This window comes from Manis pentadactyla, chromosome 8, assembly GCF_030020395.1.
Source record: "Manis pentadactyla isolate mManPen7 chromosome 8, mManPen7.hap1, whole genome shotgun sequence".
Classification (NCBI taxonomy): Eukaryota; Metazoa; Chordata; class Mammalia; order Pholidota; family Manidae; genus Manis; species Manis pentadactyla.
Genome location: NC_080026.1, coordinates 15,183,531 through 15,255,619, shown reverse-complemented (window position 1 = coordinate 15,255,619; position 72,089 = coordinate 15,183,531). Strand labels below are relative to the sequence as shown.

Here is a 72,089-nt window from a genome sequence, read left to right as displayed (position 1 = left end):
AACTTCTGGATAGGTGAGGCAAAAACTTATTCTATTTTGATATACCAAGCATTTAGCACCACACCAGGAACATGGATTGTGTGGATGAATAGATGAAAAAAAGAGAAAAAGGAGGGAGGATTCTCCAGATACTTGAGGATCATGAAACTGTCTCTGTAAAATTCTTCTCTTCTTGAGTGGGGTACTACACAGGGATTACAGGCTTAACACTAGGTTAAGTACAACATCTGGAATATCCTGACATTAAATAAGTGAGCCATGCCTATATTAAAATGAAACATGAAGCTACCTTTGAGAAGAAAGGAAAAGAAAGAAATGCATATTTCTGCCAATTAGAGATACCTCAAAATTATTTCTAATAGCCCTTAGTTATTATGCCCCTGCCTTCTCATTTAAAAAAAAAACTGTGTTTGCAAGAGGTAAAGTAGAGGAAGGTTTTTGAATAAATGAAGTCTGTTATCTGACACAGCTCAGTTGGGTAGCTGATCATGCACAGTTTCTCATAAGGAGTCTCCAAGACAATGTTTCATGCTTTTAAATTTGGTGCTCTTGGTCTGTGCCCTGAAAATCATCACTACTAGCCTGGCCAAACATTCCCACAGTGAGCACCACAGACCGAGTCTCTCTGCAAATACACACATATTCCTGACTATTTGAACAGAATTTCCTCCACTCAGAAAATAGTCACTTTTGTATATAGATAAATTGATTAGCTAAGACCATACCATTCCAACTGTAAAATAGCATGAGGGGCTATATTTCAACAGTCAAGATGAGGAGTTTTTCATTTAAGCATTGAGTAACCCTTCAAAGTAATGACATGACAAAACCAATTATTCAGTGTGAGTAGGAAGCTCCTCCAGTTAACAATTGGAAGGAAATCAAAATGGTGACCAAATATTTTATATAACACAGAGCGAAGAAAGAAAGAGAGACTCGGTCTCGTGATTTGAAGGGTTTAGGAACCTTGGGAGTTGTGCTAATAAACTTCTGTGCATAAATTGTCTGACTGCAAGAGGGATCAGTGTGTTCAAAAGATTTAAAAAGCAATAGGGATAACTTTTAATCTACATGTAGAATTTACTTTTGTGACAAGTGAAAGCATGTAATTGGGACAAAATTATCAGAGGACAAATAGGCACAAAGATCTCCATTCACCCCACCAAACCCCCTAGAGCTCAGCCCTGAGACTGGCCTTAAGTTGGGAACAAAATCTCATTTTTTTCTAATTAACATGGACAATGTTATTGTGGTTTGTCAGGTAAAATATTGAGGTGAACAGGGTGCATGAGGAGACAGTGAAAAGCACAGGTTAAAGAAGAGCAGAGTAACAGTCAAGCCAAAGTCAAACAAATATTGTGTACTTACACACTCCCCAAAGCTGTGGTATTGCACAACTCCAAGGGCACCGTTCTCAAAGAATAAAATTATGGTGACTGTCAGGATCATGCAGTGCACTTCTAAGAACTTTGACCAGTGAGGATATATGAAATCATGGACAGGAGAGTAAATGTTGTACCTGGTTCATCATGTTTTGGTTCCCTAAAAACTGGTTAAAACATACAGAAATTCTCATATACTCAACATATAAGATGAATCCAAAGTTCATTCCCAGATATTTTAGAAGAATCAGAACTGTAGCTGACACTGTGCTGAATGTGTTGTGTTTGTCTGTGCTTTTCTAAGCCTTGGCTTATTAGATGTCATTTAATCTTTATAAAAAAATAGTGAAAATGAGTGAGTATTCATATTTTAATAATATAAAAAATGGCTCCATTCCTTCCATGGATTTGGTGGCATCCAGCATATGCAGGCTGCATGTGCCAAAGGTAGACCAATAAATGTACCCAGGAGAGGCAGGAAAAGATTTGACACTTCTCCATATACATTCATAGAAAAATACAATTGTCACATCACTGGGAACTCATATGGTTCCGTCCACATACCATTATATATACTTGTGTTTTCCTCCAAATGAGCTGGTCAAAATGTAAAGAGGAAATTATTTAAACAAATAAAACAAAAGTCAACTGGAAATATTGTTAATCATACCGAAGTACATACTATTATGAAGAATCTTCTCTGTTTCTTAAAATAAAAAGCAAGCAAACTAAAGTCAGGGGCTTTTTTAAAAAAGCAATTTCTATGGCATTAGAATGTTTTCACATATTCTGTTTAATCAGATGCACCTTCTAGAAATGGCTTATGACAGAATTATTGTTAAAGTCCATGATTATGACCTTGGGATACGGCAATCTTGAAATGCCATCTGAGTCAGTCTTTAAAAAGATAAAAACAATCTTCATTATCAGTGTAGTATTAAGAATGGTATGTTGTATGAATCACAACCTTTTCAAGCATAAGGATTTAAAGGAAAAACTTTTTCAAAATTCCATAGTCCCCACATATTGTAAATATATTTTTTGTATCCACTTTTGAGCAAATACATTGCAACAAAACTTCTAGGACTTTAAATGAATTGGAATTTTATTAATTACAACTGTGTGTGTGTGTGTGTGTGTGTGTGTGTGTGTGTGTGTGTGTGTGTGTGTGTGTTAGGGAAATGTGCAAGTTGGGTGTATATTTGCATATGTGAGAAGAGAAGGAAGACTAACTCGCGCCAGTGCTTATTGCACGTGTCCAGGGTAATATCAAAGGAGCTTCACAGCTTCAAGGGTTCCGTAGGCAACACTTTTGTAAGTACTGGTTCATCATGTTCTAGTTCCCTAAAAAACTGGTTAAAACGTATAGAAGCTCTCATATACTCAATATGTAAAATGAAACCAAATTGCCCATTCCTGGCCATTTCAGAAAAATAAAAATCATAGCTTACACTTGTTGAGTGTGTTTTATTTGTCCATGCTCCTCTAAGCACCTGTCTTGTGAATTCAGTTGCTCTTCACAACACTGTGAGGTAGGTGCTCTCATTATCTTCCATGACACAGATGAGGAAACAAATGCCCAGAGAGGTTAAAGTATTTGTTAAAGATCACAGAGCTAAAAAGTGTCAGAACCAAGATTCAAACTCAGATAGCCCATCTCTGAAACCTTCATCTCTGGGGTGAAGGGGGCTCTGTTATCACTTCGGATGGTAGAAAACTTGATTAGATGAGATTGCCTCACATATTGCAGGACATTGACCATTCCTTTCCTTCTCCCATTAAATACTAATAACAGGCCCAAGGTTCTGTGACAAAAGTGGTTCTCCACCCCAGTTCTTCCAAGCATTTACTTGGAAGAGGAATTGTATAAGTTGAAAACATGAGAAGCCTTATTTCCCAGGCAATACCACAGCTCACAAGGGGTCTACACACACATACACACACACACACACACACACACACACACACACACACACACACATTCACATACTCATGCACAACCAACAAAATAAAAGTTAACTGAATTAAACATTTTTCTTACTTGTTTTACTTTCTCACAAACATTGTCTTCACTCTATGCCTTATGTCTAGAGGAAACAAGCACAATGAAGAAAAGACAAGGAAAACAGAACTGAAAACACAAAAATTAAACGTGAAGAAAAAAAAGTGGGAAGAACAGAAAGCAAAAAAGAATTCAGAAAAAAGTCATTATCTCTATAACCCATGGAGAAAGGAGTTAGCTGCTCATAAAATAAAAGCAGTCAGAAAGCCAAAACCATTGCTTGACTTGACTTGGCTCAACATTTGCTTACATATTTTAGAGAACCCTTGAATTTCAGAATGGAGATGGCCCAGCAAATGACTGTAGACCAAACCCCCACCAAATGGAAGAAGTCCCCTGGCAACTTCTGTGACAGATGGCCTTGCAGCCTGTACCACATGCCATTTCCAAGAGCAGGCAGATCATTATCTACTTTCAGGAGGAATCCATGTCTCTTTTGTATAGTACTAATTGTTAGAAAGTTGTTCTCATTTAGAACAGAAATCTGCTATGCTTCAGCCTCATTTCTACCCTCTGGAACCATATGGAGTGAGTTAAATCTTTCTTTCATATGATATGGCTCCAGAATTTTGAAGCACTTATTATGTTGCCCCCAGTCTTCTCTGTTTATACCTAAAACAAACATATGTAAAACTTATGATATGCCCTCCAAAGAGCTATATATCTGATAGTATGACCAATCAGTGTCCTCAAAACCCATCTCATTTCTTTCTCAATAGTAACTTTTTTTCATACAGAGCTCAAAATCAGCACATCTGGTGTGTATTTGTTTTGGTGTGCTCTGTGAACTCTGCATATACATATGTATGTAACTATGAATATGTACACACAAATATAAACTACACATGGAGTTTGTGTGTTTGCATATAAATATATAGACACATTCCCTGATGAACATAGATGCAAAAATTCTCAACAAAATATTAGCAAACTGAATTCAAAAAATGCATGAAAAGCATCTTCCATTACCATCAAGTGGGATTTATTCCTGGGATGCAAGGATGGTACAATATTCATATATTAATCAATATCAGATACTACATTGACAAAAAGAAGAATCAAAACCACATGATCATCTCAATAGATGCTGAAAAAGCATTTGACAAAATTTAACATCCATTCATGATAAAAACTCTCAACAAAATGGAAATAGAGGGTATGTACCTCAACATAATAAAGGTCATGTGTGACAAACCCACAGATAACATCATACTCAATGGTGAAAAGCTGAAAGCTTTTCCTCTAAGATCAGGAACAAGACAAGGATGTTCACTCTCTTTATTCAACATAGTAGTAGAAGTCCTAGCCACAGCAATCAGACAAGATAAAATGCATCCAAGTTGGTAAGAAAGAAGTTAAACTGTCATTATTTGCAGATGACACGATATAATATATAGAAAACCCTAAAGACTTTAGCAAAAAACTGTTAGAACTAATATACAGAAATATGTTGTTTTCTTATGTACTAACAATGAACGAGCAGAAAAAAGAAATCAGGAAAACAATTCCATTTACAATTGCTTCAAAAATAATGATAAAATACCTAGGAATAAACCTAACCAAGGAGGTGAAAGACCTATACTCTGAAAACTGTAAGACACTCATGAAAGAAATTAAAGAAGACACCATTAAATGGAAATCTATCCCATGCTCATGGATAGGAAGAATTAATATTGTCAAAATAGGCATTCTACCCAAAGCAATTTACATATTCAATGCAATTCTTATAAAAATACCAGAGGAATTTGTCAATGAACTACAGAAAATAATCCTAAAGTTCATATGGACTACAAAAGACCCTGAATAACCAAAGCAATCCTAAGAACAAAGCTGGGAGTATTAGACTCCCTGACTTCCAGCTATACCACAAAGCTACAGTAATCAAAACAGTATGGAACTGGCACAAGAACAGATCCATAGTTCAATGCAACAGAATAGAGAACCCAGATATAAACCCATGCATATATGGTCAATTAATATACGATAAAGAAGCCATGAATATACAGTGAGGAAAAGACAGTCTCTTCAATAAAAGGTATTGGGAAACTGGACAGCTACATGCAAGAGAATGAAATCGAATTAGTTCCTAACTCTATACACAAAATTAAATTCATAATGGATGAAAGATCTAAATGTAAGATGTGAAACCATAAAACTCTTAAAATAAAACATAGGCAAAAATCTCTTGAACATAAGTATGACCAAATTTTTCCTGGACACATTTCCTAGGGCAAAGGAAATAAAATAAAAAATGAATAAGTTGGCCTACATCAAACTGAAAAGCTGTACAGCAAAGGACACCAGCAGAACAAAAAGGAAACCTACAGTATGGGAGAATACATGCATAAATAATCATACAATAAAGAGTTAACACTCAAAATATATAAAGAACTCCTATGCCTCAACACCAAAAAAACAAATAACCCAATTAAGAAATGGAAAGAGGATCTGAACAGACATTTCCCCAAACAAGAAATACAGATGGCAAATGAAAAGATGCTCCATATTGCTAATCATCAAGGAAATGCAAATCAAAACCACTATGAGATATCACCTAACACCAATCATAATGACCATATCCAAAAGAAAAGAAATAACAAGTGTGAGTGAGGATGTGGAGAAAAGGGAAATTTCCCACACAGGTGGTGGGAATGTCAATTGTTGCAGCCACTGTGGAAAACAGTATGGAGGTTCCTCATAAAACTAAAAATAGAAATATCTCTTAACTCAGTAATTCCACTTGTAGGAATTTACTCAAAGAAAGCAAAATGCTTGATTCAAAAAACTTACATGCACCCCTATATTTATTGCTGCCTTATTTACAATGACCAAGATATGGAAGTAAGCTAAGTATCCACCAATAGATAAATGGGTAAAGAAGATGTGGTACACATATACAATGGAATATTATTCAGCCATTAAAACAATCCTGCCATTTGCAATAACAGGGATGGATCTAGAGGGTATTATACTCAGTGAAATAAGCCAGACAGAGAAAGCAAAATACCATATGATTTCACATACTTGTGGAATACAGAGTCATAGACACTGAGAAGTGACTGGTGGTTACCAGGGGAAGGGTTCAGTTGGGTGGGGGTAGGGGGGTAAAGGGATAAAGGGGCACAAAAATTCTCAATCATAAGTTGGTCACAGGATGGCAGTACAGCATGGAGAATATGGCAAATTATTCTTTAACATCTTCCTATGTTGACAGATAGTAACTGCACTAATGGGGGTGAGGATTTAATAATATGGGTAACTGCTGAACTGCTTTGATGCATACCTGAACCAATATAAAATTATATATCAACTATACTTCAATAAATATATATATATATTATATATACACATATATGTGTATGCATATGTGTAAAATATGCACATAGCTCACCTTTCCTTCCTTCCTAAGTGTTTCTTCTTCTCATGGCTCTAGTCCCACCCCAGTACATATAGTGAGTTCACCTATTTCTGGCTTATCTCATCCCTCTAGAAATAAGATAGCTTTAGAGCTATATTTACATTTTTTAGCTCAACCTTTAGGGATGCTCGCATATTCCTGACTCCTGTGTGTCCAGTCTTGAGTAATTAGTGCAGCCTCAGCTTCTGAAAGTAAGGAAAGCATTTAGACACTCACATTAGAAAAGCTGAATAACTCTGAAAATATGTGGCAGTGTAAACAAAATTCAAATCCTATGATAATGGCAAGCCTGACATTAATCTGAAAGCATTTTTCTTCTCTTTCATTCTGTTTCCAGTTAGATATTTCTTCCACCATTTCTGTTAGTTTATCACTTGTCCATTTCCTATCTTATTTTCAAAGAGAAGGAGAATAATTCCTTCTTTGATATTGAAGGGAATGTCTACAGGGGCCTGAGTTCAAATCTGCTTAATTTCTCACATTGTAATGTGCGTTTTGTGGTTCAGTACTTTAGCAACCCGAAAATGGAAGGGTTGCTCCCAGGTTATGATAATGTAATTGGATCTAAGTCACTGCCATCATTTCATCCCACAGAAAGTTATTTTGATCTTTCTCCTGGGGGCAGGAGTCGAGTTGGTTGGTGGGGGGGTTGGGGTGTGTGGAGCAGCATCTAGCTCTTTTTGAAAGGCTTTCATTTCATCCCACCGCTTCACAGCTCATAAAACGTGCCCTCAGATGCCCTCCATGGCTCCTGCTGTCTTCTCCTCCCACGACACTTCTTTATTCTTTCTCTCCTCTTCCTTCTCTACCCTTTGCTAAAATGGAGATTAGAGAGAGAATAATCTGGTTTCAGATTAGGACAGATGAGAAGAGGAAGAAGAGTCAGGAGATGCTCTGAAGGCACTGGTGTGGGCACCTGGAGCACCACAGAGGTGCCCCCAAGCTAGGCACGAGGAGCGCCTTGGGAATCAGGGTGGAGGGTTGGGCGCCAATTACTCATTCCACTTCACCTGACAGTTTTGCTCTGGCCAAACTCTAAAGAGACTCACCCTGGTTTTGTTCTCTTAACTCAAACTCTGCATGAGTCATTGAAGCTTTCAAGTGAGTGATGTCAGAGAGCTACTGAAGGTTAATCCAGTTTGTACCAAAAGAGAAGAAGGATATTTATATCTTCAAGATCCAACCACTCCACTTCCTACAAGTATTCCATGACATCCCACCCCCCACCAAAGCTGGTCAGAAATCATCAGTCCACATTTGTTTCCCAGCCACCCTTCCTGTGGGACTGTCCAGATCCTCGCCCTGTTCTGTTGACACTCAGTGAGTTTTCTCCCAGTTTACAGGCATAGATTTAAACATCAGCAGGATTCACAAAGCTCTCTCATAATCCTTGCTCTTGATCTGAGTTGACAGCATTTCTTTCTCTTCCTAACAACTGAGTCCAACCTGTACCAAGTGCATTGACCCTGTTACCACCCTCCCACAACTCTTCACCATCTGCCTTGTAATTTTTTTAAACAATCCAAAGCATTGGGGCACAAATTCCCTGAACAACCCTTCCTTCATCTCCACTAGTCTGATCTGCCCCAGAGCAGGTACAAGTTCAAAATGAAACTTGCCCCTAGTCATCTCTAAAATGAATTAAATAATCCACCTGTGTTCTTAAACCTGTTTCCTGTCTCCTCTGGGACCTTACTTTTTATCTAGCAAGGCCTTATCCACTCCTTACCTTCAATCTTACCACCTTTATGCCTTAGTCTTCAAAACATTCAGGTCTTCACCATCCTCAAATAAAAGCTACTATCTTATTCCTTTTATTTCTCTTGTTTGTAAAAAAAAAAAAAGTGTATAATCAAAGTATTTATTTGTATGACAGCATTATTTCTAAGAAAAAGTATTCATTTTATTTACAGGAAAAATTTTACTATCAATGATGTGTTTATGAGAGACATAGTGTAGTGCATGAATTTTTCTCAATTACGTGATGCTGTCCTCAAGGGGCAAAACTGGTTCTTGGGGGGCAAAAATTTCTAATATTAGAATGTATTCTGGCTCTCCAAAGCTCAACTGTACTCAATAAAGTAGTATTTCTTTGTATTTAGTACCTCTGTCTTTAGGGAGAGTTTTAATTTAATTTTCTCCTGAAAAGTGGGTTACAATAATGAAAAAAAGATTGAGAAAAGCTGGTGTCACAGATCCAGACTACCTGGGCTCAACATCCTGGACCTGCCACTGCTTGGTTTGCTGTGTGAGCTCTGGCAGGTTACCTAACCTCATTGTACCACAATTTACTTACTTATAAAATGGGGATATTAACACCTGTTTCACAAAGTTGACTTTTTAAAAAAAGACTAATCAAAGTGATATATGCAATGCTGACTATTAGCTTGCTCTTTCAACCAATTCAATCACGCATACAACAAATCAGCTATGAAATCTCACCCCTGCCTAACTCTTCAAATTCTTCTCTTTCCATGCTCCTTCTCACTCATCCTACTCCAGCTACACTCAAACGTGTATACAGGTCCTCGGAACACCAGGCTTATTTCCAGTTTCAAGTCTTGGCTCTTGGTAGTTTCTCCATCTGGAATCTCTTCCCCCAGATATTCCCGTGGCTCACTCCCTCACTTTATCCAGGGTTCTGCTCAGATGTTATCTCTTTAAGGGGTTTCCCTGATTTTTATCCCCATATTTTTTCTCTCCTTACGCCTCATATTTTTTTCACACAGCATCCCTCTTTGAAATTACACTTTGGTTATTTAGTTACAAATCCTTCCCTAGAGTATGAACTACAGGAGAATGGAGCTTCACTGGTATAGTCATTGCTCTATTCTCAGTTCCAAGAACACTGTGAAAGGGCCACATACTGTATTATTCCACTTATATGAAATATCCAGAACAGGTAAATCCATAGGCACAGAAAGCAGATTAAGGTGCCAGGGTCTGGGGAAGAAGGGATCATGGGAAGTCACTGCCTAAAAACTATGGGTTTTTCTTCAGGGGTGTTGACAGTTTTTGGAACTAGAGAGAAGTGGTGGTTGTGCAGCAATGGGAATGTATCAAATAACCATGAATTGTTCACTTTAAATAGTTCGTTTATCAGATTTTTTTAAATACCAAAAACCATAATAAAAGTAGGTATCTTTGATTAACTCCTTATAAACATCTGGTCCTGATGACCATCTTCCATTCTCTCCTCCTTGGGACTTTATGACACTGTTCTTTTCCAGTCTTCCTGCTCTCTCTGTTCTTTCCCATTCTCTCTTTTACTGGACACCTCTGCCTTCTTTATACAAAGTTCCCAGCCATTTTCTTGTCTTGTGCTCTATGCAGTATCTGAGTAATCTTATATATGTAACATCAAATATATGCTTATGACTCCACAAAGGCCTGGAAATCTAGCTTCTTTCTTAAAATCCAAGCCAAAGTGCTTTTTTTTGACTGAGGGTATCTGTAATCAAACATCTCATTGGCGCCTCAAGCTTAGCATGACTACAGTTAGAATTATCATCCTCCTCCACAAACTTATTTTTCCTCTAGGCTCCTCATTCTCAGCAAAAGCCAATGCTCTTAAAGTGTGGTCCCCAAACTAACACAATTAGCCTCCTTAGGGAATTTGTTGTAAATTATAAGCAGATTCCGGGACTCCACTCCAGACCTACTCAGTTAGGAGCTTTGGGGGTGGGGAACTGCACTCCTCTGGGTGATTCTGGGGCAAGTTAAGGTTGGAGAACCATTGGATAAAGATATAATATTCACCCAGTCACCCAAGTAGGAATCTTGAGTTTCTTTTGTACTCCCTGACTTTTTTCCATATTTCCTGTCTAATTCACTGAGGAATCCTAATTGATCACCAAACCTTCCTAAGCAATGAGATCTTCCCCTCCTTCCCCGATGCACATTTTCATGCTCCTCATACACTTCTGAGGCCTTCTGCAATATTCTTGAAATGGGTCCCTGGCACAATCTCTACCCTCGGCCTGGGTCTGAATTTCCCCCCTAAATATAAGGTGAAGTCACACTCAAGTGTCATTGCCAGGAAACCTTCTCGACCACACCCAATAAATTCATTGCTTGTTTCACTTCTTTCATTTTAATATTTAGTATTATGTTTGCTTCTGCAACTGAACCAGTGAGCTCCAGTGTGATTCTTGGTCTGCCTATATCAGAATCAGATTCCTGGACCCTACATCCAACCTCAAGATTTCTGAGAGTAGAGCATAGAAATCTAGATTTTAACAATCCCTCCCCATTAAATTTTTGATCTACAGAAAAATTGAAAATAAGTACACTGTTTTCCATTTTTATAAAACTGTAGAAAAGGCATACTAACATACAGTGACAGAATGTAGATCAGCATTTGCCTAGGAGAGAACAGGAGAAATGGGAAGAATTAAAAAGGGGCACAAGGCTGTTTCTGGGGGTACTGGATATTTTCACTATTTTAGCTATTGTGATGGTTTCAAGGCAGTATACATATGCAGAATCATATCAGATTGTACATTTTAAATATGCGTGATTTATTGCATGTCAATTATAACTCAATAAAGACATTCATATGAAAATTGATTAATTAAGAAGAAAATAACTACACTAATATATGAGCTTCAGTTTGCTTGTTTTCCCAAAGTCTAGTACATGATTGGTACTGAATGAATATTTGTTTCATAAATATATATATATATATACATGTATATGTGTGTATATATATATATAGTTACATAATCTGTATATATTTCAAACACAGCATTTAAATCTGAACTTGTCTTTTCTCTCAAACTATCATTGTTTCCCTTACCTTTCTTGTCTGAGTTAACAAAGTCTCTATCGGGGATTAAAGATGGCTGCGTGAGAGGAGAGACAGAGGCTTCCTCCTAAAACTGGATACAATTAGAAAATTTAATTGGCGCAACTAATCCTGAGAGAGCAACAGGAAAGAGGACGCGTCAGACTGCACACACCTGGAGAAAAGAGCAGACCTCAGCGAACGGGGTAACGCACCGGAGCTGTGGCTCCGCGGGACCAGAGCCCCTCCCTCACCCCAGCTCCCCGGTGGGAGGAAGACAAATGGACCAGGGAGGGAGTGGAAGGCCTGGGACTGCTGAACACCCAGCTCCGGAGACCTGCTCTGGGAGCACAAACCTACACTTCATGGTGCTTTCATGAGACTCGCATGACTACCGGGTTGGAAAGTTAATACAGGCAGAGATCCTGGGGAGACTGGGATTCTGGCTGCTTGTGGAAAGCAGGGATCCATATCCGGCTGCGCTGGGACAGAAACTTATACCTGTGTGACCAGCCCACTGGCTCAGGCAGTGGAGACAGACGCAGGAGCCAGGAGGCGGGGAACAGCTCTTTCCTACCCCCAGGCACCAGTACCGCTCCCCTGCGACCCCCGACATTGCTTCAGGGGCTGAGCAGCTCCAGAATAGAGCTTCTGGACACTAGAGGGCGCCATATACAAACATGAAACGCCAAAGGAACCTTGTCCAGAGTAAAATTGTTAATATAACTCCCGAGAAAGATTTAAATGATATGGACCTCGTGACTCTTCCTGAAAGGGAGTTCAAAATAAAAATAATCAACAACCTAATGGAGGTACGGAAAGACATCCAAGAACTCAGGAATGAATTCAGGTCAGAGATCCAATCGTTAAAGAACACGATGGAAGGTACAAAGTCTCTGTCAGAGTATCACTGAGCTATTTTCTCTTTTTCTCCCCACATTTATAATTAACCAATACCAATGACTCCATGAACAGTATTTGAGTTACAAGTGTTGAGGTCATCAACAACTTGTCCTTTATATTTTCTTCCTCCTGGTAACCACCCCAGTTCTTTATCCAAGGAACATAATTAACGTTTTACTTTTCAATATATTAACTTTTATCCTAATCAAAATAAAATATTAAAAAGTTAAAATTGGCCAGGAACTCATAAAGCACAAATGTTAGCTCAGCTCCACCCTTCAAATGTCAATGAAAACTGAGGTCTAAGCACAGTATATTATCTTTCAAGGGTAGAGGCCTTCTTTCTTTAAATTCAGGCTTAACTGATATACCATTAATTTGGGGAACCCTTCTCAAGAACAAATATCTAAGAGCAGTCCTCAATCTCTGCAGTTTATGGAGTGAGGCCATTTCTTACCCAGGTTGCAATCTTCTAAAAAAGGAGACATACAACAATACTTAAATGGCTGCTAGAAGTTATATTCATCCATCATCATTGGAAGAACTGGTTAAAATGGAATAAGAATCTCATCTCAATTTTTATTCTAACCATGAATTTTGCAATAACTCCAGATTTTAAGTTATAATTTTCAATCATCTCTGTATTTGTAGATTTTGTTCATTGGATGGTGTTATCCTGTTAAAAATAATTTCTCTTTTTCTCAAAAAGAAAAGAATCTTGAAGTAAGAAAAAAAATGACCATATAAAAATAAGAAAGCAAAATAATATTTAATATGTACTTTAATGGGTTTTCCCATTCAAATTTTCCAAATGAGTAATATCTTCATCCCACATTGTCTTTAACTGGAATCCCCAAATTTAAACGTAAATTCAAAATCAGTGATACATCCATAGGTTTTTATTTTTTATGAAATACATGTTTAAATATATATTTCCTTTTATAGCCTTTATAATTAGGGATAAGCAGTTGAACAAATATCATAAAAGAAAATAGATATGAATTACTCAGAATATACTCACATAGTCAAGAAACATTCCAATGCCTTGAGAGAGAAACTTCAGATATAAAGTGGGAGATCTGGAACCACTACTTCTAAGATTTTGTATTCCCATTTGAGAAGGTTGAGGATGGAAATAAAAACATACTTATTGAAAGTCTACTGATTAACAATAAGGATGATTCAGAGAGACTTGGGAAGAACAAGGAAGAACAAGGGTACAGATTCCACTCAATTATACTCACAGCTGTCCAGCTAAATAGTTCATGATCCAGCCTGGGAGAGTTTAGTGGCAGACACTCAGTAAATTCTCATTAGTAGTTGTACTAAAATGATTATCCTGACAGCAACCAAGTAAAGGACAGGTCCTTCAACTAATATACCAATTTCACAGAAGAAGGAACTAAAAATGTGTTTCTAATTTTTTACTATACAGGTGGACTCAGAATAAGAATTAGAGTAACACCTATAAAAGCCTCCCAAGGATCACTTCAAACTCTAGATTTTTTAGGCTGAAACCTATTCCAACTAAGTATGTGCAGATTCTTGAGAAATTTGACCAGCTAACGCTACCATTGGGGATGATAGCCTTAAATAACCTACCCACCTATACATTTAGTTTTCTGCTGGTTATATGGAAACTAATACAGCTAAAATTTAAAACAGCATGATTTGATGGCCACCTGAAAGGTCATCTGTTGGATAATGTATGTGTTGACTTCTATTAAATTAAATGTAGAATTTCTCAATTTATTTGTTTTCTGTTCCTTCTTTATCCACACTTTGTCATTAGTATGAATATCGTATGTGTCCAGACAAAGAGGAAAAAGAGGAGAGATGTAAAGCTGGTGGGGGCCACCAGAAATTATTGTTGGGCCCCTGAAGACCCATAGAGTCGAGTCTGTAGTGTTGCTTATAACCCCCTTCTGTCATCCTCACAGATCCTCATAGACTCACCTGGGGAAAGTACGTGGAAGAGGTTGGGAAGAAACCTTTAGATCTGCCATGTGTGTCGTGTCCATGGTCATGTCTATTAATGTCTGAACCAGTACATTAGACCAGGACTATAATCTATTCTTCCTTTTATAGGGACTTGGTCAACGTTTCTTTACTCTCTTATGTACTCTTCATGATTTATGCTGAATTCTCTATTAGCTCAAACTGAAGAATAAGACAGAGTTGTAAATAACTTTAGTCAGTGCAGGTAAGCCAAAAAGTCCTTTAATTTTCGTAACATTTTTCTATCCTGTTTCAAGTAATTGATGTTTTATTTGGAAGTGCAGACAAGAAAGAAATCATTGTTCATAGATCAAATAAATATAATGGACTCAGGCTATTTTTCAAGCAGTGCTTCAAAGCCATCAAACATAGTAGGGATGTAACAAGTGTTGACTTTGCTAAGAGTTTGAGTCATTCTGTCTGGCACTTGGGGTAGAGATGTGGTTGGACAAAACATATCTTGTGTAGTAAAATATGTTCAAAGCATTCTATTTGCATATTGAAAACAATATTATAATGCAAACCCCTTACCCATGATACTGAAAACAAAACTTCTCACTTTATTTCAGAACATGGATCCTAAATAGCTGTGGTATATTTTGTGTTCCAGGTGTTCTCTTCAGTAGAGTTTTAAGGTCATTAGGGGCAGAAACAATGTCACCTACTCGATGGTTTGGGCTTGCAGTGAGTTTTCAGTGAACAATCGTTCATTGACTGAATCTATAATAAAAGGAAATAGAACCAGCAAGCAAAAAGTAAAATAATACTCAGATATTATTCTTGCCTCATGCCAAAATCTTGTTAGTCATCAGTATTCTATTTGATTTTGGGGTAGAGCTGGTATGTTGTCTCCTACATGCACCCCACACTCCCATCATAAGGTATCAGCAACAGTGTTAGTGGCAATGGCTATCATTTCTAGATTACATTCATTATAACAAGAACTTTAAATCATTTTCTCTAACCTTCACAATAATCTGAAAGCAGAAATTATTTTCTTTTTTTTACTACTGAGTAAACACATAAAATTAACCAGCTTGCAGCTCATACACCTAGAGAAGCAGCACTGTGTGCTATTTAGGCCATGAGCTGTATCATCAATGCAGTCATTTACTTGAGACCCAATTCTTACCATCTCGTCTGCAAGTTGCTTCACCTCCTTAAGCTTTTGTTTCTTTGATTACAAAGTGATAGTTATAACCTTATCTTGGCCATTGGATTGTGGTGAAAACTTAGTGAGACACTCAATGGAAAGAGCTTAGCAAGTGTTTGGGATATACTGCATGCACACACACACACACACTCACAAGCAAATACCAAAGCCTGTGTTTTCAACCATGCTAGTTCTCAGAAACTTCCCCTAAGGTACTATATTCTCTCTTTACCTCTATGCTTTTGCTAGTTTATTTGCCTTTCACTATATAACTAATACTCTTTTCTTGGACCATAATTCAAGCAGAGATAATTACATTCTCATTCATCCCTCAAGTCTGAGGATAGCTTCTTCAAAAATTAACCATGCATCCCAAAACTAAGCCACATTCCCATAGAATCAAGGATACTGATCTCTCATATTACTTACTAAGCCAGGGGGTTATTCTGTCATATAACTGTATTGTGCATTGTGTATGTGCCTACCTGTCTGTGTCCACCAATAGATTGTGAGAGCTCAATGACAAGAACGATGTCTTTTGACTCAGGATCCCTTACTATCTAACACAGGTCCTGAGCTGCAGATCATACTCAACAAATATTGGGAAGATAGATGAATCAAGGCAGGGGTGTATGGAGGAAATGGCTGAGCTACCAAGACCACCAACCATGTGGATGTGGATCTTCCAAATCGGAGTGAGCAGGCACTGAATGAAAATGAGAGTCAGGGATTCAAGAAACAGAACACTGAGCTGCATTAAACTAGGTTTCCTCCGTTGGAACAAAACACAAACTTATAGGCCAAATGCTGCAGAAGGCAATATATAAGTATAAAGAATTCAGAATCTTTCCTTCTCCCCTTCCCAAGTCTTTGGGACCCTAAGTTTATCTCAAAGCAGGGACACTATACTCCTACCCCCAGAGTAGTGAGTGCCGTCAGAGTCCGCAGACCATCAGAGTTCCCAAACTTCGTGGACAGCGTTTCTAAAAAGGGATGTTAAAATGCAGATTCTAATTTAGTTGTTCTGGGAATGTATAGTTTTTACTAGGTGTTACTGACCATGTCTGAGAGGGAATATCACAAAAATTATGGGCAGTGTTCAAAAACCAAAAAAATAGTGAGGCATTTTATTCTAAACCAGAGTTTCTCAACTTTGGCTGTACATTAAAAAGACCTGGGAAGCTTCTTACAAACACAATACCAGACCAGTGGCCACCTCTGCCCATTTTCCCCATCCATTAATCAAAACTGGGGGACTTTGTGCAGAGTAATTCTTAGGTAAAGCCCGTGGGAACCACTGTTCCCCCAGTCCACCGGTGCCACTCAAAGTCTGGTCCAGTCCTGGTGCAATATGTAAACTGTTTGCCACTGGTCCTGTGATGAGCTAAATGCCCAGACTGACGGTGTTTAGAAACTCTTACAGCAATATGACAAATTACGTTTATGTCTAGTGAATCTAATAATAAAAATAGATGGACTAGTTAAATAAAAAAGCTGGCTTATCAAGAAACATTTTTACATCCCTTCAAGGAAGGCTTCTGAATAATTAAATGTCCCACTGTTGAAGTTACGTTAGACACCTGGTTTCAGCTGTTACTTCTCAGAGCTGAAACATTAAGGTCAGTGATAAACTGCCGCGGCAGATCATGCCAGAGACCTGGGTACAACAGGGTTAATGAGCAGGAATGGGGTAGGTGGGGTTACGAACCAGGAACACAGGCCCTCCAAGTTAGGTAGCTTTCTTTCCCTTTAATTGCCCTGAAAACACACAGGCTCTCACATAACACGGAAGGTGAGAGCTGAATGAAGTTTTCTGGGTAATGGCTTGAAATGTTTTCCTTACGAGAAGTGGTGTTGAGTTACAGCGTGCAGACTGAGCACGGGGAGGAGAGAAGCGCAGCCTCAGCCTGGCCCCCACCTTTTCTTGGCTTCTAAGAAGGTGGACACAGGCTCTCAGAGACGAGACAAGTGATATGTTGAACTATCTGGTGGCTGGAATCCATTGCTTCCAGAGGGACCGAAGGGCAGTGTTTAAGAGGGTTTACAGGGGCCAGCCCAGCAGGCACAGATGCTCTGCTGTGAAATGCCACGCAGGCAGAGACTGACAAGCGGCAGGAGCTGAGCTCTCCCTCAGCCCGACGGCCGTTTCCTGCTGTGTTCAGGGGAGGGGGCGCCTTCTGGCTACTCGGCTGCCTCAGCTCCCTCTCCACGCAAGGTAAGCAGGCTGCAGGGGAAGCCCTGGGACCATGAACAAGATTCGAAAGTTTTTCCGAGGAAGTGGGAGAGTCCTGGCATTTATATTCGCAGCTTCTGTCATCTGGCTGCTCTTTGACATGGCAGCTCTCCGCCTCTCATTCAGTGAGATCAACAGTCAGGTCCTCAAGGAAGACATCGTCAGGAGGGAGCGGATAGGGCTCAGAGTGCAGCCAGACCAAATGAAGGTCCTGTACAGCAGCATGAAAGAGGCGAAGGCCCCACTGAGGGGACACCGGAAAGGCATATGGGGCAAAGAGAACTTCCGAAAGACTGAAGGGAGTATGCTCAGGGCTGAGGATGATTTGGTCCAGACCCAGAGGGAGAGCCAGGTGCAGAAAGCCCCGGGAAGGGGCAAGGTTCCACCTTTGTGGCATCCTATGGCTTTTCCCAAGGGGGAGACAGGCGAGCAAGATGTCCATCCTGAAGCCTCCTCTCGCCATGTGGCGCCAAAGCAAACAACTCAAGGGGCTCAGAAAACCCCATTCACAGCAGCAAGAGGAACTCTGTTGGCCAAAATATCTGCACACTCAGGTCCTGTCAGTGTAGACCAGGGGACTCTGAAGAGTCATCATCTCAGCAGTGACACATCAAAACAAGCAGCTGTAAAGAACCTGAATGTGACCAGCAGTCTCAAAACTGACATAGCGAAGTGGCAATCACAGTCACTGGAAAATGAGAGGACACTCCCTGCCAGCCCCCCAGTGCCAAAATCTAGGGAAGGCATAGCCTTAAATAAAACTGAGACTCAGAGCAAAGAACTAAATGCAAATAAACACAAAGCCAAGAAGAACCTTCCCTTTTCCAAGCTGGTTGCCAATTCAAATCACTCTGAGAAGCAACGTATTAGTGAGACAGAGTTGGGACACTTGCCGGAGGATGATGGGGCCAAAGTGGCTGGTGGGAAGAAATTCAGTTTCTCTGAAAACCATGTTGTGATTGTAACCAAGGAGGAGGAACTTAAGGCAGATGCCAAAGAGGTCCCCGGTCCTAAGACCAACACTACAGCTCCTATTGTATTGGCTGAAAGCCAAGAGAAGCACATTTCCAGGAATAGAAGTGAGATATCTTTCTCTTCATTTGCTGTGCAGAGAGCAAGAGAGTCTCGAATCAATCAAACCTTAGCTGGGGGATTACAGCCAGAAAGAATCAACTTAACCGCCAAGGCCCAGCTTGCAGCACTCAACCAAAGTCACATAAAAGCCCTTTTACCTGAAAACCACGGAATGCACCACGTGCTAAGAATCGATGTGACCCTTTCTCCAAGGGATCCCAAAGCTCCAGGCCAGTTTGGACGTCCTGTAGTCGTTCCACCTGGAAAGGAGAAGGAGGCAGAAAGAAGATGGAATGAAGGGAACTTCAATGTCTATCTCAGCGATTTGATCCCAGTGGACAGAGCGATTGAAGACACAAGACCCACTGGGTAAGATCCGTTGCTCTTCCCTTTTCTCAACCCAAAGTATTTGGGTGCTCATAGAGAAATTGAAATCTAGATAATTTGTGTGATTCTTAGTCACCTAGAGAATTAAAGCAACATTATTTGTTGGGTGCAATCCAAACAGTCTACCATTTACACAGAGGAAAACTCCAATACGAGCATGCCCACCGTGTTCTCTGTCTACACTGATTTCTCTGAGGCTTTGGCCCTCATTCCTGTCCATTTATATTCCATTTCCTTTCCTCTATTGAAAACCTATTAAAGTGATTCGACAAACTTAATTCCTGCAAAGGCATATATGAAAGGTAGAGCTGAAAATGAAATTCCATTAAAACAATGACAACTAAATAAATTCCCAATTTCAGAACTTTTCATTATTAGAAAGCCTGTCAGGAATATATTTGGGGAAGTAGCAAAAGGAGGAGCCTCTAGGCTCCCCTGGAATCATCTGAATCAGCAGAGTCCTGCCCAGTCGTGAGTAATGATCACCAGAATAGCAAGTTAAGAAGTGACTTTACTCCCCAAGTTTAATGTCCTTTCCAGGTGGGGATGGTGGACATTTCAGGAGTTCAGTAATACAGGAATAATAATGTTGGGAAAAGTTAATCAGCCAATAACTAGCAAACACCCAAAGAACAGGAAAAGCATATTAAAAACCTCTTACATTTCTAGAATGTCACTGTTTACTAAGAGCCTGCATACACAGCACAGGAACTTCATAAGAACCCTAGAAAGGAGGTGGCAGATATTATAAGTTCAAATTAACAGATGAGGACACTCAGAAATCATATCACTTCCCCAAGCTTCTTAATGAGACTTCATCAAACAGTTCTTCAGAGAGTTAAATTCCCGAACTATATCACTAGAAGATGGGTCAAGTCATAAATATGTGATCTGGTTCAAATATAGCTGGGTTCGCAGCTCTTTTCGGCCTACTCATAATTTGAGGATACTTTGTTTCCATATATTCACCCTTCAGTGTGTGATAATACAGCTCCACGTATGCCTTAGCATTCAACTCCTGAGCCAAACAGTGTTTGCCTAGGGAATGTCAATATTCAGGCTTGGCATATGTGGTATGTAAACAATGGTCTTATTTGGTCTCTGTAGAAAACTTCTGTGTGATCAAGGTAGTCAGTGTTACTAAGAAAAAGGTGGATATAGATGTGCCTATATTCATAATAGTAAGAGGAGCCCCTTCACTGTGATGTCAGGAGAGGCTGTTTGCAGCTCTCTGAGCCATTGGCAGATGGCTTGAGGAGAACACAAATATACCCAAAACAGAGATAAAGAAACTGAGGCCCTGGGGAGTTATATTGTCTGTGGTGATAGAGCCAGTGATTATTATGGCAGTGGTTAAAATCTATGCTCAAAATTATGCTGTGCTGTTAATCCCCCACCTCTTGCTGAACACCACCCCCTAAAAAGGATCCTAAAAATCATGTTGGACCAGCTCTGATCTGAAATCCTGAGTATCACATTGCATGTTTGTGTATGATGTATAGATATAGATATAGATATGTTATTTATTTATTCACTTCTTTGTTTTTAATACACCGGCTTTGAACACAAAATGCCAGAGAATGAAGGAGTAGTTAAAGTAGCTTTGTCTTAACATCCCGTTAGAGGCCCGGCAGACTGCCATGGAGCCTGGGGAAGAGTCAGACACCGCACAGAAGCACAGGCTGCCCTTCCAAACAAGAGAAAGGGCAATTGTGTGAGGGCCAAGAACAAGTAATAATGATGTTATCATCCAAGTGATTTATGGAAGGCTCGGTGGCTCCCTGTGCTTGTTAGTTTCTGGAAGTTGGTCTGCGGGAGTTAAGGGATGCAGCCCAGGAAAGTCAGGCAGGCTCTGTCTTGTGAAGGAAGCTGTCCCGACTGTAGGAGAAACTGACACGTGTGCTTGGGAGGATGAGTCAGACGGCATGTGGTCCTCTCCCTGTTATCACACAACCCACCTTGGCTAAACACAGGCGCTCTCGGCAAGCTGCCTACCTGATGCTCCACCCCACCAGCAGGATGGAGGTGACGGTTCAGCCACCAGGAGTCCTATGTACAGGACCCCCTAAAGTGTGTGAGCCATTCTGTGTCTCTCTTCCTTGACACAGGATAAAATATTTTTCCTTTACCCAAACACTCTGACCACAAACATGTTGCAAGTTCTGTGTTCATATGGGTAGAGGTTGCAAGAAAAAACAAACGAAAAACATTTGATTCATCAGGTTGGCAGGTTCTCTTCATTTGCTGTGCGGAGAGCAAGAGAGTCTCGAATTTGCTCTTTCTGCAAATTTGATGTTTTCTTACCTTGATTTTGTTATCAGGCTTGCTCAAAAAATATATGAGATGGCTTATAAGAATACACACTGTAAGGTTCTTTAAGATAGTAGATTTTAAGAGTCAGCAGAAGGGGGAAATTGTTATAGAATATAATAAAACATCAAAGAGAGAGGAGGAAGGAAGGAAGGAAGGGAGGGAGGGAGGAAGGGAGGAAGTGTCTGTGAGAATACAGGACGGCTGGCCTTAAAATTAGCTACGGTAGTGGCCCACTGAAACCTTTGCATTTTAAAAGTTCTAGGAAATAATCTCTTAATCCACCATTATGGATTGATTAACACAGTAACAGGCATATAAAAACTGCCTATTGAAAATACACTGAACCAGAAAAAAAAAGGACAAAAAGCATAAATTTGCTAGTATGCTCGTTGAAATTCAATTCTCCCCAGCAAAGATAATAACTAGTTGTTAGTTAATATCTTCTTAAGGGTGATTTCCCTGGCTGCCAGGCTGCAGTTGACATCAAGAAGGAGAGACAAGCCCAGGACAACTTTACCTGCTCTGGTTCTGAAAGCAGATTGTCGTTTCCAAACCCGCTCTTCCCATCTTTTTTCCTGAGTCCCAAAGAACCATTTCTAAGATGATGAGATGCAATCATAGCCTTTTTCAAAAGCCCCAGAACTTCTTTCTGTGATCAGCATCATTCTGACTATCCCTTTGCAGGGCCCCCCAGGTTGCTGCCCATCCCAGGGCAGCCTTGGCTTTCTGTGTGTGACCTTCTCTCCATTGTGGCCTCTGCAAAAGGAGAGCCAGTCCCTTGATCCTTTCCTACACATCATGTTCACTGCCATCACTGGTATTTTTCTTAACTGGTCCCTTCCCACAGCTCCAGCCATCCTCACCTTGCTTAGTCCTTGCTATTTGCTCCCACACATCTTAATCTGCTATTGCTCAAAATCCAGTGGTACCTTATCTCCACCTAGACCATGATTTGACTGTGACCTTTAAATTCCAATGAACCTTAATGCACATGTGGTCACCCAAACGTTCCCTGCTGTGTGCAGTTCGCTAACTGGAGCCTTGAGGTTGGATGTTTTGCCTTCTCAGTGAAAATAAAAACATCTAAAGAAGACTCTGTTGTTAACTTTGTATTACCTCTTTAGCCCTGAGCACACTGTGGTGCTCTCAAAAAATGCAAGTTAACACAATATGGCTTTAAAAGTATGGTTCCCTGAAATGTGTACTTAATGAATGAGAGGCAACCATTCAAATGAGGCTTGCATTGAGTCTTTTTATAAATTAATAATGACCTCCTAATTTTTCATTTTGATCAGATGGAATATGTTAGTCTCTGACTTAAGGTAAATACATCCTGTTCTAACATTATGATCTATTCATTAATTTATGTTTATTCTTTAGTTCATCCTTTTGTTGTTTGGTTTTTCATTTTAATGTTTTGACTTTCAAAGGAGGAAAATCTCCTTATTTTATGTAAAAGAATATTTTGTGTCAGTAATAGAATTTCATTTTTACCTATAAAATATGCTTCAAGTAAAATGCTTTTTTTGACAGTCTTTGGAGGGTTCCATATTTAATCCTTTATAAAAAAGCTAATCCTTGCAGTTCTTGCTCTTAATTATTGAAGTTTGTTTCAGTTTGCAATAATCAACACACATACCCAGGCTTTGCTAAAACACGGTCCTATTCACTGAAAATGCAGGGCAATTATTCCACGTAGAGAAGTCTGTCTTCTGGCCTGCAGGTATAGTTAAGACGCAACTCCAAAAATGAACTTATTTTAAGAGTGTACTTCCGGAATCTTTATTTAGAGAAAAATGACTCAAAGAAATTTTTACTGCCAGCATTAAGTTTTTAAATTACAGTAAGAATAGCATACTGTTCTACCACTCTACATTGTCATGATGTTACTCGACTACTTCTGTTAATGCTTTGCTTCTCCTACAGAACCCTGGCAAGCCCCTCAATAAGGCAATTCAAACCAGTCTTTATTTTCTTAGCCCAGAGCTGGGACTGCCAACCAATAATCTGATTCCTTCCCACACAGCGCAAGAGAGTTTTCTTTTGGCACATACAAAAAGCAAAAGAAGCACTGTGCATTTGCCATGAACCAGTGTAAATTACTGAGGAAAAAGAAAAGCCTTCCTGGAACCTTAATTTCTATCTCTTCCCTCCCATCCTGCTCCTAGTGAAGTAAAAAGCCACAACTAATGAGGAGCAGCAGCTAAGAGAGAAAAAAATTAACCAGCCACATTTTTTTCCAAACTCCAGGCTTCTAAAACTCTATCAGGTTGGGAGAAAAGAGAAAATAAAATTAAATCGTTCACTTTTGTTTTTTTATTTTTATATGGGATGGATATTTTAACTGATTGAAATGAGACTGCTTTTGTGACTGATAGTGATAGGAGAACATTATCTAAAATTGACTAGCGAAGCTATGAGTCCTCCCTGAGAAAACAAACAGGAGCAGGGAAAAAAATCTCCAAGAAGGGTCTAAAGGGTTTTTGCTGGTTTCCCTCCATGGTTGTGCACAATGCAATGGTGCTTTTGAACTGTGTATGTTCATGCATATTTGTGTGTTGTGTGTGTTAGAGCACAATATGCTAATTCACTGAAAAGTCACATTGGAGAGCAGGAAATAAAAAGCAAAATTTGTTTAAAAGGTGCAAACCAGATCATAACATAACAAAGGCTAAATATGCCCAAAAGAGATTACAGAGCTGTTGGATACTTTTATTTACAACACTCTTCCCATACCTAGAGGAATAATAAAGAGAAAGATGATCAGAAGACCTAAAGCACATTTCTTCTAATGCAAAGAGAACAAAATAGTTAAGCTGTGCCTAATTAATGTAAAACTGAGGAATGTTGAAGCAAATCAGTGACTTTTTCTTTTGGAAGAGGCTAATTAGTAAATATAGGAATTCAAAACTGTTTACACTTCTTTTTTACACATCTAATCCAGGACCCAATTTAACCATCAGCCTAATTTTATCAGATTCTTCCTGTAATAATGCCCCAGGAACTCTTGTTCCAGAAAATAGCTTCCTGTTGGGCTATTCTGGGGGACCCATCCAGAGCACAGTTTCTCAAAAAAGAAATACTTTTGCTCAAGGTTCAGAAAATCTGGGGAAAATAACAATGTTTAGAAGCTCTCTTTTGTTGCTTGCTTTCAAAATGAAAGGAGCTTTTGAGTCTCCTGTATGTTTAAAAAAAGTCTATATTCTTCCAAACTAAATTATCTTCTAAACTGTTGCTTCTAAAATGTTGGTATCACGGCCATGTGGAGAAGGGGTGATATGAAGAAACTTAGTATTTATAAGGGCTTTGATGACTTGGTCTGCTCTTTTGATCCTTAAAAGGGTTCCTCAACCTCAAGGCAGGTCTCGTCGTCCCAGCTTTACCTACAGAGAAGCCGGGACGTGAAGAGGAAGCTGAGGTTGCAGGTTGCAGTCGAGACGGTGGCAGTTCATTGCATCCCTTGTGCTATCTGCTCGCTGCCTGTTGTGAACCGCATGCACCATGCCAGGCAGCTGGGACCTTTCATCATTCACATGCACCATCTCATTTGATCCTTACAAAAGCCATGCTGGATTGATAAGAATTCTTACCAACAAATGAGGAAAAAAAATAACAAAGGGGAAGGTAACTTGCCTGTGGGTCCACACCTCATAGAGGACAGCGTTGGGGCCCAGGCTTTGGTCTTCCGGTTCTTCCTCACTCAGTGATGCTTTTGCTACCCCAGGCTGGTTCCCTCCCCGATGCAGCTTCTCCTCCCTCACCGTGGCCACCATCACCTCCGCCTCTCCTGGGTTTTTCAAGGCCCTCTGCATGAGGGGAATGGCCCCCTGGCTGAGCCTCTGACATGTGTGTGGGTAGGTGCAGGCATGCATGTGTAGATTTTATATGCGTGTGCTTTTACGGTAACCCATTATCACAGCAATACTGTGCAATCTCACATGATTCACAGATGATCAAAGTAAGGCTCTAAAGGAGCAGATGATGGAGCTACGGTCCCAGCAAGCCAACAACAGACTTGAGAGTCCAAGGAAGATTCCCTGACTTCTAATTCTAGTGCTCTTCCCATAGGATACAGTTCCTCCTTCCTTCATTTCCTTATAATCATGACTGAGGCAGAAATTAGAACATTGCTCTCCCTCATAACTGCGGGGGATTTAGTTTTGCATGCTAGGTACCTTGTCTGGGAGAAAACCTGCAGGAAACCCTTTTCTATTCAGCTGTAAGCAAAGGTGAGTCTTTAAAACTGCCCAACAGCCACAGCTTTGCAGCGAACAGATCCCTGGGCTCCTACTGCCGACAGCTGAGCGTGGTCCTGCCTTCGCGGCGCATAGAGCAAAACATTATGCGGAAGCACGGGGTACAACTGGAGTAAGGATGAGAAGGGCAGAAGCTGGCCAGAGAGGGCAGAAGTGTTTGAGCTGTGACCTGAGTCCGGGAAGTTGGGCAAAGGGCTGGAAAGGATGATCCACTGAGAAGCGGAAGGAGATTGGACCCGGGGCCGGGGAGAGCAGTGAGGGTGGAGAGAAAGCAGCAGCCAGTGCTCGGGACCTTGTTAAGGTTCTTCTAAGAGCCAGCAGGAAATAATGCCAAAAGTTCTAAAGCCACAGAAAGAACATTTAAGTGACCTTTCTTCGGGGATCTCATGACCCAGAGGGAAGCACAGGTGAATGGAGACTCATGTTGCCCAGAGAATCACAGAATGTTAATACTGGACGAAGCTTCAACAGTGATCTAATCCAGTCCCGTATGGTACAAAGCAGCCAGGAGGGAAGTGACTTGCCCAAGGTCATAGGCTGCAGGCGAGACAGAGCCCAACTCCCTCCAGAGCCATTCCTGACGCTTGGCACTGCCTTCTTCTCCTCTCCCTCCCCTCCCAAGTTCACTCTGACATCTGCCTGCTAACACGAGTATTGTTTAAGTGGTTGGTATTGATGCTGGTGGTTTATATTTCTAAACCTGAGTCCAGTGGCTTTGATGGATGTATGGTTACCTCAGGAACCCCCCCAGGAACAGCTTCAGCAGGCCAAGGCCTTAGGAGCAGAAGCGGTGAGCATGACTGAAATCTCCTAAATTAGTAGGTGATTCTGACTGAATGTCAGGGCTGGTCTACCTTAGAAAGAACAAACCTTAAAAGTAAAGTTTTTATATAACTATACCCTCTTATCAGTGAAAGGAAAAGAGGCACCAATAATTCTAAGGTCTTGGAGAAAAGAATATAACTCCAGACAAATGCTCGGTCCTTCTGATCCTCCCCCAGATACCAGAGCTTGGGGAGGGAAGGCCCCTGAAGGTTCACATCAAGGCAGTAGTTGAATTGCAAATAGAAGTTGAGAAAATATTCTCCTCGACCTTCTTTTCAAACCTGAGAAGACAGAGACTTGACCCCCAGAGCATATTTTGACTGTTTTGGAATGAAATAAAATAAAAATGTATAGAAATGAAAGAATGTTATCCTTCCCTCAATCTTCTGATTCAAAACCTTCTTTGTTTGATAGGCTACATTCCAATCAGGTTAGTGGCTGAGCATTCAGCACACACAGGCCAAGAAGGGAAAACACATCTCTTTCTGAGTCTCTTGATAATGAGCCTTGGTAGATCTGGATTACAAGTTTGCCTGAGCAAAGGGCAGTGCACCCAGTCAAAATGTGTGCATTTGCACTGGAGATATCACGGGGGTTCATCACAGGATTAAAAAAAGCACATAGGTTTTTTACAAAGTATTTTTATATCCATTTTCCATTGTCACAAATATTCTGTGATGAAGATGTTGTAATCTTTACACTAAAAGTGAAGAAACTGAGACCCTGGAAAGTTATGTGACTTGTCCCTGCCGTGTGGCCAGTAAGGGTTAGAAAGAACTCAGGTCAGTCCCTCCTCATCTTTCTCAAGGCCAGGGTCGTCCTTCCCACCACAGTCATGTGTCACCTGTGTGTAGGACACTGGAATCCCCACAGTAGAGTCCCTATTTGTTTTTAGTACTTGGATTGGTGACAATAATCAAAGTCTAGACTTTCCCCAAACAAAACAGACTGGGTTAGTTTTTAGGTATAGCATGGGGCCTGTAGATTCTAAATAACTAACTCGTGTAATGAATGGGCCTATACAATAAATATATGGTTTCTTAAACTCAACAAATCTTATAAACCCAGAAATATATTGCACCTAAATTTGACTTTACTTAGGTTGCAACTTCTCCCCCAATACAGCAGAAAGCAAGGTTTCCAATGGGCAAACTGGAAGAAAGGAAATTTGCTTCAGTTGAGTCAATGTAGTGTAATTTGAAATGGTTTTTACAATCAATGGAAACTAGACGACTGTTTGTAAGAATGGTGCAAGAGTTAATAATGCTGAAAGCCTTTCTAGTCTGATGCCTTTAAACAAAAAACATACGCTGGTTTTTCTGGACACCCGGAAACATATTTAACCTGTTTAGTAATTCAGGAAACCTATACCTATAAATGTTAGAGCGGCCTGACATCTCAGCCACCCAAATCAAAGCACACTGAAACTGTACTTGAAACCTCTCCCATCTCTTTCTGTGACCCTCCTCCCCATTGTTAATGTTGTCCCTTTTTCCAGGCACCAATATAATCCGCACCTATATAATCTTTCACAGGGTCATCTTTAATGTGATTCCTTAAACACAATCTGCAATATGTATTTGTCAATAATTGACAGAGGTACAGCTTATTTTGTGGGATATTTGTATCTAATGGAATCCTTAGATTCCTAATAACTATTTATAATGGTGAAATTAGTGAATAAGGTAAATAAGGCACCAGGACTGGTTGGGGGAAATGGAAGATCAGATATTCTGTGAGCGGAGGTGACTTCCCCAAATATCTCAAATCTGAGAACTCCTTCTACCTCCAGTTTCAGCCTGACTAATATTACAGCATTTTGTAGAACCTCTTTGTAAAAGAGACTAATCTACTGATTCATAATACAAGAATATTTATCTGCATTAGCCTACTTGGTGAACTCTCCCCAGTGTGTTTTCACATGTCACTAGTTGTTTCTAAAGTCAACCAAATATCAACAATAAAGCAACTCTCAGAATTTCACAGCTGGCTGGCTGGTTTTGACAGCTTAAGCAGAATATGTGCAGCTGACCCTTCCTTTTTAGAATTAATTTTTTTCAAGTGTTGTAAAGAATATTTAAGTGAGAAATGTGCACTTCCCATTAATTTACATTATAAGATTAGAAATGAGGAAGTCATAGGAAGTCGCTGATGCCTTCTGCACCCTCCCCTTCACTCAAGCTATTAAACTCCTCTTAGCTTGGCCTCCTGTTTCCTAACCTAGAGCCCACGATGAAGTTGACCATTTCACACCAGTACCCTCAAGAACCCCTACCTCTTTTCTTTGTCCCACATTTGCTCTGAAGACCACTAAGCTAGTCTAACAACTGCTTTATCTCCTCTTTCACTCAGGCTGACAGATCCTGTTGGAGCAAGTCACACCTGTATTTTAACTATAATTTTGGGGTCTCTAAGCTGAAGAAAGTGCTCAGTGCTCAGAAATCCTGTATTTGTAGCTGGCCTGTCCTATCCCCCATTGCTCTTAGTGTCTGTCCCTAATATTCTCCATTTTCCACAAGCCCCTACTCTATTACATTAACAGATAACCTTTCTTCCAATATGAGGTACAAGTTTTTTCAACTTCATTCCTATACATAAACTTATCTGTTTGCATTATCATCTTATGTTCTTCTTTTCTCAAAGGAATATATCTCTTTCTCTATCATTTAAACTTTTGGGTTAAGCTCCATTCCATCTCCATTCATTCATCCATCCATTTAATATGTTCAGCAATATTTATTATGTGCAACTGTGCAAGAAACTTGTGACACTGTAGTAAGCAAGGCAGGTTTGCCCTGCTTCACGAACTTTTGGATACAGAAGATAAAATCCATAAATTAATGCTATGGCAGAAATACAAGTGTCTGTAATAGGGAATAATAGGAGGGTTAACTGTCAGTAGAGTAGTCAGAGAAGGCTTCTCTGGAGATAATATTTATGTAAGCAAAGGCCTACATGAACAGAAGAAGCCATCCATGAAGGCATGGAAGGGTAGCAATAAGTGCCAGAAGTTAAGGAAACAATAAAAGCTGGAAGGGGGTTAACATCTCTCAAGGAACATAAAGAAGGCCAGTGTAGTCAGCTGGAGTGTGTGAGGGGACAGTGACATGATCCACAGGTAGTTGGAAAGAAGGACGGGGCCACATCATATTGTCTATGGAAAAGAACTGAATTTTTTTAAACTTTATCCCATAGAATTTCACTGAAGGATTCAGTACAGGAGAGTAGTGTGGATACGGTGAAGAGTAGAAACAGAAAGCCCTGTTCAGATACCTCAGCAATAATCTTGAAAAAAAGACGATCAAAGCTCAAGCATCTGGGGGCAACTGTAGAAGTGTAAGGAAATTGGAATTCAGATGTACTTTGGCAATACAATGGACAGAAATTGATGACAGATTAGTTTTATTGACTGTCAGAAAGATGTTAACTCTAGGGTGACATCCACTATTTCTACAGTGACATGGCTGATGATGCCATTCATTCATACAGAGAAATCAGTTGTGTTCGATGGGGTGAAATCAACATTCTGTTTCACTTATATGTAAGATGTTTATAACACATTATAAGAGGAGATGTCAAGTAGTTGATTGGATATGTCAGTCTGGAATTGAGGAGAAATCTGACTTGGATATAAATTTGGAAGTTGCAGATTTAAATCTGTGGGCACAGATGAAATCTTACCATAAGACAGTACATAGAAGAAAAGAAAGCCCAGAACCCAGCTCTAAGAATCTGCTGTTTAGAGATTAAGAGGAGGGGAAAGCTGAGAAGGAGACTGAAGGGCAAAAATCAGTGAGTTTTGGTGAACACCAGGTGAACGTAATGTTTTATGGGACAGAAAAAAACGAATGTGACTCAAGGAGGCAAGACTTGTCAATTGTTCAATTGCTGCTTCAAGGAGAGGGATTCTGTTCCACCAACAATCTAATCACTAATTCTATCAACTCTCAACTCTACCTTCTCTGAAGTCCATAAATATGATTCTGTTCCTTCTTTCTCAGGAAATGGATATGGCAAATTTTACCTCCTTTCCCACCTACCTTATCTCTTTCTTTTCTAGATTTTCTCTCAAAATTATCTACAAAATAGTTTCCACTCCCTCATCCTTTTACTCTTTAATTCATTGTATTGTATCCCTACCCATTTCACCTTTGCAAAACCTTATTCTCATCCTTTCTGGCCTTTGATATTGACCACCAAAATACTGATGATCGAATCTTCGCATTAGAGATTTTTTTGCTGTGTGAAAAAATTCCAGAGTTTGTCTAATATCAAAATTGTCCTTCCATTGTTGGAATTGTTGGTAATTATGCAACCAAACACTATAGTGTTTTATTCAATGCTTGGAAACCTCTCTATCCATATTCTTTCTTCTTTTCTTCTAATCATTTTTCTTTCCTATATTGAATTTACATATTATAATTCATAATTTGATATCACACTTTTACGGTCTTCTATGTGTAAATTCCTAAACTCCAAAGGAGCCACAACTGTAGTAAAAAAGAAAAAAAAAAGTCCAGGAAACTAATACAGATTTTGGTTTCAGGAAAGGAAGTGCTGCTATAACAAATACCTAAAAATGTGGAAGTATTATCCCAATAAAATCCAAAGAATTTGGTGATGGCACAGGCTACAAGAATTTTTAGAAGCATGATGGGCAAAGCCTAAATTACCTTGAAGAAATTTTTGGTAGAATATGGTTGTTAAAGATGATGATGTGGCTTAGAAGGAAGTGAGGATCTCAGTAAAGAAAGCTACTCTCGTCTTTGAGAACGCATATGTTGTCTTGAGCAGACTGTTGATAGAAATATGAGCATTATAAGTTCTTCTTGTGAGGGACCCAAAAAGAAATACAGAATACATTATTGAGGGCTGGAAGAAAGGTGATCTATGTAATAGAGTGGCTTAACTAAATTGAGTCCTGCATTCATGTGAAAAACAGAATTTACAATGAACTTGAGTATTTAGTTGAGGCAGACTACTAGCAAAGTGTTGAAGGTGTGACCTGATATCTTCTTTCTGTTCATAGAGAAATATGAGAGGAAAGAGAGAAACTGAGTAAAGAACTGTTAAGCAAAATTTCTCATAATTTATTATAATAGCCACAGGAAACTAATAAAGCCCAGAAGGGAAGTCAGGAGATCTCATATTATTCAGCTATGCCAATAGACGGATCTTTAGTGTAGAACCAGATTAATTTAGGCTGCCTGCTCACTAGATTAAGATATCTGATCAAGACTTGTTATTTTGATTTTACATCACTTGAAGATTCAGGACATGCTCCCATAATCCCTCAACTTATTCTTTTAAGATTGGTTACAAATGATAGGGAAAATAAGTCTACTTTGTCATAGAGCTCAAGTTCCCAACCTGGCCTATCAATAACTTTGGGTCACTCTTTTGTTTGTGTGTTAATTTTTCATTTTGTTTGTTATTTAAGACACAAGTTCTCAGGCCTTCTTCCTAATTTTCTGGGACTGCAAATAGGATATGTTATGTTTTTCTATGGTGTTTTATGGGACAGAAAAAAACGAATGTGACTCAAGGAGGCAAGACTTGTCAATTGATCAATTGCTGCCTCAAGCATTTTATACATTATTATGACAACAGGCCATTTCAGTGAACCATTGAGATTGCAGACCGTAGCTGTATTTGCCTACCATTTCCTAAGTACCTGGTATGTGTCAGGGATATACTAGGTGAGTTTTATGTAATATCTGCATTGAATCAGACAACAAAATTCTTAATCGCAGCTTTGTGCCCTGCATTCATGTGGAAAACAGAACTTACAATGAACTTGAGTATTTAGTTGGCAAACTGAGTTTTGAAGATATTACACAGCTTATCCAGGCTAGTAATTAAGGGAACTCATATTTGACCACATATCTATCTTATTCCAAATTCCATGCTCTGAGTGCAGAAAAATCAGCACAGTGCAGTGGAATGAAACTGTTCATTCCCATTCCCATATACAGCCTTTCTACGGCAATGATGTTGGACAGTTCATTTAACTTCTCAGACACTACCTTCAGTTCGCCCTATTTGAACAAAATCACAATAATATGCATCTCAAGTAGTTGTTATAAAGATTGAATTTAATTATGTAAATAGTAATACTTAACCAACTGTAAAGTGCCATGCAAATATATTTTTACTATAGTTTTTACTTTTACCTGTTTTTTATTTACAGACTTAGCAAAATATGATAATGTTATATGGCAGAAGCACTTGCTCTCATAAGATGCCACATCTGCTGCTGGCTGCTTTCATTCTTAAGACTAAAGACTTCCTGAAAAGTTATTTCTGGAGCCAGACTGGACCAGAATTTGAGTCCCAACTCCGCCAGTGTATTTACTGACAGCATAATTATGGACTAGTCTCTGTATGATTTCATTATTCACCTATAAAAAGAGGAAGAGATGATCTTGGTTTGAGGTTTAAATTGAAATAATAATACAGAGTGCCTATAATATTTATTTATGATCATTATGATTAATTATTGCGTCACTAACAGTAACTGTGTTAGAAGGATGGCAAATATGCTGTGAGGTTCCCTGGGCACCATCCTGGGAAGACTAACACAGGCAGAAGATGGAAGAATGCCAGCAACGAGGCAGCATACACTGCAGGGCATGGCAAGGAACCAAGACCAATTACAACCCACCAGAACACCAGCTCCCACTGTAGCCTTGTTCTCATTTCCATGCCTGAAAAAATGATTCAACTGTGGCTCCTCTGTAGCACAAAGAGTCTCAGCAAGGAACCCCTAAACAGATAAGGAAGTGAAGATTTAAATTTCACATATATATATATATGTAAGCACATTCACATGCAGAGTGGGAAGAGTGGGAGAAAGAATATTTCCTTTGGCACTTGGCAAAAAGAAGTGTAATCATAAACTAAGCAGTTAACTAAATAAGTCAGAATGTTCTCTCGTGATATATAATCTAATTAGAAAAGCAATAGCAACCATTTGGTGAATTCTTGAACTAGGAATTGTGCTAGACGTTTTATGTACAATCTCGCTAGGCTGTAAAATGCTGTTAATTAAGGAATCATGACCTCATTTTACAGCTGAGGAAACTGAGGCACAGAAAGATTAAGTAAGGTTTCAGTGGGTAAAGATCTGAGAAATATTGATGGTGGAATTCAACATAGTGTCTAACCATCTGCAAAGCCCATGTCTCATGTGATGGCTCCACAGGAAGTTCTCATGTCTTACAAGGCTAGTCCTTTCATAGCAATGACTGTTACTGGCTATTCTGCCTCTGCTCTTTTATTTTGTTTATACTCCTCTCCAGGAAAAAATGCATGATAAAATCAGCATTGATAGGTAGGTAGATGACAGGTGGAGAGAGAGAGAGAGTATACGTGTGTATGTGCACAGTTGCCATCTGTAACTTTTAAAATGACCCTGTGGGTCTTGTTAGCATATTGCTTGTGCTCTGCTTGTGTTCTGACCCAGGTGTACAGAGCAACTAGTTCACGACGGCCTGCCAACCACCAGTGTCATCATGTGCTTTGTGGATGAGGTGTGGTCCACTCTCCTGCGGTCTGTCCATAGCGTCCTTAACCGCTCTCCTTCACATCTCATCAAGGAGATTCTGCTTGTGGATGACTTCAGCACCAAAGGTAAGAAAAACACTCTTGGAAAATCAAAGTCTCATATGAGGCAGTAGCAGTTTGGATGGATGGGAAAAAATTGTAGCCGCACTTGATGAAATATAAACATTTACAAAATGCCAAATCATTGTTGCATGTGCTTTCGAGGCCTAAGTCCAAGCATTTCTGGGATACACAAAGGCCCCTCTAACTGTCCTCTGGGGCCTCTTCAGTTAGCCACCTCAGACTTCCCTTCAGCTGTGATTTCTCTTCCATGTAGGAATAATTTTCTAACTCCAGCTCCCTGGAGATGGGTGCTTTGAAGTTCCAGAGACTAGAAGATGTTCTCTACAATTGCACAAATACGTTTTTATGGATTTAATAAGCAAAGACCCCACAATTAATGCAATGCCTTTCCTAGTAGTAATAAGTAGAGTTGGAGTTAGACTGTATGGAAAACAAAGAAATGGAAGGCCTACAGCTTCTCCCCCAATAACAAAACCTAGTATGTGTTCAGTTAAGAGCTGAAAAGACAAATTGACAGTAGGACCAGAGAAGTGAGGTTCTAACAGAGTTCAAAAGCAGAATCCACCAAGCTCTTTCTTTTTGTTTTTATTATGGTGAAGAAGAATCTTCTCTGGGTTGTAAAGTAATTTGTGCATGGACATGATCCCACAACTGCCAGAGGTCCATTACTGCCACATTAGGAATTCCTTACATGCAACGCACTTCAGAAAATTTTAAAAAATAGCAAAGAGTTGGTGATCTTATTTGAGCAGCTTGGACTTGACCATGCCCACAGTGACATGAGCCAGTTTCCTTAGCCTCAGGGTGCCTTCCAGGATCATACTGAGCCCTTGGAGCAGTGAGCACTGAAGGAAAGCTTCTTGAAAATTATAAGAGGTAGCCTTGAAAGCATAAACAGAAAACCGTATCTAGTTACCAAGCAGATAATAGTCCCTTTGGGAATGGCATATCCAGATTTTGTGGGACTTGAAGCTTTTATAGTTGTTTTTTTTTTAAGAAAAATAACACAAAATTAGTAGGAAATTGAGCAGGAGAAGTATTCCTGGAAGCCATTCCTACCTGGGATATCTGTCAAAGCTTACTTAACACAGAGAAGTGACTTCAAACCACATAAATATACCCCATAACCTACCCCCCACCAAAAAAAAAAAATGTTTCCTTAGCTGAATCCCTCTACAGCCCTATAGCAAGAGAGCGGAGGTATGATGGAGGGGACGTCATAGCAGGAAGTGACAGTGGTCTTAACTGATTGCAGTTGCAATATCTTTCTTTTGTAAATGTTTCTATTTGCATGCAGTTCTTAGCCTCCTCCCCAGTCTTGGAAGGTCCTTTGCAAGGGAAGAAGGTTGGACAGAAAAGTGAGCCTCATTTTTTTGGGTAAATTTGCCCCTGCCCTGACAAATACTCAGAAAAAGTGCACCTTTCTCTGTGTAACTTGGCAACACTGAAAAGAAGCATTTGGGATTTGGGAAAATGGACAGTTTAGAGTATTGAACACAGATTAAAACCCATCCAAGAAAATGACATCCAAAAATAAAATCACGGCCCAAAAAGAGTAAACTTTAGTGACTATACTAAATGTCATAGTGTTTGGAATTTGAGAAGGCATTTCTGGTATCATCCAGATCTAGTCAATTAAAGTGTTTCTTTGTCTATTCTTACTCTGATATAGATTACTTAAAAGATAATTTGGATAAATACATGTCTCAGTTTCCAAAAGTTCGGATTCTTCACCTCAAAGAGAGACATGGCTTAATAAGGGCCAGGCTGGCAGGGGCACAGATCGCAACAGGTAAGAAGCTGTGCATTTTTCTGTTCTGGTTACATTTTTATTTTAGTTTTTTTTCTTCAAATATATAGCAAATTTGAAATAATACTACCATGAACACTCATATCCATCAAGTCCTCTTACCAGTTTTTAGCTCTGCAATATGTGCACCTCTCACACACACAAACACACACTCGCACGCACATTTGTATAGATACACTTTTTCTCTGAGCTTTTGAAAAAGGACTTACAGATATCATATATCATAACACTATACTTCTGAGTCCCTCAGTCAGCATCTCGGAGAGCAGACATTCTCACACATAAGCACAAACTTCATATCTAAATATTATCTAATATATGCTCCTTTCAAATTTCCTCATTGCACCCCAAAATTTCATAGCTGTTTCTTTTGAAATTCAAGATCTAATTCAGTTCCATCCAGGGCGTTTGGTTGTTGGGGCCTCCTTAGTTTTCAGTCTAGAGTGGGCAACCACACACATTGCTTACTGTCCACTGACTTTTTTTTTTTTGAAGAGAACAGATAAGTTGTTTTGTATAATTAAGCACATTCTGAAATGTTCTCAATTTTCCTCATGTTACCTACAGGATGAATGTTTTTGGCATGAGTGTATGTAGAATTCTACTACATAGGGGATGGGAACTGTGGACTTATTGCTTCAAATCAAGAGGCACATGATGTCAAGTCATCCCACCCTTAGCAATACTGATTTTGAGCACTTGGTTAAGGTGTTGACAGCTAGAGCTTTCCTTTGGAAGTAGGAAGTAATATGTGGGTGATACTTTGATCCATGTGAATAATCTGTTTCCTCACAACATTTTATCCAAAAGTTTAGCAATCATTGATGACCATTCTTTAGATCAGGTATTACAGTGAGGGCTGCAAAATTGTTTTCCTAATTCTTTCCTTCCTTCTTTTATGAGCTGGCATTCACTTGTAGAGAAGAAATCTCTCTTTGTCTCTTTCTCTCTCCCTTCCTCCCTGCCTGTCTCCCTCTTTCCTCCTCGTCTCTCATGCCCCCATCACTATGGATTTAAGCCTTAACAATTCAATGTGTATATTATTAGCATTATTTTTCTTTTGGTGCTCAAATTGTCACATTTTTGGCCTCTAGGAGCTTCTTCAAACCTGTGCCTTTTTGACCTGACCCCATCAGTATTTGAGGACTTTAGAATGAATTTTCTCTTCCCTGACCTTTGTCTTCATTTCCGGTAGTCCATTCTGTCTTCCCAAAGAGCAATATGACTTCTTTTCCTCTCCTCTTTTTAGTGTGAGACGTGGTGGGTGACAGAGGAAGTAAATTTTTCAGTCCCTAAGTATTCTAAAAATAACGTCAAACATTGCCTTTCATTTTTCCTTCCTTCTATGAAAGGACCTATACCATTCCAGACACTTTCTATGCTAATTGATTTAGTCTTCACAGAACTCTCCTAGTAAGTACAACCATTTTTTCATTTTACACATGAGAATATGCAGGCATGGTGAGGTCATGACTTGCCTAATTTCTCCCAGCTAGTGAATGGTAGAGCCAGGTTTAGAACCCAGAAAGCTTGCACTCTTTTCACTACATTCTGCTGTGTCTAGAGACTTAGCCACCACTCTGCCCTTGTAGCCACGGCATCGCAGGCCTCTACCAGCTTGGATTCAAGCATTTTCTGATGGTGAATTACCCTCCCATCTGTGTTTCACTTCCTTGTAACTAGACCCCAAATTTGGAACTCTTCTTATCCCACTGATTTGCTAACACATTTATTCTCCCTGTAATGGAAATTTTAAATTGTCAACAAACACATTACACCAAAATCGGCATTGTAGCAAACAGCTAAATAAGATGCTTGATGACAGACTGCATATGGAAAAATTGAATGATAGTCCATGTCTGATTTCCTTAGGAGAGCATTTATCCACATGTGAGGCAAAAATAGGACAGTGAGGAAATAATCCAAGTAGGTAACTTTTGAGCTAAGATCTAGGTAAAGAGCATTCCCTGGCCAATGAACAAGAAGTGCAAATGTCCTGGTACAGAAACAAGCTCTGTATATTCAAGGTGGAGACAGAAATTTATTGTGGCTGATGGGTGCTGACCATGGAGACAGTGGTAGGTGATTCATTTAGGGTGAAAGGCAAAGGCAGTCTTTTGTAAAATTTTGTAAGTCACTGAAGGAATGTAGGCATTATTCTTGGTATAATGTGAAGAGTCTCTGTAATCAGAGATCAGCAGTTACCAGTTCAGAAATTTTCTCTAGAATGCCTCAGCCAAACAAAGAGATCAAAGATGAGAATCTGAATATAGAACCTGACAGGCCTTAACAGCTTTTGCTCCCTAAAGATCTCCCCTTTAGGATTCAGAAATAAGTAAAGGGAAGTCACAGGCAAGGACGAAATCAGAGATCCAAGGACATGCAGAAAAAGAAGTCAAGTGGCCCCATTTTGGTTCCAGGGTATTATCAGGCTCTCTGAAACTCTGAAGCAGTCTTCTCCAAAACAACCAGGGCAAAACAGCAAGTCTCTTACCACTAGCAATGCTCACTATGCATTCAGGTTCCAAGGCATGGGAGGTTGTCCATCTGAATCCGATTCAGGCAAAAAGATCAGGTCCAAGCAGTTCTGTACTGGGGATGAATTGTCAGAGAGGGCAAGTAGGGTCCCAAAATGTGAAGGGTTAGCCCGCCGTCAGTGAATCTCTAACGAAAGTCCCTTATTATAAGAGCAACAGAAGTAAAAAAGATGGGGTAATTGAATTATAACTGAACAAGCTGACCACGCAGATCAATGTGTATTGACAAGCCAGTTATTGCCCTGCCACAAGTTGCCCACGGTTCAGTCAGTGGTACATTCTGGAGAGTCAGAGAAGAGATCAGATTCTCCTTTTCTTCCAAACATGTCATTTAGTGAAACGCTTGATGTTGCTGTGAGAATTCCAAACAATCCTTTGCTTAACTTGAAGTACATGGACACATGATATTTAACTCCTAGTCAACTCTGAGGTCTGCTGAAGAGCCACAGTCCTTCTCCAAATATCTGCAACTTGTTTCTAAAACAGGTGGTTTCCTCTGCATCATTCATAAATCATGATGTAAAATTAAATGGCCAGTCATGCCCACATCCCTCAAGGAACCCTAATATAACACTTCGGCACTAGTTGGTGCTGGCAACAAGTACCCATGCTGGTCAGCTAAATAAAAGTAGGGGTCAATACTCAGCAAGAAGCCGAAGGTGTCTGACATATTGAGCAACTCTGGGTTGGCCAAAATATAAATACATAAATAAGTGACAATCAAATCCATCTGCAAAAATCCAGCATTGCTGGGACCTGCTTTTGGAAAAGAAAAAAGAAATCTGCCACGTGGTCATAAAAATTAGGTTAATTATTTAGTGCTGTAAGTTAGACACTTACTGAAAAACAGTAATAATACTAACCATTTATTAGGAATTTAGGTATTAGGTACATCTCAGGTAAAGTTCAAAGGGGTTAAATAACTTACCTAATGTGGCTAAGAAAAGCAGAGTTATATGACTTCAACCCTACATTCATTTAATATTGCCTCAGCCTCTCAAGGTCAGGAACAGTGAAAGATCCACAGACAACAGCCACCACAATTAGATATCCCACCCAGTCAGCTCCCTGTTCTAATTCCTGAGATCTTATTTTGCATGAAAACATCTGAAAGTGAAGCAATGACATTCATGCATGGAAGATTCTCTCTCCCAAAATAAAATAGCATAAAGTACCATCCTGTGCTTTGGGCAGATGCTGCTTCCCTCGGGTCCTGGCAACAAGTGAATGAAAACCTTTGTGGGGATCTAGGCTAGGTGGAAAGTGAATGCAGGTTTGAGGACTCATCTTTCTGCCCCTGGGAATGGAGGAAGTCATTCCAGGCCCCTGTGCCCTAAAACCTGCTATGGGAATGGGGACCAGCAGCCTAGTGAAGACAGCTCTTTGGTTTGCATGGGCCCGTAGTGGGAGCGCTGAGAGAAGGGAGACCGTGTTTTGCACATTCTCTACCACTAGCCAGGTAGGACCTTAACAAGCCATTCTTACATACCCTACACATTTACATGACCCCTGTGAACCCCCACAACAGGGTAAGGGCTGTGCAAGATGGCACACTTAGGTGATAATGATCTTTCATGATTAAACAAGCCACAATTCCCTGACAATAGGACTCTCACAGCAAGATCAGGAGATGTAACTGCTGTCTCCAAGAGTAGGGCATGATGGGGCAGGGGATTTCTGCTTAGCACAACTCGGTTCTGCCTAAATAAATTTTTCAAGAACCCTCCCCCACCAAGACCTTTGCTAAGGTCAATCCGTTTACCTTCATGCAAAAATTCCATTGTTGGTCAGGTAATAAGATATTGAATCCATAGTTTACAGATGTCAGTAGGTAATGACGTATCATCCAGATATTTTTTTCACGTTGCTCCTTGCCTACTGCTATCTTCTGCTTTTACTTTAAGCCTTCCCATACTCATAGCTCTGCCTCTTTATGTTTTTTTTTTTTGAACACAGGCAATGGAATGAACTACCTGTATCCTAATATCAGCCTCCACTTAGCTGTGCAAACTTGGAAAAGTTGCCCAAGGTCTTTGTTCTTACATGGGAATAAAACTTAGACCTATTATTTCTTTATCTCTTAAATGGGAATAAAAATTATACCTGTACTTCAGGTTTGCTGTAAGCATTAAATAAAACGACCATGTAAAATGCTTAGAACAGTGTCTGGCATAGATTAAGCACTTAATAGAAGACAACTGATGTTATCATAGGCTTGTCAGGAGCTGAGGGGAGCAGGCAGGTGTCAGAGTGGTCAGTTAAAACCATAAACCAAAATGAAAGCAAGAATCAGATCTTACTCACTTCCTGCAATAGTCCAAGTACAAGTGCAAGGGAAGAAAGCCCTGCCCCCCGCAATGGTCCACTTTCCCGGGGACAAACAGTAAGTATATCAGAATAGATGTGAGGATCATCCTTCTCACTTTCTCAGGAGCCCTGAACAACACGGCTGTTGCTTCCTCCTATTTTATGGCCTGGGGACCAGGGTGAGAGTAAAGGGGAAGGACTAGGAGTGGAAAAGTACTGAATAGTGATCAGGAGTGAAGAAAAATGTCCTGAAGATCTATCCACCCCCTGTCAGGTGAGGCAGAGGTCTTGGCCTGAGAGAGGCCTCCAAATGGAGGAACCTGGGAGAGGAACGCAGCTGTGCTGCAAGCAGGTCCAGCCAAGACAGGGCCGGGGGGACCTGAGTCCCTGACTGTAACTCCCTGCAGGGACTGTGGCTGCCAGCTAGTCCGGTGGAGGACAGCCTTCCCCCAGGAGGCTGGCCATGCAAACCTTTTTATGGCTTAGAGCCAGGCCTGAAAGATCACACGTAGGATTTTGGCCCAGATTCCGCAGCCTATTATTGTTAATCATACACACACACTCACACTCCATTTGTATAAAATTACTTGGAACAATGTAGATACTGCTGAGATTTTCATTAGGGAGAATTACTTCACACAACTAAAAAGAAAAAAAAAAGAATTTTTAATATTTCTAGCTCCCAAGTTTTTCTTTTTTTCTCCTGTAACTTATTTAATTGTGATAAAAGAGACATAGCACAAAATTTACCATCTTGACCATTTTTTAAGTATACAGTTCAGTCTGGTGAATTATGTTCACATTGTTGTGCAACCAATCTCCAGAACTCTTTCATCTTGTAAAACTAAAACTCTGTACCCATTAAACAGCTCCTCTCCCCTCGACCGCAACCCTTTTAACACTACCTCCTAGTCTAGCTGTAGGTGAGTTCTTTGGTCCTCTTACACGGGAATAAAACTTAGATCTATATCTCTCTCTTTTTAATGGGAATAAAAATTAGACTGCTAGTTCAGGTTTGTTATAAGGATTAAATATGACAACCACATAGTTTCTTCTTTTCTTTAATTTCTTTTCATCCCTACTTCATGGAGCAAGTCTTCCTCTTGACCATTCCTAAGTCCACACTTTGAATGCCAAACTCGTCCTGGTCTGCAAAACAAAGTCCCAGTCCTCCACCCCCAAGTTGATGGGACCCACCCTCCTTAAAAAAGACATAAGCAACTGCTTTTAATATCACGGATTCCCTTCCGAGTCTTGACTACCCATTCTAGGAGGCTCCTCATTTTTTCCCATGTATAAGTGATGCTTGCCCCACAGGACTGCTAGAAACAAAATTTCTTTCATTTCATTATAGAATGAAATTATAGGGACCAGGAATTGAGTGAGAAGAAAAGATTACTGCCTTCAGGACCACATTTCTGGAGCAATCACCAAGACCTTTGAACAGGAAGTACATACACTTAGTAATATCACATTTTCAATTTTTTTTTTTCTGGCTCTCCAGGTGATGTGTTGACATTCTTAGATTCCCACGTGGAATGTAATGTTGGTTGGTTGGAACCTCTTCTGGAAAGAGTTTATTTAAGTAGAAAGAAAGTAGCCTGTCCGGTAATTGAAGTCATCAATGATAAGGATATGAGGTAATGCTGTCATATTCCTCAACATACTTCTAAGTAGGACTTCACCCAGCAGTAGCAGAGAGTGCTGGTCATACTCCTAATAGGTACACTTTTACAAGTCAAAGAAATACAGTGTATCCACTTAAATAAGTGGCAATACATGATAGATCTCTTGGGATCAGAGCAGGTCAATCCAAGAGTGTTTTTGATCCTCACAAGTTCTTCACCCTTAATTCCACCCTTAATTCCAATAAATCCTAATATTCATTGAGCAGTTCTTTTCCCTTTCTATTCAGTTGAACTCAAAACTATTTATTTTCTTAAGAACTAGGATTGGTTCTTTCTGTGGAAAACACATATATGCTCCTAAGGTGATTTTTTCCCTACAAAAAGGGCCAGAATGTTGTTAAAAGAAAAATATAAATGAAAAGCAAGCAATCCAGCTAATTATTCACTAGTGCAAATTATACTCATAAATTTTCTTGAAATGTTAAAAACTGTGAGATGATCTAAAATCATTTGCAGAGACACTTTTTCATTCATTTCATCAAGACATGGTGTCAGGTTGATTAGGTATATATGTGTAATCTCAGGTAGCTCTTTGTCTTTTTTTCTGGATTAGTTACATGACAGTGGACAACTTTCAAAGAGGCATCTTTGTGTGGCCCATGAACTTCGGTTGGCGAACAATCCCTCCAGATGTTGTTGCAAAAAACAGAATTAAAGAAACTGATATAATAAGGTAAGGGTGTGAAATTTAAGATTAGGAAGCCATCTTTTCATTGAGGCATAGGAAGCAATTCCACAAAACGACTGTATCCTGTCATTGTACAGAACATCAAGAATTACAGTTCTGGCCAATAGATGGCCAAAGCAGAGTTTTCCTGAAAAATCTAGCTTCCCTTTATAGAAACTCACCTTTAAATGGTCAGTTGCACCCTATTCAGCCTGAACCCAGAGAAATTCATTAACATTACTTCTTCTTTCTGGGACTTACAACCCAAGAAACATAAGCTAGTTTGATGTGCTGCATGAATGCCAAATAAACATACATAATATTAAAGTCCACATGAGTAAAAATTAAGAGAGTAATGGTAATAAAACTACCATTATAATAATAGCTACTGTTAGGATTTTCTATTTAGAGTGTAATCCTACCCCTTCCATGGGAGGGGTGCCAAATTCTGTGCATGAATTAAGATAAAGACACAGAAGCTGGATAGGAATTTAAACTGGGGTTTTATTGCCAGACAAGCTGGACTGAAAACAGAGCTTAGACCTGGTGCCAAAGCGGGCACTTCCTAAGGCTTCCTCCAGGGTCTAGACCTGCAGGACAAGCACACAGCTGACCTCAGTCTTAAGCTGAGGGAGTCTCTTTCCTAGCTGGAGAGAGAAAATGAGAAAACACAAGCCAGCAAGTCCCAAGAGAAAGCCCAAGTCCAAACTGGGCTTTGCAACATCTTTCCCTGAACCTACCCCTCAATAAAGCGCCGTTCATCCCTTGCCCGGTGTGGTACTTTCACAATCGCTACCCCTACCGGGTTAAGTAGAAGCACCATTACTCATTCAACACTATGCAGTTAGCCTTCTCTGTAACGCTAGGCAGGAAATGGTAGACTCCCATTAGAGGGATGAGGAAATGGAAACTTAAAAAGATTTAAGTAATTTTCCAGGGGTATACAGCTAAGTAAAAGAATAAATTGGGATTCAAACCCAGATCTGCCTAAACTTAACACTCTTGCTCTTATCCCACATCTCAAGAACCTCTTTGCATTTGTTAGACTCCCAGTTTGAGGGTCAATGTTGTGACTCAGTGCAGATTATATTCAACATAATGTTTGGAGGAGAATGCATTCAGCATAGTCTGGAAAGGATACCTGGGATGCAGATAGAATAGGTACATAAAGGGTTGGGGAGCAGAGAAAGGAATTACTTTACCCTGGAGATCGCTGTGTACCACAAACAAAAGGCAGGCTCTCCACACAAATGCTTTCAGCTGGCCCAATGGTAACCACCATGAAAAGTGATTACTGCTTTGACTGAATGCTGACTCAAATGTAGTCTCTATCAATAACAGTAGTGAAGGCTCTGGAGTAAAACGCTTTGGATTTAAATCTCGACTCTGCCACTTACTAGTGGTGTAAGCTTTAAGGAGTTACTTAACCTCTTTGAGTCTCTGTTTCCTCATTTTTCCATTAGGACAAATAGAAGTAGCTACTTCTATTATGTAAGAATTAAATCAAACATAGTGAGGTGCTTTAAAATGCAGTTGCCACATAACAAGCTCTCAGTAGTTTGTCTACAGTTAAGGCAGTATAGTGGACTGAGAGATCGCTGAGGCAAGCCAGACCACCTAAACTGAACCCCACACGTACATCACACTTGTCTGCAACCTTGGGAAAGTTTCTTTTATTTTGGTGTTGTCGTTTCTTAATGGTCCATGGTCACAGGCTTTTTGTAAAGTCTGAATTAATATGTATATAGTACCAACAACTGTGTCTGGTCCTTCCTTAGCACTAAGTAAGAGTTGTTAAAAATAACATCTCTGGAGAGTTCATGTCAGAGACTAAAGGTCAGGTAAGAATCCCAGGCCCCATCTTAGCTGACCCTAATCAATCTCTGCCTCTGTAAACCATGGAACTCATCACTTAAATGCTATTTGTGACTCCATCCCAAGACCTCTCCACATTTGGTAGCAATTCTGGAATACCTCCTAACTCCACCACAGCCGTATGGGGGTGCGTTCTCAAAGCTGAACTCCCAAGACATGCAAACTTAACAAACAAACAATTTTCTTTCTGTAGGTGCCCTGTCATGGCAGGGGGATTATTTTCTATTGACAAAAATTACTTTTTCGAACTTGGAACATATGACCCTGGGCTTGACGTTTGGGGAGGAGAAAATATGGAACTCTCATTCAAGGTATTACCAAGTGTTTCTCAAATTCTTTTTGCAATTAAGAGTTTACAATTTTTAAGTGGTTTCATTTTACTAATATAATCAGATATGTGACTGCCTCTGGGAGGACTTTTCGTAGAAATGTTAGGGCCTCTGGATAAATGTTTTTATATCCCAGATTGACTTTGGAAGAAGTGATAGCTCCCTTGTAATTTATTAGCTGTCCCTTATATTTCACAACACTGTTTCTGCATCTGAATGGGGGGTCGGGGGGATAATTGTCTGCCATTTACGGTAAATGCTAATACACAGTAACTTTCCTGGAACATTTTTCTAACATATTAAAGTAATGACATCATTCAGTAATGGGTCCTCTGGGACGGCACTAGTGACAGAAACACAAAAAGTGCCTCTAGAGCAGGTCACCAAGAGGCTGCAGTGCCGCGACTTTGGACATCTCAGATAATCGTGATCATACAATCGTGATTAACATCTAAGGAAGCTGCTATCAAGAAGAACAGCTTTCACGTTGTATCCCACAAGTCATATGGATCGTCCCAAGATGTGAGAAGGGAAAGTCAAAAACATGGAAACATATACTTCTTTCCTTGATTCAATGGAAGCAGGAACTCATGTTTTATACACTGAGATTCTATAAGGATATTTTTAGAAAAAAAATTATTTACAGTGCAGGGTTGGGGAAGAAAAAATATACATTTTACTAATCCTAAAATGGTCCACAGCAATACACAAAACTAGATAAACCTGTTGAGTTTCATTTGCTATGGAAAAGCATTTTGTAGGTTGCGCCTACTGCTTCCTCCAAGAGGGAGAGAGTCAGTCACCAGGTGGTTTCTTGTTGTTCGCTGCCCACGGTTTGTGAGCAATCACTTGATAATTGATGCTGATCATCAAACTGTTCCAGGTATGGATGTGTGGCGGTGAAATTGAGATCATTCCCTGTTCCCGAGTGGGCCACATATTCAGAAGCGACAATCCGTACTCCTTCCCCAAAGACCGGATGAAGACAGTGGAGCGGAACCTGGTGCGGGTTGCCGAGGTCTGGCTTGATGAATACAAGGAGCTCTTCTACGGCCACGGGGACCACCTCATAGACCAAGGGTTAGATGTCGGAAACCTCACCCAACAACGGGAACTCCGAAAGAAACTAAAATGCAAAAGTTTCAAGTGGTACTTGGAGAATGTTTTCCCCGACTTGAAGGCTCCCATTGTGAGGGCTAGTGGTGTGGTAAGTTCCAATGGCAATTTAAAATCTGACTCCGTAAAAATAATGCAAAATCGCTTTTGGAAATGTGTGGGAAAGAGTGGATTATTCCATTATAAATGAACCCCTAGGATGAGGGCAGGTGAGACCAAGCATGGCTGAGGATTAAGTATAGCTGAGCTTGAGGAAGGCTTCCAGGCAGCCAGTTCATTATTAGGTCAGCAAATACATAGTGAGGGTCAATAAACCCAGCAGTATTTCAGAGCTGGATTACAGGGTGATGAATAAAGTAGCCTGGATCACTTCTTCATGGAGCTTAAAGCTAAGTAGGGAAGGAAAATTACAAACAAATAGGCAAATAAAGGGTAAGGAAAAAAATATCATAGCTCTCATGTAGGCAACTGGCCACAAGTGATGAATCCTTCCAGTTATGGGAATAAACTCTGAGGAGACAGCGAAGGCCAGGGGCCAGCCAGAACTCAAGGGAAGAGCCCTAGACAGAATGTGCAAAAACTCTAAGACATGTGACCGTGTGAGGCTTCAAGAACTGGAGAGATGACTGTTGTTACTCAGGATGTGAAGGAGGGAAGAACGACACGGATGGCGGAGAGGAGGCAGCGAGGAGTCAGGGTCACATAGGTCCTCGTAGGTACAGAAAGGATACTTGCTTTTTTCTTTTCTTTCCCCCTTTACTCTCCCTCCCTCCCTCCCTCCTTCCCTCCTTCCTTCCTTCCTTCCTCCCTTCCTTCCTTCCTTCCTTCCTTCCTTCCTTCCTTCCTTCCTTCCTTCCTTCCTTCCTTCCTTCCTTCCTTCCCTCTCTCTCCAGCTCTCTTTCTTTCCTTTCTTTCTTCTAAATGTAATGGGAAATTACTGAGTAGGATTAAGCAATGGAATAACAGCTATGTAAACTTCAAAGATGGGTTGAAAATAACAAATTGTCAGACAATCAGGGAAAATTCCAGGTCACAAGGTTTCGTACCAATAGGGAAGAATCCTCACTAGACAGGATGAATAGAGTACATAACTAAGAAAAACCTCAAGGAAAAGGGGAAACTGGACAAAAGCCATTTCAAACCCATGCTAGGAAGGAGGCTTCATCTGGAAAGGATGGTGTTGCATGAGAACATGTACCATAGACCCGGTTTAGAGATGGTTAGTCAAACCTTGACCTAGAGCTCTTCCCAAATCATGCATATTTTAAATCTCTTTTATTGTGTTATTTCTCATGTAAATTTTACAATATTCCCAGAGTTGTTTCATTTTTGTTCAGAATTTCCTTTCTCTTCATGCAAGAGGTTCTCAAAGTTGAACATCTGTAAGCCTGCTCTTTTAGGCTATGTTTTTTCAGTTCTCCCTAGAAAGTGAATTGCACAAACTAAGCACTCTGCCTAACAAACCTCCTGATGACAAAGACTTAGTAAAGCCATTCTCCTTGATGGCATAGGGAAGTTCTGGAAGAGTGTGGGAGAAAATGAGTCTGAAAATATGTACTCTCTTTATAAAATTCAGCTGACAAGTACGTATATGTGATCTGTTTATTATAATGTAATGTATTATAAAATTACCATTTTTATAGGTCAAAATAGCCGCCATGTCAGGTGATTCTACCTGATATTTTGCCTTAGGTAATTCATTATCAAGAACACCCTGCATTTATACACTGTTCGCATAATATGCTTGTAAAATAAAATTCCATCTCCTGATCAGGAAAAAAAGAAATTCTCACCATAGTAATTTTTTCCTGTCCAGCAACACAGAATCTCAGCAAGAGCATTACTGAATACTAACCACCAGAGGGAACTAAAAACTACCTTTTGCCTCCTCTGTGAGGCTAACTTAAGTTTCCATAAAATTTTTGAAGAACTCTCCTAATAAAGAGCCCCTTGCTGGTGATATATAAAGTACATTTAATATAACATATTAAAATGCAGAAAACATTTTTAAATGATTTTAACAAATTTTATTTGTTGCCTTCCTTAGACAAATTTTAATCAAGATGTCGTTTGCTCCCTTCAGAAGCAACTAATAGGGAGCATTGTCTTTAAAAAAAAAAAAAGTGGACCTTTCTCCCGGCAATTCAAAGTAAGATTAACTAGACTGTTATTTTGGAGGGACAATTTTGAAATGTTCCAAGAAAATAAACTCCACAATTTTTTGCTACTTGTTCCATGTTTTCCCTTCTTCTAACCTACAAACTTAGGAATTTAAATTCGGTGAAAGTTTTATATATTTTTTAAATGAGAACAAATCATTTTTTATTGAACCAAAAATATTTGAAACAAATAAAAGAACCTTGCCAATAATGTGTTCTTATATTGCCTTAAATTCTTAGTAAACAGCCTAAAGCCTAATGTTTAACAATTCTGTGATAAGTTGTGGGGAACACCTACCTCCTAAACTGGAAAAAGGAAATGATTCAAAATGGATAATTTAAAACTTATGTACTACCTGATTTTTTAAAAATTAAAATGTTTTACAATAGGAGCATGGATACAATTCTTTAAAAATAAACATTCATAAGATAAAGAATAACGATTCCTTAGCACTTCTTAGGTCATTTCTATATTAAAAATAGCAGTTTTTCCAGTAATTTTCAATAGGAGGGAAAGGAAACACAGTCAGCTAAAGTGGGGGAATAGAAGGCAAGGGAGAGAAACATTTTCTCTTTTGTCTAATGGCTTTCAGGGCTTGGATGAAGGGACTGCACAAAATAAATGCAAAGAAATTAGACTCAGGGTTCCCAAACACTGTTCTGGGCAATGTTATCACTAGTGCTGCCAAAAATAGGATTCCATGGTCAAGTACTATATTAGGCAAACACTCATATTACATTCCTCTTAGAGCAGCAAGCTAAACATTAACATACGGAAGGTTCTGAGAAGTTCTGGAACAAGACAACCTATTAGCTATGTTGAAGCCAGAGTTTTCCCGAACCACTTGAAGATGGAATATTTTCTGAGTAATCCTCAAGTCCAGAAGCCTAAATTTACATGTTAAGACACAGTAAATTGGGACACCATTTCCTTTCTGTAAACTCCAGGATTATTCTGCATTGGTGCATTTTAATGAAATCTCTTCTGTGAGGTTCATGGTGCTTGATGCCTTCTGTGTGGTCGACTGCTCCCATTTACTAATGTGGAAAGTCTCCTCCCATATTTGTCATCTTAAATTGTGCATAGATCTTTCTTGGAGGATTTGTGACAGAAGTTCTGTCCTAGATTTGTTTTGCATGCCAGCCGCCCCAGAAGTGACCAACCTGGTACGATTTTTCTGTTCGCTTTTGCGCCTTGAGGGTCTGTCAGTGTTCCTATCCAAAGCAAGGAGTGGAAATTTGTTTCTCAAACCCAGTGAAGTTTGGTACATGGTTTCGGATTGCCAAGGGATGAAGCAGCTCCCCGCCGTCTCCTTATGCTAACGGGTGAATTGTTCCCAGGACGCCATGCCACTGACGCTCTCACTCTGTAGTTTTCTACTCTTATGGGGATGACAGCAATTTCAAGTCTCTGGCTTATTCATGCCCAAGTTTTTCTCCTATTCTCGTAGTATTGGTCCCTTGCTTACCGTGAATGGCAGTTTTTCCCCAGTTGCTTGTAGATTTTTTTCCCCTGCATTTCCTGGTCTCTTAGATGCCCCTTACTTTCTTGCAAGAGAAGCTATGCCAGTGAAAGTGAGGCCCAACCCACTAAGCACCCTTGCGCTGGTGACTCTGTGGGCCCCGCAACTGCCCCATTCAGAACCCCAGAGGTGTAGCTCTGTGTTAGGCACCACGGAAGAAAGTCCCCACCAACCTCCCAGCTCAGGAGGCTTTCCTGAGGATAGTCTTGGCTCTGCACAGCTCTCCTAAAATCTGAGAAGTCTAAATTGCACTAGTAACACACCACCTCGTTAGCCCTGCCCAGGATGTGAAAAGGCAGTGAGAGAATCAACATCTTTCCGCATTAAATGCTGACTTATACAACACAGCCTCCATTTTTAACCTTGTAAATCTATTAAAGCCTGGGGGCCTGACAGAAAGTGTCTTTACCCTTGGCTCTGTACTAGCTTTCGTGACTTTCCTATAATGAATTGTAGCTTGCCTGAGTCATTAGAAAGATTCTGACAGGAAATCAGCTGGAATCTGCTGTTCTTTGAAGGACTCAATTTATCTATGATTCAGTACCTAAACAGTCAAATAGCTTGAAGGGGTCAGCCAGGGAACAGACCTTGTAACTATCGGTTGCATTAAATTGCAAGTATGTGCATTGGCTTTTTAATACATGCATCAGAAAACCTTGAGATGAGAAAATAATTACTTTTCTTACCACCTTTTGCTCATTCCCTATTCAGCATTCCAGGCAAGGGTTAATTAAAAGCTTCTTTTTGTTGGCTCTGTGGCTGAATCACAGGCTAAAATTGACAGATTGAGGCTGTACTTTAGCAAGATTACAGTATGTCTCTGTTGCAGACAGCAACCAATACAATTGTATAGTGTTAAGGAAAGCTAAGCTACCAATGTAACTATCTTTTAACTATGTTATAGTTTTATTTTCTGTGTTTTCTGAATGTCTCGTTGTACTTTAAAATATTTTTTTCTTAATGCATATTTTATATTTTGCTTCCTAGCTTATTAATGTGGACTTGGGTAAATGCCTTTCCATTGAAAACACCACAGCCACTCTGGAAGACTGTGATGGGAGCAGCAAGGTACAATGAGCTGGGGTTTTCTCCCTCCTCATGGGGGCAGTTGATAGTTGGTTGCAGGTATAGTTGATGACTGTGGGGTATGATATCACTCACTTGAGAAATTCACTTTTGCTTATAGAAACAATGATTAATGTGTACATTTTGATCAATCGTAAATTCACTGATAAGAGGTCCACCACCAAATGTAAAGACACTTGACCAAGAAAGTAAAGGTGTGGGTACTGATGTCTACCCACCAAGGACCCAGTTCTGACTCCACTGACTTTGTGAAAACCTGGATCTTTGGTCGATAACAGTGTCTAGCCCTCAAGCTGGTGTGAGGATGGAATTACCTAATACATAGGAAGCATGCAGAATATATAACACTTAGTGCTCCCCTAATGTTTGCCACCCTAATAATAAAGATAAGAATGTAAAAAAATAGCACATTACATATAAAGATGAAATAATAAAGGAAATAAAGGCAGAACATATTTTTAAATACTTAAGGGAGTCATCTTACTTTCTGAGTCTGTCCTCGCCTCTCATTCTTCTACATCCTGAGGGAGTCAAGCAACTCACATGATCCTTGATCCACAGTGGAAAATCCTGCAGCAAAACTCTGACACACTCAGAACACAATGGTTAGGAGAGGGCTCAAGGCCAAGATCAGGGACTCCACAGTGGCAGAGGTGAGCTCTCAGGCATGGCACCTTCTTCTCCAACATATGTGCCCTGCCCATTCTCATTCTGTGGGGACAGGACTCAGAGGAGCATGGATCCATGAACAGAACTCAGCCTCCTGAAATTGCAGATCACTCTTTGGTAGAGAAGCTATTTTGTGATGATAATCTAGGCATGCCCAGACGTACCTCTTTGCTTTGAGTTTGAGAGACTGGTCCTCTATTTTCCAGCACATCCCCTTTCTACCTTTTAATTCAAAGCTTCTAGAAAAAAAGACATTTTTTGTCATTGCTATTGCAATACTTTAGCTATGGATTTTAAACCTGAAGCAAGGAGAGCTCTTTCTAATAAGGAAAGAGAAGAAACAGTGGGAAGAGAAATGCGTCCAGCATCAGCTGGGAGAAACAACTTCCACAAATTAACAATTCGAAGAGGACTTAAAACCATGAATTGTAAAACAAAAGCACAGTTAGTCCAAATTATATGAAAGTAAAATATTAAATAGTGTAATCCTTTAATTCTCATCTTCGCAGAGACTGTTTGTGCCTGATTAACCAATAGTTTATCTGAAAACCCAGGTTCTAATCCCATAACCGTCGAGTCTTCGGAGAGGATGCTAAAAGGCAAGAGCATGAATTACATAGCCCCTGCCTTCCATAAATACCTATCTCCCTGTTTGTCTTGTTACTCATTTTTAGCTCTGCTTCTTGTGGTTTGAGTAATAAAAAGTAAATGAACATAGATGAAGTTAACTTATTTTTGGCAGGATTAATGAGGCTTAATATGAAGCCAGTGACTATGGCATTCATCCAAATAAACTCAAAAAGAATAAATCCTTAGGACTGAACCATCGAGATCTACCCTTCACCTTACCTAAAAAAGTCTCCTTAGTTATTAACTTTTCAACCAGTGGAGATGTCCCCTTTCAAGGTAATATCTAGCTTCCCTTACTAGCCACATTGCTTCCTCATATTATGATATACCTTATTGCTTCTCAAATTTTAACATGCACACCAATTACCCGGGGAGTTTGTCACAATGTAGATATTCAATAGGTCCATGGTAGGGCTAAGATTCAGCATTTCCAACTAGCTTCCAAGATTTGAATACCCGTAAGAGTGGAGAGGTCTAACCCAATGAAATACTTAATCATCTAAGTTTCAATTATATTGCAAAGGATTCAGTAGATAAAAACTTTAAGATAGCCTTAACCAGCAGTCTGTTTTTGTCTAATATGCTTATATTGTTGCAAAATAACACATTTCCCATAGACCCAGATCCTTAGAATAAAATAACCAGGGAGGTAGTTGAGGTTGTAAATAACAGGAGAAAATATTTTTGAAAATTGAAAGCGTCGTTCCATTACCTGTGTTTATTTTAGACATTGGCAACAGCCCAGAACTGGATTTCTCAAAGACAGTTGCTATGAACTTGGGATGCTAACACAGCAGCAACCTGATGATTCCTTGTGCTATTAGCAAAGAAAGGTTTTTTCATCTTTCTTACAATAGAACCTGTTTAACCTTAAGAAAGATTTTTAAGCTTCCCTACAAAGCCTCTAAGACTTTGGTTGTCTAGATACTCATAACAAAGAAGCACAATAATTTCCACCAAAGTAATTTAGGACTGTGGCTTGGATCCCTCTTTGGCACCCCCATAGCTACAGGTGGTCAAATGTCCCAAAACTTCAAGCATCACTGTTGTCTGGGGGTCAGAACACCTGAAATAACACCTAACTGTACTAAGTAATTTTTATTATTGCAACTAACATTTATTGAGGGTTTACTGTGTGATACACACTTGACAGCCCTTATCCCAACCCTCTGAGATAAACATTATGACTATACAACTTAAAAATGATAAAAATGAGATTAGGTTGGGTAACAATATACCCAGACTATCAGGATTGAAAGTGGCAGTACCAAGATTTGAATACTCTACATCTGAACAAAGCGCCTATATTCTTAGCCATTGCCAATAAAAATGTTTGACAAAGCCCCTACCTGCATTTACTGCCTGCAGTGACCTCCTTCTTCATTTCCCCCACAGCTTCAGCAATTTAATTACACCTGGTTAAGACTTATTAAACATGGAGAATGGTGCTTAGCTCCCATCCCCGATGAGGGCGCCCTGCGGCTGCACGCCTGTGATAACAGAAACAAAGAGCTAAAATGGCTGCATAAATCAACATCTGTCTTTCGTCCAGAACTGGTAAGCAGAATATTTGTACCTCATCTTTACCACAAACCCAACTTTCCATTAAATGGGACATAAAACCTTCACTGTCAGCTTCCTCAATCGGAAGCTTTAAATGTGTTTGTGACAATAGAGGCAGTGTGAAAGAAAGCTCGTATTGAGAGATTAATAGATATTTTTGTAAATTGTCAAGCCTTTTTTTTTTTTTTACAATATTTATTTCAAATCTGTTATTTTAAACAGAAGTCACCAGGTTCTTTTGGTTGTACTGTTATCAGCATCTGTGTTTCTAAAAGCATTTGCTTTAGTCAGTTATAGGCAATGCCAAGAGTAAGGCTTATAGGCTAGAATGGCTGTCACTGGTGACCAGAAAACTTACAGGGAGAGTGTATGAGGAAAGCAGGAGGCAGTGGGCTTCCTACAAGCCCTGAACTTTAGTATGCAACTGGTTTGCAGGCATTCTGCCTCCTTCCTGTGGAGGGAGGTTTTTTTTCTCATTCCCCGATTCCTAGAGAGCTGGGTTCTTTCAAGGGTTTTGGAGCCAGCTCCCTGCAGCTTAAAGGAGCTGATTGTATGCAGTCACATTCAGTTATATCACATCCATACCTTGAAGCCAGCCATGATGGTGTTGCCACGCAGCTGCATCTGGGAGGTCTTTCCCTGCGCACCAGGTGAAACCTAAACCTGGAGGGGAGAGTGTTCTTGACTCTGAAGGGAAAGAATTCTTGAGCAGGTTGGAGGAATGTAGGTAAGGAAGGAATTCATTAGAGAGAGAGTAGAAATGACTGGTAGTGGCCTTGCAGGCAGCTGAGAGCAGGAAATGCAGAGGTGCAGGAGGTAAGGTTGCTAAGCATTTCTTGGTATTGGGCGATGCCCTTGCCATCTCTTAAGGCCAGGATCACTTGGCGTCCTGTCCACTTGGATCTGCACTGCCTGGGGAGAGCCCCTACCACCCTAGGACTTGGGGAGCCACGGAGCAAAGATGGAGTGAGATTATATTCTGATAACTTCCCAAAGAAGGGAGATTTTCAGGCAGGCTTCCTGCAAGTTCCCAGATGATGGGAATTTGCAGGCCCAAATCTGAGCTCTCAGCAGCCCCTCCCTACTTATCAGGAGTAAAACGAAGACTTGGAAATAGAATGAAATAGCAAAAAGACAAAACACAGTAAGTTGAACAGTGAGAAAGCTTTATTTAAAGGTACACACTTTATTTAAAAGTACAAAAGAGAGAAAAAGTGTGGGCATCCTCAGAGAGGAGGCACACTAAAACACTGGGATTTATGTCTTTTAAGAATTTTTCAAAGGGCCAGTGGATATAGACTTGTAAATGGTCTCAAAATGCTTATCTCCAGTGAGAGACATTACCCTCTTTATTATCAGTCCTCCAGGTAATTCCACAAAATTAACTTGACACAGAAATTGGTCACTTCCTCACCAGGATAGCACCTTCCCTCTGGGAACATATCAATCAAGACCACCCACCCTGCCCCCAAAGTGGATGGAGTTATTGTCCATTTGCTACAGAATATGTTAGGAATCTTACTTCCTAATATCTTGTTTTTAAAATGGAATCTTAGCTTTTAGATATAATCCTTCCTGTTCTTACTATACTGTTTTTGTCTCAGCATTTTTCATCATAGGCAGGAAAAGTTAGCTATGACGCTTGTCCCAGGTCCCTGGCCTACACCAATGGGAGTATTGACACCCATGCTACAAAACAAGGCAGTTTTTCCAGAGTTCTGGCTATTACTACTTACCAGAACACCCCTGCTCTTCTCTATTCATTCTCAAAGTCCTGTCATCTTTTCCCAATTCTATGTTAATAGGACACAAATTTATAAGCCTTATTCTAGAACCTTGAAATGGCAAGAATGATTTGGGGCCAACCTTCTCAAATTTTCTATCTTGAACAAGTAGCCACAAAATCCACTGAGTGCTGTGAATATTTGAAGACCATCACTTTGCTCAGGGCTGTCTTCAAAGTAAACACACCTTTTTCATGGGATTGCTTCCATTCCTTTTGATGTCACAGCCAGGGACTATTTCCTTTATGAAACTTTTCTCCTGGCTTAGGGTTAAAATCAGGCACGCACGGAATAACACATTCTCTAATCTTCCTCTCCTTCAATCCTCTCTATTACATTTCAATGCCTCAGGGACATTTTTTTTTTCTCTTCAGTGATAATGATTATTATTGCGTTATTCAGAAAAATTAGAAATTACTAGTATGTAAGCTGCTAATTTTATGTTGCAGAGTCTTGGAAAAATCCATAAACATCACTGAATAAAGTATATCTGACTTTTATTTCCTTAACATCAAAGGAAGGTTGTGATGGGGAGGGAGGGAGAAAGAGAGAGAGAAAGAGAAGAACAAGAACATATTCCTCATCTCCAGGAGTGAATCCGTTAGCAGAAGAAATTTCAGACTGGTGAGAAAATATTTAGGAATAAACAGTCCTTAAATCACACAGGGCTTATTTACAAACTGGTTTGGCCCCATTAAGAACTGAAGCCTTCATTAGCTGTTTTTTTATCGGCCCAATCTTAGTCCCCCTAAATGGCAAGCCTATTTGTGAAGAAGGTAATTTAATTAAGATGCAAACATTAGAAAGCTGTTTCCCTACCTTGTTTGTGTCTAAGACTTTGTAATATGTTATATAGCTATTTTCTGCCTTGGGTTCCTTCTTTTCCATGCTGCTAAATGTCATGGTGATGAATATCTTAACAATTGTGTTTCTTCTTTTTTCAGTATTTTGGTTGTTTTCATACTATACCTCCTAAGTCCCCCAAGACACGTAAGTCTTAAAAATAAAAAGAGAGAAATGCAGAATGAACTATGACTAACAGGAGCATGTCTCTCCTTTTAGAAAGCATCAGGTTGAGTTTCACAGAAGGAGGAAGGGTAGTAGTGAGTTTGACACTGGATACCAATGAACTAGTGAAATTATGCATTTTTAAACCTGTATTTAACAAATGTTTTGTAGGCCAGCCCTTCCCAAATGCTATGGATTATGACATAATCCACCTAAAAGGAAATTATCTCACAGGGGGCTTTTAGGACTTTGGGGCATGGGATGCCCCTCCATCACTGGTTTCTTCAGGTGTCTTTAGGTTGGGGACAAGTTATTTAGTTACCTCTTCATAGTACACCAGCAGAAAATTGTAGATGATCCAGAATGATTTTGCTCAAGAATAATTCTTTTACAAAAGGAGATACTCTTTGAGCATACTCAAGTATCACATTTCCAAAGTCCTACAAGGATGACAATAGTCTTGTAGGAATAGGAACATCTTTAAAATTTATTATAAAATCACTCCTGTTTGATGATTTTTAAAGTATTTCAAAATAATATACATACATGTGTGTGTGTGTATAATTAAAATTATCTTTGTCATAGTCATAGAATTTGGAGAGAATTTATAGGTAAAAATTATTATAGAGTTATGAGCAAACTCTAAGTTGGTTATCTACCATTTCTAGGATACTCAATAAATATTAAGCAAAAATAGAACCCTCTGAAATACCTTTGATTTTTTTCTAATTACATGTGGATTTTCTGGACATTATGCATTATGTACTATCAGAATTATGGCAGGGAACTCATAAATCAATACATCATTACTGATAGTTTGTGTTCCAAGTTTGCATTCTCATTAAGGTATGGACTTAATTAAGAAGTGAACTAACTCACTTTTTGTGCTGGTGTGTGTTTTTGCTTTACCACCATCTGTCAAATATAGAAAATGCCTTCTGGACTTCTTTTAAATAATAGTTATCAGCTATATCATCAGAAAATTCATCTTTTACTTCCTGAGGAATTAGAAGTCTTGTAACTTGGAGAAGTGTAAGAACTTAGTTTGAGATAGATACAAACTCAATACAGTCCAAAGCCTATGCTTGTGTGACTGATTTAGTTCAGGAGAATTCCTAAATAATCAGAAATATAATTAATTTTTTCTTTAATTGGTTTTCATTTCTTTACATCTCAGCTGTCAAATTCATTCTGTGGCTCATTCCCAGATGCCTTTTCTTTCCAGGTGAATCACATTGTTTTTGGAAACTATCATCAGTTGTTATGCCTGGAAGGACATTTTTCTAGGAAGACCCTGAAAGTTGCTGCTTGTGACCCACAGAAACAATATCAAAAGTGGAAATTTGAAAAATATTATGAAGACTGAAGAGCAACTGATATTTTTATCTTGCAAACCCATTAGACACTGAAAATGGCAGTGAACTTGGTGACTGTTTTTCTCCATGGTAGTTTACATTTTCAAAATTTATAGCATTTGAATGGAAGCTTTAAAAAACCCACAGTATTTGAGATACCAAAAGTTAACTCAGGGAAACAGTCCAACTTTGGATCAGAGTCCTTTTTCAACACCAGGTGACCTTTCGAATTGCTTGCTTCCTGCCCTGCTGCCTGTGCTGAAACTCGGCCTTCAAATTTCCCTGTGCAATCAAACAGGTACCAGGAAATGAAGACCAAGTACTTGGGGAAGCACGATCGTGATGACTGGATTTGATAATAATCAGATCTTTTGGCCTGTAAGTAGATACAATCAATGAGAACCTGGTCCTTTATATGCTATTTTTTTCATCAGAAGATAATTAGTTAGGTTCTTATGGATAAAAAAACCTCAGAAACACCGAGCTACCACTTTGATGAAATTCCTCCTGACTACATGCATGTTCACCTGACAGTTTGGAAGAGAACTGATGCAATACTCCTTGATGGCAGGGTTTTGATGTAGATGATTACATCATGTTTTTTCCCAGTCTGAATCAGTGTAAAAATTTTCAAGTGAGCAAGCACTTACTCAATTCTAGATATGGACATTGTTTCAGCTCATTTTGTGCTTTTAAAACTACACTTTAAAAGAAAACAGTCATATTAGTAACTTCCTAGACTTATGTGGATATTTTTTTAAAAAAAGGATATACAAAGAAAGGGTCTGGATCACAGCACACTGCAGTAAGCAAAAATACATTTAATAGTTGAACACACTCTAATGCAGGACCAGTTAGGAAGAGATGAAACAAAGCAGAAAAAGAACACTGAAAAAATATTAAGGTTCTTTTTTATAAATGATTTAAAAGCATTCATAGGGTTAAGGTATGCTAAAAAAGAAAAGGCTTTAAAAGATTTCAAGGTAAAAATAAAATGAAGGCAACATAATGAAAGGGGAAGAGAATGAGGTAAGCAACCCCAAGAAGAGAATTTAGAAAAAATGAGACTCAGCCAGAAAAGAAAGGCAATCTTGATCTGTTTGGTGGAAAGGGAAAGAATAAAGGCCTAGATATGGACCTGTTGATAACAGTAATAAATTTGGATTGAAGTCCAATATTTCTTGTATCTAAAATGAACTTCTAATGTTAGTCATGCCAGTACGGGTATACCAGGAGAGATCTTAGAAATCCTAATATGCTTTACATTCATTTTGGTAAGAAAGTTGATGCTCAGAAGACACATTACCTGTCTAGACATTTCATGCCAGTTAGTGAGAGAATGAGGATTAGAATTTGAATCTCTACAGACGGACTATTCTACTGCCCCGGGCCACTGGACTAAACAAATCTGTTCCACAGAATTCTTAAGAAAAGGATACATAAACCTTTTCGCAAGGGGTGGATCTCTGGAGAATAGCCATGCTATATGCTTGTTAATATTTTAAAAAAAACTTTTTGCTGATGGTAAAACTGGGCATCTTTAATTCTGACTACCTATTAAAAATGTAATTTTAACTCCCAATTAATTACACAAAAGCAGAGTAGTAACTTATGATTGGAAGGAGAAGCAGTTTTGCATATTTGCATCATTTTAAAGATGTTTTATTTGAATAATTGACATGGCAGATGAGATAAGAAATGACTAGAAAATTAGACAATTACCTCCAAAACAGAGCCATACAAGGGATAAAGCACTAACTGAATGGCTGACCAAACTGCATGCATGGGGTGCCTCATGCACTTCTTCATGTCCCTGAGAAATGTTGAAAGTTTTCCTCCACCAATCTAAAAACTCTCTTTTTATTCAAAAATACTTTCCACCAAAAACCTCAACTCTGTTCAGAAAAAGATGAATTATGTTTTGGATTCTCTTACCTTCAGGCATACCAGCAGAAGAAATGTAAATGTTTCTCTCAGAAACCTTCTACGGTATATTCAGTGTATGCTTTTCCTGACTTCTCCTGAACATACTTAACCATGAAACTATCCTGAAATCTATATTGTCAATATAACAAAGGATTGTTTTCATACATCATATTTTTGGTTTTGGTAGAATTTTAAACACAGCTTTGCCATGTACTTGCTCAATTGCTACAGTGCGAGGAATTAATCACTAGTTAAGAATTTTATAGGCCTAACCTGAATAGTATCGACTAATCATGAAATCTACTACCAATATTTTTTAAGCCTTGCCCTCTAAATATCCTTTGCAGAGGACTGTAATAAGGGTATACATGCTACTAGGTCTCCTGCTACTTCTAATGAGAAACCCTTGGATGGGACACATTAGGATCCAAATCAGCCCTGAATTCTTCAAAGGGGGCTATGTTACTGGGGACTTAAGCTTTCCCTGGATTGGCTTGAATTATTACCTTTTCTGAGAAAAACCTCTATGCATCTTGTTACCTTAAACACAGTATAGTCTTGGTAATATTTTGTAGGACTTATTTGATTGAAAACTCACTCACCAAAACATCTGAGTGTTTCTGAGCCTTTAAGTTTGAACAATTTCTTTCTTTTTTTCAAGCTACCCAGAACTTCCACCCCACCCTCTCCAAAGAGTGATACAGCTGGTGTTGGTACAACTGTGTTTTATCACCAGTGTCAGATCTGCTCAGTTCTGCTTGCTGATATTCGATCAGCTGTCAATCACAGGCCAAAAACCACCATGTACCATGATCACAATGTATTCTTAGCTTCTCCAAAACTAATTTGGAAATATTCTCTTGGATATTAAAACACCTTGCTTCTAGGATCCCCTTAGGGATCGTAGAGGGGCAAAGATGGTGCATTGGAATTCAGTTTCCCCAGTCAACCTTGATTTCATGAATGGCTTAGCATAATTTTCGAGGGGTTCTCATGTAAGAGAATGGGGTTGAGTCTGACCAAATACTGTCATCTTTATTTGTTCTAACATGTTTAACTTCCATATTCAAACACAGGAAAGAAATTATGCCTCAGATGAAAGCCCCAATATCTTGGATAAAATCAAGGAAATTACAAGTAATACAGGGAAAAGGGAAGGGAATGAATTGTCTTTGAGTACCTACAACTGAGTGACGTGTGTCTTATTCAACTCATCATTTAGACGAGGAGGGTGGGTGCCAGGGTTGGCTTAAAGTCATCCCACAGGTACGAGGTCAAATCTGTTTTCTTTTTACCTGGCTGAAAAGGAGTCTCTTTCCCTGCATCATGCTGCTACAGCTCAAGTTGGCTCGGTTAAAATTCCTTGGCAGTGTGGAGTCAAACCCCTTAGGTCTCTCTCTTGAATGTTGTATAGACAAGACATAGAGGCTGAATCCCTCTGTGTTAAACAGCCAAAGTGTAAGCTGAACAATAGCTGTCCCCACATGCTTTGCAGTTTCTATCTCTTTGACTTTATGCAGGACATATATCTTTTCCATTTCCTAGAACCTGGAAAATAAGATGGGAAAGTGGACATAGAGAAATTGCTTCTCCATGAATAATAGTACCAACTCTTCTTTCCCAACCATTAATCAAAGCTGACAGATTGCTCAATTTGAACAGAGGAGGGAAGTGAAAAATGGAAGAATCCTTTAATTTAAAAAACAAACTAAGACTTGTACCTTTCACTTCATTGTACAGATTGTTGCCAGAGTGCTTTTGCAACAAACTTTGTATAAGTTAACTCACCAATTGCTACAATGCCCTGAAATGAGAAAAGGAACACTAATCAAAGTTAGTGTACAAAATGCTTATTTTTGCCAATCATTCATTCCAAGGACAGGTTTGAATAAGTCATGAGTAAGTATTATATACTCCTGGTAATGTTAAATGATTGGTATTTCAGGTGTTGATGGTGCCCTTGTCTGAAAGAAAGAAAAGATGTACCATCACACTTAGCAGATTTAATGCTTCTGCGAATTAGTTAACCCCTCCAATGGGTCAACTAATAGCATTAACTCCAGTTAGGGTCTACTTTGAAAGTTTATATGAATCTCTACTTTGCAAAACACACATGAAAATTCTCATTTTTCTACAAATAGAGAAACTTCTAATATACTGAGTTCCTAATGATGATAGTTGCCATCAAATAAGTATCAAATAATTTCTGTGAAAACCAGAGGCTTTCTATTTTATTACTGAATGATAGGTATCTCTCAGTTCAAGAATATTGGTCATAAATGTCTGTATAAATAAAGCTTATATTAGATGTTAAAACTAAACTTTTTGACAGCATAGATTGTCTTTACTTGACCTTCAAAACATATTGATCTTTATAAATATATATGTATATATACATGTATATATTTTGTGCTTTGAACTGGGAAAAAGTAAAACCAAGAATTTCTGTTAACAAGAAAAGAAAATTAAGAAATGTTTTTAGATGTTTTTAGATATTTTAGATATTTTTAGCTCTCTTTTAATTACATAGCTTTGTCTACACCTAGCCTTCTGGATAAGAGTATCTCAGGTGGACTTTTACTCTGGTTACTGTTTTCCATACTTGAAAGGGGTAACCAAACTCTAATCAGATTTTTGTTAGCCGGTTTAGGATTATGCACATGCCTTAATTCTTCTTCAAACAAGTTCCCAAACATTGTAAGCTTTATATATTGGCAGTAAGAGGTGCATATGAAAGCAAAGGAAGGCAAAAATCCAATTAGTGAATCTTGTTATTGATGACCTGAAGACATCTGTGAATGGAGGAACTCAAAACTATGGAGTATAAAGGAATTTGGAATTCATTTGAACATTTTTAAGTACCCAATTTTTCTGTCTGGCCAACTGAAGTTATTATAAAGGAGGAATCAAATACAAAATTTTATTTCCAGGTAAAAATTCAAATTATTTTCCAAATTCATTTGCAACACTCTCCCAAGCGGGCAGTTAATTACTAGAAACCATCATTTGATGTTGTAGTTTGTCATGTATCTGAGTGATTTCTGCTGCTCCCTACCTGTGCCATTGTGTTTAGGTTGATTCGGTGGCCTAGTCACCTGTGCTCTTCATGAGCTGTCTACACATTTTCATATTCATATTTATTATGTCACTGTCTGATATTTTAATATTGGCAAATGTTTGCTATAACTTTCAACATTACTTTTTTATAGCCTTCTTGTTTTTACAGAGCAATGGAAGTTCAGGCTATGAAGGCAATGCTTGCCTTTCTCATATGGTCAAATATATTTCTTCTTTATGATACTCTGGTGCTCCATCTTTTTCCATAATTCTCTATTATTACTTATTTTAAATGTTTTTTCCTATCAGTTTGAAAAACTTAAATGTCCAATCTCCATTTGAATATGTGCCAAAAATACTATCCCATGTAAATATACAGAAACAATTACAATAAAAGTGTCAGAATAGTTTAAATGTATTACCTTGATGACTACAAAGATATATATAGATATATATATATAGATATATATATATTGTTCAAGTTATTGGACTTAAGATGTATCTGAAGCAATAGCTCAGTTCCTGTAGCAAAAACAGAAAATTTTCATGAATGTTACATATCTACCCACCAGAGGTTATTTTTGCAATTTCATATACAATCATTTCAAGACCTTTTTGAAATAAATAATGCAAACGAATTAAAATAAGGTATTCTCTTGATTTCTGAAGCAGCATTTATTGATGGTCTTAAATGCGGCTGATAGCAAGGGTTTTTTCTAAATTTTAAAAGGCAAGCTAGGGAAAACAAAGTCTAAACACCAAAAACAAGGACACAAACTTTTATTGACAGCAAGCCACAAAGACCAGTTCTTTACTTAAATTGTTAACAGATAGACTGATAGATAATAAATAGGCTCTGACATAGTCTGTGTCTTCAAAGGTAGCATTATATGAAAGGTCAATTTGTATGGACAGAGAAATAGAGCTGTTATTAATTCCTATTTACCCAGCAACCAAGGAATTAAGTCGTGTAAGAAATACCAGTATTTGAACAATAAATCAATTCTCTCTTGTACCAAGTACCAGGGTCCTTACAGCCCTGAACCTTGAATCATCAAAGTCGTAAGCCAATTTGTGTTCAGGTGTGTGCCATATACGTTTCAAATAAGATAAATACCCCTCAGGTAATCTGAAACAGACCTTTGTCTCTCCTAGTTTACAAAGAATCCAACAGCCACTAATCATTATCACATTACCTGTAGTCACTTAACTCTATGGTTTTAGTGTGAGATGGCAGCATAGGACAATGGACACCAACGTCAAAGAACAGTTGCAGTGTTTTCTTGGGACTATCTTGCCTCATCCATGAGCATTAAGCATTTACTCATTGACATATGCTGAGAAAGTCTCTGTTCACAGATTCTTTCAAGGTTGGTTAATTATCTGGTAAGAACACAAAACTAAAAAGGCTATAGTTACTGTATGTTAGTGCCCCTAAAAACTAGTTGGTTGGTCATGTCACATGGCTATAGACCACCCACCTTACTCAGGTTCCACAGCAATTCATCACCTCTGCTGGAATAATTCAAAACACAGGCTTTTTGATGATAGGTTAACAATAGGGTCCTTTTCCACAATGGACAATGCAATACTGTGCTTTGACATTAAGTAGAAAATTGTAGAGATCATCAGTAACCCAGAAAATAAAACAGGTTGTCCAGGTGGAAACATTTTGAGGATCCAAAAAAGTGGGAAATTGTCCCAATGCATTAATCTTTACATCAATGCATTAATAAAGACCTGATTTCCGTGGCTTTCTTCTGAAAAGTTGCATTGTCAAGAGTGAAATCTATAGGTTCTGTAAATTAAGGGTGACATATAACATGGTCATATGGCCAGGTTGCCAAGTATCTGTTTGAAAGAATAAAAGGAGCACTTCAATCTTGAACTCAAAATTGAGTCTTGTAAACACTAAATAATAGTATAAGATATTAAGGAAATATATTATATGACCAAGAAGAATTAAAGAAATTTCCATTAGAATGTGTGGGATTTGTTACACATAAATAAGCAATAATCTGAGAAGGTTTTTCACAAAATGAAAAAGAAATAAACAAAGGGTTGAATAGTACAATGAAGACTGTATTACATTCAGACAATAAGGAATTGTCTTTTATTTTCAGGGCAAAAACATATCTTTATCTGTGGTGACAGAAAGTTCAGGGTAATATATATGGAAGCATGAAATGAAAATTTATGGAACTGTCTAAGAATATAAATACATATTCTCCCTTTTCATAAATATTCAGTATATTATTTGTCACATTGGTTTGAGTGAAACAATTTTAATCATCTTGATTTGGGCTGAGGTCCAATAAATTATATATTCCCATCTATCAGAGCTTTCTCACTAAAAATACATGCACACATTCTACTTTGAAAATATTCTAAGATAATTATTTCCATTTTCATAGTAACTAGTACAGTTATGACTAGAGTTGTCTCAGGTTTCTAAGGAAAGAAAATTATTCTGAGAAACTGTTAATAAGAGAAAGTGTGGTAATAGGGTATTTTCTTAAAATTGTGCTAAAGCTGTCATTTTCACCTTTAATGAGTTTAGCTGTGGAAGACAAGATTTTATTTTCCATCACAGAAATAAACTATCTGCTATAACTCTTTAGTCTATTGCCCACCAGTCTTCTAGCCCCTCCCAGTATCAACCTCACAATGGATTTAATTCATCTTGAGAGCATAAAGCCAACATTTAGTAAACAGAATTTTCCCTATTGACAGTTACTCAGCTCCTCTAGTGAGAAAATTCAATGAATGGTAACACCTAGGAAGGGGGCCTATACAGAATTTTCACTCTGCAGAAGCTGTGGAAAACCACTTACATCCTTTTGGAAGATAATAGGAAAGGCCGAATATTTTGGAAAGTATGTTGCCAGAGTCTATAAAACCATGTTTAAAAGAAAGAAAAGTTCAATGCCAGACTTTCTGTCACCCTCAGTGTACAAGAAAAAAAGACACCTAAAGAAATACAGGGCATTTCTAATAGTCCTCTTTCGTTTGATGACTATACTTCCCCGCATTGCTACTTTTCAAGCCAAATCATGCCAGATTCTCCAGGGGTGCCTGCTGTTTGGGCTCATTTCCCAAGGCTATATTAGTGAAGTTTTAAAAAGCAAATGCCCAAGAATGCATCTAAAGCTTTTTGATCTGGGGCTACCAGACTGAATTTTGTCTAAGGTTATTTTGACATTATTCTACAGTGACACAGAGATTAAGCTTCCACATCTTTAAAAGGGACGACTCAAATGAGGCACACAAAGATGCACCTCAGGAAAAAAGAATTAGCTTTTGCTTTAGTGAGCATGAGAACTTCTCAGTTCCGGTTAGTTTATAAATGCATCAGAGACTCGAATTCATCGATTCTTTGCTTGGTGTTCCCCTTCCTGATTTTCCGGTAGGATATTGTATTGTATCTTGAATAAGCATTTCTGGAGATATCATTCTTCTTCCCAAAGGCTGGCTGCTCATCAGGTGTCACAGGTTGGGAACTGGGGCTGCTCAGTGGAGAGTCCTCACTGGCATCATCTTCTCTTAATTGAGAACCCTCTTCAATTTTTTTCTTAAATTCTATTTCTCGAACTTCATCTTCATCATCGTTGCAATCATCTTCATCACCATCATTATTAATTTCTTCATCCCACGTCTCTTGCTCCTCATCATGTTTAGAATGCAACACATCGACGTGGCTAGGTTTCCGAAACCCCAACCATTCAATTTCAGTTGCCTGGTGAGCTTTGTTCTTCCTGTCCTCATCTTCTCTCTCTCCTAGAGGTTGTTCAGCAACCCTTTCCTTTTGCTTACTTATTTCCTGATTACTGCTGCTCAGAGGAATCTTCTCCCAATGATGCCCTGTAGCAAAATCAGTTAGTATTGAGATGGGCAGAGGTTCCAAAATGCCGAGCTGTTATTCTCCAAATTATTTTCCGGACAGTCATTTCACCACATATGTTTTATAGGATATTCTGTGGGTGACCAATAGGACTTATACAATAAAATAGGCCACACCATCAAATTAGTTTAGAAAATACTGGATTAAACACAGGTAAGTAAGCTTCGTCAGAATGTATCCAAGCCTTTAACATGTTAATGAACATTGTAAATCTCCAAGGTTTGGCAACCAAACCTCATTTGGCAATGAAACATTTTTTTGTGTGGACTACAGATCTCGCAAGACTGGTATGCCCTGAGACACACTATTAAAAATCCTGTCATGACTGAATACGTGAATACATAAACTAAAACATTTAGACCAGCTGTTCTACACACACACACACACACTTAAGGAAAATTAGAAATGTATTTCACAAGGAAAAAAAGGCTTTCTTCCAATAGTTAAAAACAATGACTGCCCATGTCTGGGCATGGCCAAAGCAACGCATTCAGTGTTTGCCACCATGCTGCTCAGAGTTCTCCTAAAGCACCAGGTGTAGGAGGAACAGGGGGCCACGGATGGTCAGGAGTCATGTGCTGGGCTAACTGAGGCACGGAGCCCACGGAAGCACACACAGTAGAGTCTGATCTGCCATTGATTTCTACATAGCGCAGATTTAAAACTCAGTTGGAAATCATATCTACATAACACTAGCTTAGGCTATCATTTTAGGCATATCCTTAATGACAACTAATTAACTCGAGTTGTTTGGTACTGTGTAATTTTTAAACCGATTAATTCATCACCAATTTTACTTTTCGAATAGTAGGTCATATCAGCATATCTTTAACAATAAGAGAGTAGAGGTTGTTCTCTGGTTGTTTATCCCTAAAGGAATCATGGGAAAGCTTCAGTCTGTGGTATGCACGACTCAGAAATACTGCCTGGGCTGTATTCCTGGTCAGGCCTGGCCTCACTCTTCCCTTTCAACACCATAAAGGTCTTTAAATAAAGTGAGAGGGCAGCGTTCTCCTGTGCCCTTCCCCTCCAAGGCAATTTTCTTTTACTGAAAGATGTTCACAAGTCCATTTCCATTCAATATTTCTCATTACCTTTTCATTTTTTTCCCCAGTTATAGGAACCAGATTGTAAAGTTACAAAAAATAAATAGAATTGAAGATGGATTACCACTCCTAACTAGTTGCACACAGCTCCTATCAGGTTGTTGGTGCTCAGTCAATGTTCTTTACATTTATAAATGAATATGCATTAGAATGTTTGCTATAATCTTAAGCTCTCTTTATATATATGTTTTTGTTTTGACAAGAACCAAACAAACTGAACTTTTTGCTCATATTCATGACGGAGGCATGGAGTTGTCATGCCTAACATTACTTCTTGAATTTAAATCATAGTTTTTCCTCAATATTTAGCATTTTCTTATTTTTCAACACAGGGTAATTCTCTTTGGAGACTTTATACCTGTTTGCCATTGTGAAAATAAAAGGCACCAAAATGTGCACCTCTAACCTACGGGAAAAAAAGTTCTACCAAACACAAAAGGATTCATGCAGGGAAAAATTCCCTCCAAAACCATCTACTCGAAAAATCCAGACTTCTTTCATTCTCTATTTGATATAAATGAAAGATCCTAGAAAGCTGTTGTCTCTTGCGTACTTGTTTGATCAGAAATTTGAAAGGGGCTCTAGATGGAAGACTGAGATACTGCCTCTGAGAGCAGAAGCAGCAGAATGATTAGGGTAAAGAGGTATCTGGTTCATTTCATAGGGGTTTAAGTTTATAAATTACCTGTAATAATGTAAGAGCTTGACAATGGTGGTTGCTTCTCCCTTAAGCATCTACGCAGTGGACCACTGCATGTGGTCAGCAGACAATCTGAGAGGAGTCCAGAAAAGTGGACAAACTCAGGGAACCACCAGTTACATTGATGTCTTCCTTGGCATCTACTACTTTTTGTGACGTTCTAATATTTCACAGAATAATATCTTCCAGATTTTGTCTGTTAACGTCCTAACTAAGCTAAACTGCTTAGGTGTAACAAGCTGGCTTCAATTTTGAGAAAAGATGTTTTTGGCTGCAAGAGAGGGCATGAATGACAGATTTTTATCCTGAATTTTTTCTAGAAATTGTTTGAATGTAGGTGTCTCCTGAGAAGAGAGGTCTAAAGAATTTTTTGTCTGTTAGTCTTGTGAGTTCATTTGAAGCATAATCACTTAAAAGTAGGTGTTCTTTTTTTTCTCCCATTTTCTGAAAGAATGCAATTAAAATTAACTTCATCACTTGGGAGATTTTTTTTGACAGGATTGAGGTGACCATTTTGTGCTTACATCTAAAGACTAGAATTTTTCTCTAGATAAATACATTTGTAAGATTATTTTAAACAGTTTGTCAGTGGTAAACTTTTAGGATAAAACCATTTTTGAAATATTTACCTTACACGAAGTGCCTAATATAGATTTGGGGATACTAAATCAAAAAGAAAAGTTGACTTAATGGACTAACTTATTAAGAGACAGATATCATATCATCAGGTCAAAGTGTGCCAATCAGTTATACCAATCCCTGCATTCCCAGCCTTGGAGCTTCTGGAATACTTTCTAAGGTGGAACCCGTAGATAATCAAGACTCCCCTTATCAGCCTGTAGCAGCTTTGGCTTTTGAAGGCATTGCCAGGATTGCTTTTTCAACACCACACTCACACAACATCCCATGCAAACTTGTCATCCATATGCAGTCAAACAATTTCTGTGCACAAAACAGAAGTTCCTCTTACCTTCTCTGAATGACATTTCATCAACACTTGTTTCTTGGAGACAAAGATCTGTGATAGCCTTATGAACAATAAAGAGATTATCTTCTGGTTTTTCTGGGAGGAAAACAACCACAAGATTAACATTGTAATATTTACGTAGTTCAAGTTTAAATAAATTATCAATTTAGACTCTAGGTAGTTTCTTTGATTTTTAATTATGAGCATTAAAAATAACTATCACTCTGCTAATGTTTTTTCATTTTTCTTTTATTTATAGACATAGTGACAACCTTTCCTTTACTTTAAGATATAGAAACATGGATCAGACAATTTCAGGTATACTTAGAAGGAAAACTTGAAATTCTGAACTTCCTTTGCTCAAATAATAAGGGAGATGTGCATAATAATAATAAATAACAGTAGTTAACATTTAATCAGCACTTAGTAATCCTTGCAACAACCCTGCAAATGTCAGTACTATTATTCTGCCTTCTTGCACTGAGTAAACCAAGGCTCCAGGAGACTGGGAAAGTTGTCTAGGGTCACAGAGCTATCAAATCAGTATGCCTGGATTTGACACGATTCAGAGGCTTAGTCCTGATGCCATGCAGCCCCGGTAGAATCAGGAGCCGGGTTTGCACAGGGACTGGGGTGGGAGGATGTGCAGCTCATTCCTGTCGTAGCACTTGATTAAAAGAATCTTGAATGAGTTTACAAATCAAATCAAACAAATTGAAGAGAAGGAAAATGCCTTACCTTTTAGAATCTTCTCATCTGTAGACCAGTTGAGAACCACCTTGCTTTGTAATTTTTCACTTTCTTCCTGATATCCTTCTGTGGGAAAATCTTCAAGACTAGGTGCCACCCTGTAGTATGGTGGGGTGCCACCCGCATCGCTGGCTTCTTCATTTGGTTTAGCGACTGGTTGTTGACCATTTTCAGGCGGTGAGTCCCCGTTACACTCAGCCCGACTGAACGTCCCTGGCACATCTGTCATGATGTCCAGGTGGGTCTGACTTGGAGAGAGAGCTCTGGGGAACCTGTGGGAGCAGATCCTTGGTAAGACAAGGTTCTCTTGCCTTCAAGTCCTACTGTTCCAACTCCTGCTCTAAGAATACAAATTATTTACTTTCATACATAATAACAAGCTTCTTTTCCTGAAGGCATCCAGAGAGAGTTTAGGAAAAAAGCAATAGGATTTGTCAGATTTGCCACCAGCCCATGAGCAAGAATCTGGCCAATCACGACCTTCTTTGTTGCTTAGCCATCCCACTTGAAGAATTAATGGCAGCCTTTTGATTTACGTAAACAAACAATCTGAGGCAGTCAGGCTTTTGTGCTGGCATGTAGAGGGGGACTTTCGGCTTGTCAGTCCCCCTCTGGGAACAGAGATTTCTGTCCCTTTTCATAATAGCCCTTTGTCATTTTCCTTGTAACAGGAGCCACAATTGTTCCACAGCTTTAATCCAGAGAGAATGACCACCTTGAGGCATATTAGTTCTGTGTAACCAGCTTAACATTTCCAAACAGATTTTGTTCAAATAAAACCTCAGCTATTTTGTAGGGGATAAGGCATCTTTTCTTATTTATTAAAGAGTAAAAACAGCTTATCAAAAATTGTAAACAGGACAACTTCATTATAAATAGTTCTGGGAGCAGCTTCCCTGGTTTGTTTTTTCAGGAGCCCAGAGAAAGGATTTAAGAAGACAAATTCTGCCGTCTTGCTAATATCCAAAATTTTACATCCCAGAGTAATTCATTTGGTCGATAGTTTCTTATCCTCTTGTTTATTTATGTCTATTGAAGCTCAACCAGTCTTTTAAGACCCTAATGTAATTTCTTCTGTGAAGTTTTCCCTTCCCCACCCCAGTAGAATCATTCTAATGTTCCCTACAGATATTACATGATGCTGTGAAGTCACTGGT

General features: G+C 39.1%; 2 protein-coding genes across 2 annotated transcripts; one reads left to right on the top strand and one right to left on the bottom strand.

The window, feature by feature from the left end:
* The first annotated feature begins 17,478 nt into the window (after window positions 1-17,478).
* GALNT5 (polypeptide N-acetylgalactosaminyltransferase 5) lies at window positions 17,479-64,168 on the top strand. Its single transcript, XM_036884241.2, has 10 exons — window positions 17,479-19,378; window positions 34,256-34,422; window positions 36,092-36,211; window positions 42,578-42,713; window positions 43,315-43,434; window positions 45,497-45,614; window positions 46,516-46,839; window positions 51,418-51,498; window positions 54,211-54,372; window positions 58,396-64,168. The coding sequence occupies exons 1-10, from the start codon at window positions 17,949-17,951 to the stop codon at window positions 58,534-58,536; spliced, it is 2,799 nt and encodes a 932-aa protein (XP_036740136.2). The 5' UTR covers window positions 17,479-17,948; the 3' UTR covers window positions 58,537-64,168.
* Window positions 64,169-64,271: 103 nt separating this feature from the next.
* On the bottom strand, window positions 64,272-71,401 carry ERMN (ermin). Its single transcript, XM_036884240.2, has 3 exons — window positions 70,921-71,401; window positions 70,186-70,278; window positions 64,272-67,369 (listed from the first exon to the last, which is right to left on the bottom strand). Exons 1-3 carry the CDS (start codon window positions 71,159-71,161, stop codon window positions 66,849-66,851), a joined length of 855 nt encoding a protein of 284 aa, XP_036740135.2. The 5' UTR covers window positions 71,162-71,401; the 3' UTR covers window positions 64,272-66,848.
* Between the last annotated feature and the right edge of the window lie 688 nt (window positions 71,402-72,089).

Coding starts and splice junctions, on each gene's coding strand:
- ERMN (XM_036884240.2), bottom strand. CDS start 71,161: ATGACAGATGTGCCAGGGACGTTCAGTCGGGCTGAGTGTAACGGGGAC. Junction 70,279..70,920: donor AGATGAGAAGATTCTAAAAG/GTAAGGCATTTT, acceptor TTTTCCTCCCAG/AAAAACCAGAAGATAATCTC. Junction 67,370..70,185: donor TGAAATGTCATTCAGAGAAG/GTAAGAGGAACT, acceptor ATTTTGCTACAG/GGCATCATTGGGAGAAGATT.
- GALNT5 (XM_036884241.2), top strand. CDS start 17,949: ATGAACAAGATTCGAAAGTTTTTCCGAGGAAGTGGGAGAGTCCTGGCA. Junction 45,615..46,515: donor ATATGGAACTCTCATTCAAG/GTATTACCAAGT, acceptor AAACTGTTCCAG/GTATGGATGTGTGGCGGTGA. Junction 51,499..54,210: donor ACTGTGATGGGAGCAGCAAG/GTACAATGAGCT, acceptor TTTCCCCCACAG/CTTCAGCAATTTAATTACAC.